The 72,089-nt window shown below is 45.1% G+C and overlaps 1 protein-coding gene across 3 annotated transcripts; it reads right to left on the bottom strand.

Annotated features, from left to right (window-relative positions):
* Nucleotides 1-31,367: 31,367 nt before the first annotated feature.
* On the bottom strand, nucleotides 31,368-48,178 carry THNSL2 (threonine synthase like 2). Of its 3 annotated transcripts, none has more exons than XM_036447984.2 (9): nucleotides 48,092-48,178; nucleotides 44,894-45,128; nucleotides 43,588-43,782; nucleotides 42,809-42,961; nucleotides 39,832-40,062; nucleotides 36,039-36,187; nucleotides 35,812-35,937; nucleotides 33,214-33,365; nucleotides 31,368-32,799 (listed from the first exon to the last, which is right to left on the bottom strand). In XM_036447984.2, exons 2-9 carry the CDS (start codon nucleotides 45,114-45,116, stop codon nucleotides 32,589-32,591), a joined length of 1,440 nt encoding a protein of 479 aa, XP_036303877.1. In that variant the 5' UTR covers nucleotides 45,117-45,128; nucleotides 48,092-48,178; the 3' UTR covers nucleotides 31,368-32,588. The 3 variants fall into 3 exon arrangements, with proteins under 3 accessions (XP_036303877.1, XP_045440145.1, XP_045440146.1); XM_045584189.1 differs by lacking the exon at nucleotides 48,092-48,178 and adding an exon at nucleotides 47,858-48,043; XM_045584190.1 differs by lacking the exons at nucleotides 43,588-43,782; nucleotides 48,092-48,178 and adding an exon at nucleotides 47,858-48,049.
* Nucleotides 48,179-72,089: the final 23,911 nt, after the last annotated feature.

Here is a 72,089-nt window from a genome sequence, read left to right as displayed (position 1 = left end):
CTGGAGAATTTTAGAGCCAAATGCTGATTTGTCTGATTCTGGGGTCTAGGTATTTAGTTTCTACTTTATGATTTTACCCTCCCACCTGGCATGAAACAACCTCAAAGACAACAGTCTCTTCAGAATGTTCAGGAACAACTAGTATGGAGAAAAAATTTAAGTACCCCCAGACTTTGACAATGAAGTATCAACTGGAATTTGAAATATTCAGTCAAGGAGTCTTCACTTGCCAGCCAAAGGCCTTGCCCCAAAGTTGGATATACTCTCCTTTAAAGAGACATCTCTGAGGTGCAGGGGCAGGACACCAGAGCAGCTTGCTATGTCCTTGGGTGACAGAGCAGAGTCCTTGGGCTGCTGATTGCCTGGGGTCATCACTGGTATCTGCTCTTACCTCCCATCTATCTGGGTGAGATTTGCCTGACTGGAGGTATGGGATGCTGTCATTGGCACCTCATTAAAGCCAAAGGAGGTAGGGACTTCTGGTTGGCTAGCTTAGGTGTCACATCAGTGTTCTGATAGTAAGGAAGGTGATTGGGGGGTGGGGGGAGGTGGAGAAAGGGGATGCAATTCATGAGTTGCTGCTTTCTTAGGGTGGTGTGGACTTTTCTCACTAAGAGATGGGGAGTTCATCCAATTAGAATGAGAGATTAAATGCAATGCACTGAAAAGTGTCCATGCCTCCATAGTTATGAAATTCCCCAGTTCTTTTCATTTATTGGATCAACACTCATTTATCAAGTATAAGGCACAGTCAATGGAAAATGACATCACATTTAGTTTAAACTAAGATCTCCAGCCCTGGCCCATTAGCCCAGTTGGTTAGAGCATTGTCCCAATAAGCGCCAAAATTGTGGGTTTGATCTCTAGACAGGGCACACACAAGAGAAAAGCAATGAATCCATAGATAAGTAGAACAAATTGATATTTTTCTCTCTCCTTCCCTCTCTCTTCCTCTCTCTTTCTCTCTCTCAAATCAATTTAAAAAAGAACATACTCAGATCTCCAAAGAGATCAAGGTCTTTTGGTTCTTGCATACACCAAGCCTTAACTGGGCTCTTTATTAAAAGACTGGAAACCTGGTGCATGAAATTCATGCATGGGGGTAGGTGGGTGGGTGGGTGTGTTCCTTAGCCCAGCCTGCATCCTTTCCAATCTGGGACCCCTAGAGGTATGCTCAACTGCCCTCTCATAATCCAGGACTGCTGGCTCCCAACTGCTTGCCTGCCTACTTGCGTTTTTGCCCCTAACTGCTTCTGCCTGCCAGCTTAATCACCCCCTAACCACTCCCCTGCCAGCCTGATTAATACCTAACTGTTCCTTGCCAACCTAATTGCCCCTAACTCTCCTCCCCTGGCTGCCTAGTCACCCCTACCTGCCCTCAACTGCCAACCTGGTCACCCCTAACTGTCCTACCCTATAGGCCTGGTCACCCCCAACTGCCCTCACCTACAGGTTTGGGTCCCCTCCAACTGTCCTCCCCTGTAGGCCTGATCACCCCCAACTGCCCTCCCCTGCAGACCTGCTCCCCACTCAACTGCCCTCCCCTGCAGGCCTGGTCTCCCCAACTGACCTTCTGCCCCCCCCCCCCCCACCAGCCCGCACTGGCCTGATCACCTACAACTGCCCTTCCCTGATGACCATCTTGTAGTGGCCACCTTGTGTCCACATGGGGGCAGCCATCTTTGAGCACATGGGGACAACCATCTTATGTGTTGCACTCCGATGGTCAATTTGCATATTATCTTTTATTAGATAGGACTAGAGGTCAAACTGGGAGTAAGGAAGGATTAAAGTGACTTACCTTAGCCTTTCAGATTCAGAATGCTCAGCCTAAATTCCCAAACCCTCCTCCTACTGTCAGGGCTTACCCAGGGCTATCAAGGTGATATTCCTAAAACATGTGCAAAATTGTCACCTTCACAGCTCAGAAGTCATTAGTTAATCTTTATTACTCAGAGACTAACCCATTCATTCACTCATTCATTCACTCACTCAAGTGTATTAGTGCCTCTTATGTGGTAGGTACAGTGCTATCCACTTGAACTATAATGATGAAAGCCATGGGCCCAGCCCCCGAGAACTCAGGTTGTAGCCAAAGGAGAAAGGCACGAGTATGCTTACATCTGAAAGGTGGGAGTGCATGCAGCTCTGTCTCCATGGGGTCTTTTGCTAAAATGTCCTACCCTGCACAGCAGCCCCACCCCACCCCCACACCTGTACCCTGTAACTCCTTTGCCTCCTTCAAATCTAATTTAGACTCCTCCCTGGGAGACCTTAGGTGCTTCTCTGTGTATTCAGAAAGCTGGAATCTCCTGGAGAGCTGTAAGAGGAGAAGGTGGGAGCCATGGTGTTTTCACTGTGTGTTCTGCAATGCCCAGAACACATTCTTAGTGTCTAACAGAATGACTCCTCTGACTCGTCTTCCAAAAATTCAAGGTACATTTGGTGATGGCTTTCAGGAAAATGAAAGCACATTTTTATTCTTTGGTACCAGAAGTGAAGGATGGCTCTCCGGAGTCACATTCATCATGGGCCCTGCTCCCTGTGGGCACTCTGTAGGCTCTGTGAGGACCATCTGTGGGGTTTGCACAGAGGCTCAGCTCTGTCCCATTTAGGCCTGTGCAGGGTGGGGCTCCTCATGTGGGGGCTCTTATGACAGCTGGGGCTCAGGGAGAGCTTTTCTGCTTGGAGGGCACTCCACCACCATCAGTTCTAAGTGAGGAATGCGGGCCCAGAAGATAAAATGTTTCCTGCCTGATGGAACTTGCCGTTTCTCAGATTGGCCAGTGAGCTTTGGCTTCTGGCCAAGTCCATGGTGGGCTTCCCTGCTTTGATGTGGTTTTGCAAGGAAAACATCTGCAAATGAGCAACAACCAACAGTCTTTTTTCTCTCTTAGTCCACCTGAATTTATTAAAGCTGTGTTAATTAGTCTTTGGGAGTTGGTTGGGGCTGGGAGGCCATCGTTCCTCTGGAGGAGAGAATAGGTACAGGCTTCAGAGTCTAAGTATCAGCAAAGATTTAGATTAAGTTAGGCTTTCCAGTCGCTCAAACAAATGTCGGAGGAAAGGGGGAAGAGGGAAAATTAGAGTTAGAGACCCAGGTCTTAAATCTCTCATATTCTACCTCTAAGTTAAGGTTGTGTAATTTTTATACTTGAGCCTTGGCTTTCTCACTGATAAAATGGAGATACCAACCAAACCAATGCTTCAGTGCCAGGATCTCCAATGACTGATGCCCGTGAAAGGCTCATACAGTCCGTGAAGCAGTCTCCATGCTCAGGGTTAATCAGGGAGAAACACCAATCCTATTGATAGAATAAGGCAAAAGAATCCTTTATTGATGTGAGAAGCAAACATGTTGCACAATTATTTTTGGAAAAGGCTATTAGTTGAATTCAATATGCTTTATATCACATGGCAATAACAATAGAAATAGATTTAATATTACAGTCTTTTGACTTGTTTTTTTCTAATGGTGCAGAACAGTTTCTTAACTTTTCATTTTAAAACAATCATAGATTCAGAGAAAGATGCAGAAAAAAATGTGCAGGAAGGTCTGTGCACCTTCCTGCAGCCTCCCTCCCATGACTGCAGCACACCGTCCAACCAGAAACCTATTCACACGTAACCAGCGATATTTTATCATACATGCAATTTTGTGTAACCGTGTCCACAATCAAAACCTGGAACTGCCCTGTCACCACAGAGCTCCCTCCTGCTGCTCTTTTATAGATGCATATGCTCTCCTTCCACTCAACCCAACCCCTGGCAACCACTAATCTTCATGAATGTTACATAAGTGGAATCAAAGAGTATATGGCCTTTTGAAAGTGGCTTTCTCCACTTACTTACTTGCCCTGAGGTCCATGCAGGTTGCTGCACTGTCGATAGTTCATATCTTTTCTTTTCTGAGGAGTATTGACAGTGTGACTGTACCATGATTTGTTTCACCACTCACCTACTGACATTTGGGTTGAATTATTCTTTATTTTTTAAAAAAAGAAACATTTATTGGTCCATTCAATAAATATTTATGGAGCTGCCTCATTCACCTGGTTCTAACTAAGTATTGGTGATGTAGCAATAAAGGAGAGAAAGACAATAACCCTGTAAACAAAGGGTGATTTCAGGAGTGATAGGGATCTGAAGAAAATAAATGGTCTGGCACAGTAGACTGCATGGGACTTCTCCAGACTAATGTGGTGGGAACCCTGGAGGAGGCAACATTTAATGAGGACCTGAATGAGGAGGACTCAGCTCTTCAAAGGCCCAGAGAAAAACCTACTGGGCAGAGGAACCGCAAATACAGATGCCCTGAGATGAGCATGTGCCTTGTTGTTGGGGGAACAAAGGTGCCTCCAGCAAAAGGAGGCAAGGGGAGGAGTGGTCCGAGAAGCAGCAGGACCATATCAGGCAGGGCCTGGGAGATGCAAGAAGGAATTGGATTTTATTGTGAAGATACTAAGCAGGGGGAGCATGATGCCATTAACATTTTATAAGATCACTCCAGAGTCTAGGGCCAAACTCTATTTTAAACCTCTGGGTATAATTTCACTTTTTATTCACAAGTCCATAAATGAGAATTGAATGCTAATCACGTTTGTTGCCTTCTGCTGTCAAATGGGCGTCCATGGAAAATATATGCATCAAACATTTTTTGCAGCTTCAAAGCCAATGGCTCAGCAAAGTATTTCAACAGAAGAAGAATCCACAAACTTTCTTTAAAGATACCTTATTGGACTTCATGTGGACTCCATGAGGACTTGCTGTCCTCCTCCCCATCTCACTGTGCACCCTCCCTATCAGTGGCAGGGGTGAGAGGAGGAGGAAGACTGAACAGATGGAAGAGAGGGGGTACTCTACCAGGCCTCAGGAAGCTCATGTCTGTTGGAGGGATTGGAGTGGGTTAGGCAGGGAGGGAAAGAGACCACTGTGAACTGATGTGGGTGACAGGAAGATGATGGACTGGAAGGCAAGAAATGGAGACCCATCAGAGCTGTGGAAGAGAGCAGCAACCCTTGTCCACCCAGACTTGGATGTCCTTGTTTGTGGCCCAGTGTTCTGGTCAGAGGGTGCTTTCTAGTCCCAGAACAATCAGTTCAGGACAAGTGTGCATTCCTCCTGCCTGACCCACCAAAAGGGAATTGAGAAAGGAACTGAGGTTCACAGGTTTGGGACAGAGTATCTAACTAAACAGACTTAAAATGCTACCGCCGAAATTTACTCCACTCAGAAAGGCTGCCCTGAGGCCTCCAACTTGGGAATTACTCACACTAAGAAAACTTGATATGCAAAAATTTAATTTAAATTGGAGCAGGGGTGGCAAACTATGGCCCAGAGGCCAAATCTGGCGTACAGCCTAGCCTGATTTGCATGACATGCAAGTTAAAAATAGATTTTTACATTTTAAATAGTTGGGGAAATCAAAAGATAAACAGTACATGAAAAACTTATATGAACTCAGATTTTAGTGTCCATCAATGAAGCTCTACTGTCCGCCGCTGGCTCTACACTCCTATGTCACAGATGAGTAGTGTGACAAAAGCTAGCTTTATTGCAAGCCTAAAATATACACTTGTGAAAGTGTACAATTTCTGTGAAAGAAATTTGCTGACTTCTGTGGCTGACAGACACTAAATGGTCCCATGAGTCACACTGGTTTTCATGCCTTTATGGATTCCCTCCCTTGAGTGAGTGACTTGCTTTTCTTTGTGCTAGTGTTATAATATGTAGCTATTAATAAAACCTTGACCCAAATGCCAGCAACTTCAGAAAAGAATTTGCATAGGGGGAAGAAGTAAGTTATTTCATTTAACAAAAAACAACCATTCCCTTTTCCCCATTTTTCAACAATCTTATTATTGAGATTATTACAGATGCCCCACTCCCCCAACACCCCACTCTATTGCCTTCCTCCACCCAGATCCTGCCCCACCCAGGCCTTCACCACCCTATTGTCTGTATCCATGGGTAATGCATATAAGTTCTTTCTTTATTTTCATTTTTTAATTAAGGCATTATATGTGTACATATCTTACCATTGTCCCCCCCATTCCACTCCTATACATGCCCTCACCCCCCAGAGTTTTGCGTCCATTGGTTATGCTTATATGCATGCATACAAGTCCTTCAGTGGATCTCTTATCCCCCCCATGTCTCCCTAACCTTCCCGCTGTAATTTGACAGTCTGTTTGATGCTTTACTGTCTTTGTATCTATCTTTTTGTTCAACAGTTTATCATTTTCTTTATTATTCATAAATGAATGAGATCATGTGGTATTTTTTCGTTCATTGACTGGCTTATTTCACTTATCATGATGTTCTCCAATTCCATCCAGGTTGCTGCAAATACAAATTCCTTCTTTTTCATGGCAGCATAGTATTCCATTGTGTAGATGTACCATAGTTTTCTGATCCAGTCATCTGCTGATGGGCACCTAGGCTGTTTCCAAATCTTAGCTATTGTAAATTGTGCTGCTATGAACATAGGGGTTCATATATCCTTTCTGATTGGTGTTGCTAATGTTTTGGGATATAGTCCTAGAAGTGGGATTACTAGGTCAAATGTGAGTTCCATTTTCAGTTTTTTTAGGAAATTCCATACTGTTCTCCACAGTGGCTGCACCAGTCTGCATTCACACCAGCAATGCATGAGTGTTTCTTTTTCTCCGCATCTTCGCCAACACTTGTCGTTTGTTGATTTGTTGATAGCCATTCTGGCTGGTGTGAGATGGTACCACATTGTCGTTTTGATTTGCATCTCTTGGGTAATTAGTGACTTTGAGCATGTTTTCATGTGTCTCTTGGCTTTCCTTCAGTCTTCTTTTGAAAAGATTCTATTTAGGTCCTTTGCCCATTTTTTTTTTTATTGGCTCATTTATCTTCCTTTTATTAAATTGTATAAGCTGCCTGTAGATGTTGGAAATTAAACTTTTATCAATGATAACATTTGCAAATATGTTCTCCCATACAGTGGGCTTTCAGTCTAGTTGTAGGGCTTCTTTCAGCCAGCTTTCCCTTGGGTTTAGGGTAATAGACATTTTATTTTACAGTTGTATTTATGAAATTGTTGTGCACGGCAGCAGATTAGGTGTGTTTACCTATGCCACCATCTTAGTTCCTCTGCAAATTGAGAGATAAAAATCACATAGTCATATCAATTGATGCAGAAAAAACATTTGACAAAATCCAACACCCTTTCTTTTTTTAAAAAATATATTTTTTATTGATTTTGTACTGAGAGGAAGGGAGAGAGATAGAGAGCTAGAAACATCGATGAGAGAGAGTCATCGATCAGCTGCCTCTTACACACCCCCTACTGGGGATATGCCCGCAACCAGGGTACATGCCCTTGACCGGAATCGAACCCAGGACCTTTCAGTCCCCAAGCTGACGCTCTATCCATTGAGCCAAACCGGTTTCGGCCCAACACCCTTTCTTAATAAAAACTCTCAGCAAGGTGGGAATAGAAGGATCATACCTCAACATAATAAAAGCCATCCTATCTAATAAAAAAGTAATATACAAATTGACAATCATTCCAACACACAGGATGGCTGCCCCATGTAGTCAAAAATAGCTGCACCCATGTGGACACAAGATGGCCACCACAAGATAGTGAGCAAGAAAAGACAGTTGGGAGAAACCAGGCCTACAGGCAGGCAGGTGAGCAGTTGGGAGCCAGCAGTCCTGGATTGTGAGAGGGATGTCCAATCAGGCCTAAATGGGCAGTTGGACATCCCTTGAGGGATCCCAGATTAGAGAGGGTGCAGGCTGGGCTAAGGGACACCCTAAAGCACACATGTCAAACAAAAGGCCCGCGGGCCAAATCCGGCCCGCAAGGCCTTGCAATGTGGCCCTCACCGGGCTGTCATCAATGCACTCCGCTGCGTTCCATCACAATGACGCGCGGTGACATAGGAGGCTTGTGATCTCGCCGGCTGCCTCGCCGGCCACCGTACTTGCTATCTATTACGCTTGCGCATAGATAACAAGTCACGCGAGATTCAGGAGGCGTGACCTATAGTCCGGCATCCGATGTGGTTGTGCGGGTGGCAGAGCAGAGGAGAGAGTGAGTGTGCGGGCATAAAAAATACACAGCAGAAGCTGCCAGTTCCTGGCATAAAGTGCAGGCATAAAAATTGCAACAGAATCTGCTATCTGTACCCAGCCAGGCATTTATTGACTGACTTTTTTTTTCTCCACTCCATTTGCCAAATCAAGCTATCCCTGTGCAGTTTTCAACTTTTTCCTTCTAACGCAGATTTCCAATAAACTACATCTTTTATTGCCAATATTGATCCCAAAATGTCCAGGAAAAGAAAAGTTGACTGTGAAGGCAGACAATTTAATGACAAATGGGAAAATGAATACATGTTTGTGCTTAGAGAGGGCAAACCAGTGTGTATATTGTGTTATGAGACAGTGTCGGTGATGAAAGAGTACAATATACGTCGTCATTTTGACACCAAACATAATGTTAAGTATGGCAAATATACTTTGGAAGAAAAGCATAAAATTGTTAAAGAACTAAAAGGCAAACTACAATCACAGCAGCAAATGTTTACAAAGGCTACAGCGAAAAATGATGCTGCAGTGAAAGCAAGCTTTATAGTGGCTGAAGAAATTGCCCGTACTTCAGGGTGTTTTTCAGAGGGTGCCTTTTTGAAGCAATGCATGCTAAAAGTGTGTGAGCAAGTATGCCCAGACCAGATACAGAGTTTTCAAAATGTCAGTTTGTCAAGAAACACCACTGCAGATAGAGTTCAAGAACTCTCAGGAAATCTATCATCACAGCTGACCGAACAGGCATGCAGTTATCTCGCTTTTTCACTTGCTATCGATGAAAGCACAGACAACACTGATACAGCGCAGATGTCCATCTTTATACGTGCTACGAAGACCGACCTCTCTGTCACTGAGGAACTTTTGGATGTAGCTGCCATGCATGGGACGACGACTGGTAGAGATATATTTGAGGCTGTGGAGAAATCTATAAATAATTTTAAATTACCCTGGGAAAAGTTGGTGGGGCTAACTACCGATGGCGCACCTTCAATGTGCAGAGAAAAGAAAGGCTTGGTTGGACTAATGAAGGAAAGAATGCAAAAAAGTCACTGCCATACACCCTTGATTACTTATCATTGCATTATCCACCAAGAGGCTATGTGTGGAAAAGTTCTGGACATGAATGACATAATGACCACAGTCATTAAAACTATTAACTTTATACGGGCACGTGGCCTGAATCATCGCCAGTTCCAGCAGTTTTTACAGGAGGTGGGTGCAGAGCATGGAGACGTGCCATACCACACAGAAGTAAGATGGCTGAGCAAGAGCGCAGTCCTCAAAAGATTTTTTTGAGCTCAGAGAACAAATTGCTCTTTTCATGGAAAGTAAAGGAAAGCCCTTGCCTGAACTGTCGGATCCCGCCTGGCTATGTGATTTTGCTATGATGTGTGACATATGTGAGCATCTCGCCCAACTGAATCTGAAGCTGCAGGGACGCAAACAAGTCATCACGAAGATGTCTGATATGATCACAGCATTCCAGCGTAAACTTCAACTATGGAAGTCCCAACTGGAACAGGACAATCTTGCCCACTTTCCCGTTTGTTTGAGTATCTCAATCACTATTTCTGGTACTTTTCCTTGCAGTCGGCTGGCTACCAAAGTTAGCCGTTTACTAAGTGAATTTGAGCGGCGCTTCTCTGACTTTAGAACACAGCACTCAGGCTTTGACATCTTTGCCAATCCTTTTACAGTTGATGTCAACAATGTGCCCCATCACCTTCAGATGGAGATAATCGAGCTTCAGTCTGACAGTGGCCTGAAATCAAGGTTTCAGGATGTTGAAATTGAGGACTTCTACCCTCTACTGCCCCCTGACTCAATGCCAGAGCTCCGACTTCATGCTGCCCGTATTCTAGCCATGTTCGGGAGCACCTATCTTTGTGAACAGATGTTTTCAATAATGAATCTGAACAAAAACAAGCACAGATCACACATTACCGATGACAACCTCCATGCTGTTTTGCGGGTTGCTACAGCCCAAGAAATAAAACCAAACATTGACTCATTGATCCGGGGAAAACAATGTCAGACATCTAGCCAGAAAACAAAACAATGAGCATTTTAGGTACATTCCAATATTGCTGTTTTGCTTGATACCAATATTACTGTTTTGCTTGATAGCATGTGAGTTGGTTAACAGCACTGTTAAGGAAAAGATTGTTCCACTCATTTTAAATTCACATTTCTGGTTAACATTGTCAGTTTATGACTGTTCAGTAAACCATTCGGCCCGCGATTTAGGCTGGATTTTAGATTTTGGCCCCTTCTCTGATTGAGTTCGACACCCCTGCCCTAAAGCAATCTATAGATTCAATGCACTCCCCATTAAAATACCAATGGCATATTTCACAGACCTAGAAAGAACTCTCCAAAAATTTATCTGGAATAAAAATGACCCTGAATAGCCACAGCAATTCTGAGAAAGAAGAATAAAGTAGGAGGGATCTAAATATCAAATTTCAAGCTGTATTACAAAGCCACTGTTCTCAAAACAGCATGGTACTGGCAGAAGAACAGACATATAGATCAATGGAATAGAATAGAGAACCCAGATATTGACCCAAACCACTATGCTCAATTAATATTTAACAAAGAAGGCATGAACATACAATGGAGTCAAGACAGACTCTTCAATAAATGGTGTTGTGGAAATTGGACAGATACATGCAAAAAAAATAAAACTAGACCATTAACTTACACAATACACAAAAATAAACTCAAAATGAATAAAGGACTTAAACATAAGATGGGAAACCATAGAAATACTAGAGGAATCCACGGGAAGCAAAATCTCAGACATATGCAGAAAGAACTTCTTCACTGATACTGCCCCTAGGGCAATGGAAGCTAAAGAGAAAATAAACAAGTGGGACTACATCAAAATAAAAAGCTTTTTCACAGCAAAATAAACTATCAAGAAAACAATAAGAAATCCCACTGTATGGGAGAACATATTTGCAAATGTTATCACTGATAAAAGTTTAATTTCCAACATCTACAGGCAGCTTATACAATTTAATAAAAGGAAGATAAATGAGCCAATAAAAAAAAATGGGCAAAGGACCTAAATGGAATCTTTTCAAACGAAGACAGAAGGAAGGCCAAGAGACACATGAAAACATGCTCTAAGTCACTAATTATCCAAGAGATGCAAATCAAAATGACAATGTGGTACCATCTCACACCAGCCAGAATAGCTATCAACAAATGACAAGTGACACATTCAGAAGACAGACTCTGAGCACCAAAGCCTCACTGAAATAAGGCATGTCTCCAGCACAGCAGTTCTTTCTTTATAGACACAGCAGGTCCTCACAGACAATTGGCCTGGAGTCAGTTCCTCCCAGTATACCAACAACAACCAAGGCTTAATTACATCAAGACTTTGCACTCAGCCCACAAAGGGATATACCGAAAGCAACCACTTCAGGTGATTGGGGAAGCTGAGCTACTGACCCCTATAGGTCACCGACCACACAAAGCCACTCCATCAACACAGGGAGGCAACCAAAATGAGGAGACACAGAAGCATGTCATGAATGGGAGAGATGGAGGAAAGTATCTCTCAATTTGTTTATGTGATGTATTGCAGATATTGTACCATCCTTGCACTTCTGGGATAAATCCTACTTGGTCATGGTGTATGATCTTTCTGATATACTGCTGGAGCCAATTTGCTAGAATTTTGTTGAGGATTAAGGATCTAGGTTCATGAGGGATATTAACCTGTAGTTCTCTTCCATTGTGTTGTCTTTATCTGTTTTTTGGTATTAGGGTGATGCTGGCTCCATAGAATGAGCTTGGAAGTGGTCCTACCTCTTGAATTTTCTTGAATAGTCTGAGGAAAATAGGTTTTAGTTCTTTCTTGAATGTTTGGTAAAACCATCTCGCCTAGGGCTTTTGTTTGCTGGAAGCTTTTTGATGACTGCTTTAATATCTTCCATAGTTATTGGGCTATTGAAATGTTTATATTTTTCCTGATTGAGTCTTGGAAAATTATATTTTTCTAGAAATATGTCCATTTCCTCCAGGTTGTCAATTTGTTGTAATAGGGTTGTTCATAGTATATATTTTTTTTTTTTAACAATCCTTTGTATTTCAGTTGGGTCTGTTGTTATTTCTCCTCTTTTGTTTCCGATTTTGTTTATTTAGGTCCTCTCTCTGTGCTTCTTGGTGAGCCTCCCTAGAGGTTCATCAATCTTGTTTATCCTTTCAAAGAACCAGCTCTTGTTTTTGTTTTTGTTTTTCTTCTATGTTGTTTATCTTTTGCTCTGATCTTTATTATTTCATTCTGCTTACACTGGGCTTTTCTTGTTGATCTTTTTTCTAACTCTTTTAGTTTTAGGGCTAGCTAATTTATTACCATTGTTTCTTGTTTTTTGCAGTAGGCTTGTAGAACTATGAACTTCCCTCTCAAGACTGCTTTCACTGTGTCCCATAGATTTTAGATTGTTGTGTTTTCATTGTTGTTTGTTCCCATGAGTTTTTTTTATTTTTATTTTTTTCTTCCTTGATTTATCTGGTAACCCAGTCATTGTTTAATAGCATGCTATTTAGTCTCCATTGTTCGATTTTTTGGATTGTTTTTATTGTAGTTGATTTCCAGTTTTATGCCATTGTGATCTGAGAAGATGCTTGATATGATTTCTATCTTCTCAAATTTGAAGAGATTTTGCCTGTGACCCAATATATGACCTATATTTGAAAATGACCCATGTACACTTGAGAAGAATGTATATTCTGTGGGTTTGGGGGGAAATGTTCTAAAAATGTCAATTAATTCCATCTGGTCTAGTGAGTCATTTAGGATTGATGTTTCTTTGCTGATGTTTTGTTTAGAGGATTTGTCCAATGATGATAGTGAGGTATTAAAGTCCCCTGCTATGATTGTACTGCTGTCAATCTCCCTTGATATCCTCCATGAGTTTTTTTTTTTTTTTTTTTTTTTTTTATGTATTTATGTGCTGCTGTATTGGGTGCTTATATGTTTACCAGATTTATTTCTTCTTGTTGGATTGCTCCCTTTAATATTACAAGTGGCATTCCTTATCTCTTGGTATGTCCTTCACTTTGAGATCTAATTTGTCAGATATAAGAATTGCTACCCCAGCTTTTTTTTTTTTTTTTTTTTCATTTCCATTCACCTGAAACACCCTTTTCTATCCCTTCACCCTCAGTCTGTGTGTGTCTTATTTTTATGAGGTGGGTTTCTTATAGACAGTAGATATATGGGTCATGTTTTCTTACCCAATCAGTTATCCTATGTCTTTTGATTGGGGCATTTAATCCATTTACATTTAAAGTTATTATTGATAGGTATTTGTTGCCATTTTTATTTCTACCCATGTGTTTCCTCTCCTTTTGGCATCCATATTATATGGATGTTATTTTGTTTCATGTTGTCCCAAAGTTTCCTTAGGCTCTCCTGCTTTTTAATATTTTTTTTCTAGAAGCTGCTCTGCTTGGGTTTTTTTTTCCCCCCTGTCTTGTCTTCTAGCTCACTGAGGCAGCCCTCTACTTCTTCTAGTCTACTATTGATGCTTTCTATTGAATTCTTTATAGCAGTGATGTCATTTTTCATTTCTTTTTGGTTCTTCTTCATTTCCTCTTGGTTCTTACACGAATTATTGAATTTGTCTTCCATTCTTTTCATCCACCTTATGAACATTTCTCTGAATTCTTTCTCTGATAGGTTGCTTGCCTCCATTTTGTTTACTTCCTTTTCTGGTGATGTCTGGTTTTCTTTAATGTGGGGGCTGTTTCTTTGTTTCCTCATGATCTTTGGGTGTCTGGTAATGTAGTTCTCTCTCTCCCGTGTTGATTTAGAGCACATGTGTCAAACACAAGGCCCGCGGGCCAAATCCGTCCCGCCAGGCCTTGCAATGTGGCCCGCACCGCGCTGTCATCACTGCACTCTGCTGCGTTTCCATCACAATGACAGTTTATGACTGTTCAGTAAACCATTCGGCCCGCGATTTAGGCTGGATTTTAGATTTTGGCCCCTTCTCTGATTGAGTTCGACACCCCTAATTTAGAGGCACAAAATACAACACAAGAAGGTACAATGCACAAGACACAGAACAGAAATGTATTCACAATATTAATAACTCCAAATAAAGGTGACCACTAGAGAAAGGAAAATTAGAGGATAAGAAAGGAAGAAGAAGAGGTAAAAGAAGGAGTACAAAAATAAAATTGGAAAAAGAAAAAAAAAAGTAAGAGAGAAAAGAAAGAGAATAAAAAAGGAAAGAGAAAAAAACTATTTTTATGGGGAGAAAACTTCAATAGAACAGCCACTAATCCCAGCAAATGCCAGCTAGAGATGAATGCAAACTACAAACAACAACTAATAACAAGTGAGGTGATGGAAAACAGAAGCAAAAAAAACAAACAATAACAAAACAAAACAAAACAAAAATACGAAAAGAAAAGAAAAACAATCTCACAAACAAGCATTTAAAAACCAATATAGTCATGGGGGGAGGCAATGTTAAAATATATACACAGATAATAATTTAATTAAAACATGTAAAAATAAAATAAAATAAAATAAAAACCAATATCATTAACAATCAAGCAAACAACAACAAAAGGACAGAGAGAGAAAAAAATTTTGGATAGTGAAGAAAAAAAAGAGAGAAGTGTATGTGGACTTAGATTGGTGGATTGGAAGTTATATATATAAGTAGGGTGAAATTTTAACGGGGGGTAAAAAGAAGGAATAGGGAAAATCTAAAGCAGGAATAGAATAAGAGAAACAGGACAACAAAAGGTGAAAGTGAGGAAGAGATTGTTGGCAATAAAGGTAAAATTGAGATCGACTAAAATGATGCTTAAAGGAAAGATAAAAATAGAATGTAGAACACTAATCTCAAAGTAAAATAAAGAGAAAGTAAAATGACATTTAAAAAAAGGTAAAATAGTAGTAGTAGTAATAATATTGATTGAAAATAAAAATGTAATAATTAAAAAGGTAAAATCAAGTGAGGAAAAAAGAAAAAAATAGTTTCTTAAATAAAAGATGAAAAAATAAATAAAAATGTACAGTAGTGAAGATCATTCACTTCCTCTCCTTTCCCTTAGGGTCCAAGCAGCCAGCGCACCCCAAAAATGTCTAGGCTTTCCTTCTGCACCCAGTTCAGCTATGGGTTGCTTTTCAGAGTTCCTTTCTGTTAGCAGCTCTGCCAACCCCCTTCCACATTTATAGATTATGTCAATGGCTGTAGATTTTTCTGGTCTCAGACTTCCCCAGGTCCTCCAGCTCCCACCGTGCTATCCCTCAACTCACTAACAAACACTCCCCATGTGACTATACACTCTCCTTTTGTTCTCTCACTCACACAGTGTCTTATAGTCTGCCTTCCTGTTGGCAGCCATCTTCTCTTCTTCTATCTTTGATCTTCTAATTTTGTTCCTTTCGAGCCCCCGACACATCAGCCTTTCAGGCCCCTGACAAATCAACTAAGCCATTCGTCACTGCTCACCATTCTATGTTGTCTCTTTCCTCACACAACTTCTCTGTCTACACAAAGAGGATGTCTCCTTCCTGCTGCCTTTTAGAGCCACCCCTGGGTGAGACTGTGCCATAGCAGCAGTCCACTTTGAGCTGCACTTGCCACTTAGCTGGCTCATCTATGAACCATACTCTTTCCCTGCTATGCCAGAGGGACACAGGGAGCACCCTTCCCCCACATAAGCAGAGCTGAGGGAGCTGTGTTAGAACAATAGTGGTAAGTGCTATGGATGTCTGGACCACCTATCTGTGCAGCTCATGTGTTCCCCTGGAACTGTCTAAGCCAAGTTCCTAATACATCACTTCCATTTTATTATAGACTAGAGGCCCAGTGCATTAAATTTGTGCATGGGGGATGAGTCCCTCAGCCCCTGGGGGGTTGGGCCTAAACTGACTGTCAGACATCCCTCTTGCAATCCAGGACTGCTGGCTCCTAACCACTCATCTGCCTGACTGCCTATTGCCCCTAACCACTCACCTACTTGCCTGGTCTCTCTTAACCACTCTGCCTGATCACCCCTAATTGCCTCTGCCTGGCCCCTGCTGCTATGGCTTCATCTGAAAGATCGTCCTGAAGGATGTCTGGAATGATGTCTAGAGGTCATTTGGCTATCTGGTCTAATTAGCATATTAAGTTTTTATTATTATATAGATTCTGTGGCTCCCTCTCCAGTCTATGACTGGTGACTCAGTATCCTGCTTATGGCCTTATGGCTTCCTGCATTGCCACCACCACCTGCCACCAGAGCTGCCTGCTGCTGCTGCACACCCCGACCCACCTCACCCATTGCCGCTGCCTCCAGGGCTGTGCGTCCCACCTGGCCCACCAGACCTGCAGCCCGCTGCCCCTGCTGCCTCCCACAGCTGCCACTGCGCACCTCGCCCCACCCCGCACGCGCTACCAGTGCTTTCCCTCCAGCAACTGCAGCCACCTTGCTTTCCATTTTCACTCCCTCTTCCTTCTATGCTGTCTTCAAGTCTTCACTCCTCCCTCCCTCCGCATATGCAAATTAGCCACCATCTTTTTTTTAAATATATTTTATTGATTTTACACAGAGAGGAATTGAGAGGGACAGAGAATTAGAAACGTCGATGAGAGAGAAACACAGACCAGCTGCCTCTTGCACAACCCCCACTGGGGATGTGCCCGCAACCAAGGTACATGCCCTTGACCGGAATCGAACCCAGGACTTTTCAGTCTGCAGGCCAACGCTCTATCCACTGAGCCAAACCAGTCCTGGCTAGCCACCATCTTTGTTGGGTTAATTTGCATAGTCACTATGATTGGTTGGTGGGTGTGGCTTGTGGGAGTAGTGGATTTTCGGTTAATTTGCATATTACTCTATTCTTAGGTAGGATGCTAATAATAGCCTAGAACCATCACAACCTAAATGAGGAGACAGACGACCAGTCACCAAGAAGTGCATGGAGCACCTCTTGGTCCCTCCCCTGCAGCCTGCAGGCTCCTATCACAGCAAGGCTGGAGGCAGGAGGGTGGGTGAACTGGTGGAGATGGGGAGAGTCAGGGCGAGGTGGATGGGACAAGCTCATTAACCTAGAGAGAGACCTAGAGAGAGAGGCAGGGCCTCATCTACAGCCACCCCAGCTGCTGGTAAGGCCCAGAGAGAGAGACAGGCAGGGCCTCATCTGCAGCAGGGCCATTCTAGATTTCCTAGAAAAGCCAATGGCTGCTTAGGAGGCGGACTTTTGGTACTGACTGACTTAGAAACTGACCAATCAGAACCAAATCTGGGTGAACTGCGAAGGCAGAACCTAAGGTGGGGGCTGAGGAAGGTTATTAAGGGCAACATCTGTTTGGTGTAAGCTGTAAGAAAGTGGTTCAAGTTTTTAATGATCAGTTTGGCCGCATAGTGCATATGGCTGGCTATCAGTCCAGATATAGAGATTATGTATTTTTGTCTGCAAAGAGCATTGCCTCTTGCTGAAAATGGCTTTTCCTCCCCCTACCCCACCCATTTAAGAAATCCTATCCTATATAATCTATCTATACTATTAAAAGGGTAATATGCTAATTAGATAGGGCTGATTGGCCATCTTCTGGATGTCTGACTTCCTTCCGGAAAAAGCCATGGTGGTGGGGGCCAAGGCAGAGGCAGTTGGGGGAGACCAGGCTTGCAGGGGAGGGCAGTTGGGGGTGAGATCAGGTGGCAGGTGAGGGAAGTTTGGAGTGAGATCAGGCCTGCAGGGGAGGGTCATTGGGGGCAACCAGGCTGGCAGGGGAGCAGTTAGGGGTGATCAGGCAGGCAGGCAGAGAGGTTAGGGATGAGAAGTCAGGCAGGCAGGTGAGTGATTAAAAACCAGTGGTCCCAGATTGTGAGAGGAATGCCCGACTGCCAGTTTAGGCCTGCTTCCTAAACCGGCAGTTGGACATCCTTCAAAAAGTCCCCGATTGGAGAGAGTGCAGTCTGGCCATGTATGAATTTCATGCACCAGGCCTCTATTAAAAATATAAAATAGCCCTAACTAGTTTGGCTCAGTGAATAGAGCATCTGCCTGTGGAATAAAGAGTCCCAGGTTGACTCAGGTCAATGGCATATACCTTGGTTGTTGGCTTGATTCCCCAGTAGGTGGCATGCAGGAGACAGCTGATAGATGTTTCTCTGTAATCGAATGTTTCTAACTCTCTATCCCTGTTCCTTCCTCTCTGTAAAATCAATAAAAATATATATTTAAAAATATATAAAATATATATTTAAAATCTTGATCTATTTAATTATTAACAAAATAAAGATGGCTTAAGTTCTAGAATTTGCTATTTCTATTTTAAATTAAAAATATAAATCTCCTTTTGGTATTTTCTTGCTACAGTTAGTTAGTATGTTCTACTGTCTGTTGTGACCCAAGCACCTTAGTTCCTTTTCATTACCCTGGTATCCACTCAGTTATTATTCTTCAAAAAGCCTTTGTGATGATGGGAGTGAAGAAGCAGGGTCTCAGGAGCTGGTGGGGGTGAGTAGGACACTTGGGTTGGAACCTCCTTTTTATCATTTTCTCCCAGTGAGTCTGGGCAAGTTCCCCAACCTCCCTTAGTGTACACTTTCTAGGTTTAGTACAGGGCAGAGCCCCAGTTTCTTGGGGGATGAGGCAGCCATGCTAAATTAATGGGAACCATTCATGCCTGCTAGGTATCTGCCAAGCCTGTAAGAGGAGAGACCCTGCCCAGTGGTGGAGTGGCAGGGCTGGAGCCCCGGCCTCTGCTCCCCCAGAACATCTTGCTCTGGACACCATCCTCACTCTGCCTGAGAGTGCTTCGTTTCTCCTGCCCCACATGGCTCGATTACGCCATGACTGTGTTGCTATCTCCATGAGCATCAGGACAGCCAGCTATTGCCTCTTCCCTGCGTTTGTCATCATAGCTGCACCTTCAAACTGCCTGGCAAGCACTCAAGTGTCTCCAGAGCAGCTGCCTTTACTGGTTTCCGATTTTTGCCTCAGTGATTGACAGCAAACCTCTCTCTCTCTCTCTCTCTCTCTCTCTCCCTCTCTCTATTCCCCCCCCCCCTGTAGACTCCCACCCCCCGGGACTGAAGGGCATCCACACACACACACACACACACACACACACACACACTGCTGCAGGGGGCCCTGAGCCCTAGCCCTATGTGGACATTTTCTCAGCTGAGGAGTCACCTCATGCCAGGCCCGGTGGTCCTGGGCTAGACTGCATCCAGTGACTGGTTGGTGTACGGGGAAGGCCATGCTAGAATTACTCTTCTCTGTTACCTTTCTCACCCCACTCCCTCCCTAACCAGGGTTTCCCTACTCTGAGCCCCTTTTATGAAGCTGCCCTGCCAGCATAATTTTTGGAAAAGCTTTTGGGCCAAAATCTCTGTTCCTGATCTTCAGATGTCAAAGCTCTGTCTCACCTGTTTTGTTTTCTGTGGGGAAGGAAAGGGCGAGAGCCAGAGACTCCCAAAGAGAAGAGGGAAAGGGAAGGGTAGGGAGCAGGAGAAGAATCAACCTGTGGCTTGCACAGCCCATCCTTGTCTCAGGAGGGAATGTGTTCCCAGCTTCAGGTGGGGGATCCAGGTCAGCTTTGTCTACTTAATTTCTTTCCTATGTTTTTAGGATTTTTTTTTTTCTGCAACAGAGCTAAGGAAGCAGAGGAGGCAGACCCAGGGCTGGCAGGCTGATCTCCTCTCCCACAGTCCGAGGGTGGCTGTGGGCAGAGGAAGTGAGACCAAACCTTGCAGAGGAGCTCAAAGCCAGGATTTCTGGCAGAGCAGATTCCCCTATTCTTTGCTTCCAGCCCCAAATCCCACGCTTACTCACTTCACAGCACCTACTTTTAACCTGCCAAATGCCACTAAACCTGCAAATTAAACCTCTGATTACAGATTTCCTTTTGATGTAAAAAAATGTGGGGATTTTTAAAATGTAATTATTCATACACTAAGATTTTAATTGTGCTGCTTTTCTCCCCCTCACCGTTGTTTTTTTGTTGGTTCTCCCCCCCCCCCTCCAAACCCCCTCCCCAGGGCAGGGTGATTCCCCCATGCGGGCCTGCCCAGGCAGTGCCTGGCAGCCTGGCGGGTGGGGGGGGGGTGGTTTAAGAGAGGACCCAGCAAGAGCTGTCTGCAAATCTGGATGCTGGGAGAGGCTGCTAGGGTCTGGGCAGCAGCTGGCCCTGAGCCTCCACCTGCAGCTTCCCCACCCCAGCAACAAAATGACAACCAAATGCCAGGCCACAGTTTGATTTCCCAAGTCATGGCCTCTGCGCTGGATGCCCATGGCGCTGGGACTCATAAAGTTCTCTGGGTGGAAGGTCTGAAACAAAGGGCTCAAGGGACCCGGCCTGGGCTGCCCACTCTCTTCTAGCCTGCTCCAGCCTTCCCTCCTGAGCTACAATGAGACTGACCTTTAAAAAAAAATTAAAATTTTAAACATCTTTAAGGCCATAATTCAGTGGTCTTAAGTACATTCACAATGTTGTGCAACCTCATCACTATCCATTTTCAGAATTTTCCATAATCTCAAACTAAAATCCTGGACCCATTAAACACTAACTTCCCATTCTCTGCTCCCATGAACTTCCCCCCCCCACTCCCAAACCCTCCCCGAAGGCAACCACTACTGTCTTTTTGTCTCTGTGATCTATTGTATGTACCTCATTAAAGTAGAATCATATGACATTTGTCCTTTGGTGTCTACTCTGTCCCTGGGCATAATGTCATCAAGGCTTGCCCAATGTTCTGATGTCTATTAAGATCTCCTTCCTTTTCAGGCTGGTTAATATTCCATTGTATGGATATACCACATCTTGTTTATCTATTCATCTGTCCACAGACACTTGGGTAACTTCCTCCTTGTGGCTACTATGAATAATGCTGTTATGAACATGGGTGTGCAAATAGCTGTTCAAGTTTCTGCTTTTAACTGTTTGGGGTATGTACTTAGAAGTGAAATTGCTGGATCACACAGTACAGACTAATCTTTTAAACATGCAAACTAAACAATTTGTTCCAAGCTTCTCTTGGGGCCCCCAAGGGTCTGCATGATGGGGTTCCTGCCACACTTAGGTTATTCATCTCACCACTCGTTCCCCTTGCACACCTACCACCACCGCATTTACCTCCTCGGGGTTCTCAAACATCCAAGCACATCCCACCCCTAAACTTCTGCTCTGCCTTGTGACTTCCCCCTGGAGTGCTCTTGAGCTTGGCTATTCTTGTGGTTGCAGCTCCTCAGAGAGCCTTCCCTGACCACCCCACCTGTGGCTGGTCCTGCCCCTCCAGTCTCCACCACCTCTTCACCCTCTGCTTATTTTCCTCCACAGCCTATCACAGCCTGGAATTATCTTGCTTATTTATTTCTCTACTAGGAGCCCAGAGAGCGAATTCACGAGGCACCGCCTACCCACCTGCAGCCCTGCCTTGAAATCCAAACCTGTCCACGCAAAGCTCCAGCGCGCCTGGCCCCAGCCCCCGACCCCTCTGGCCTTCTCTGGCCGCTCCAAGCCCCGTCCTCAGTCCCTTGAGTCGCCTTGGGCTGGTCCCGCTTTCTATGGGTGCCTCCCCATTTGCTTCCATCCGGTCTCAGGACCAACGTGGTCACCGAGAAGCCTCCCGCCTGCGGCCCTGTGCTCCTTCCCCTGGCAGGTGGGCCGCAGGGCACTCAGAGTGGGAGTGGTGGATGGCGAAGGACTGGAAAGTGGGGCGCTGTGGGCTCTCACCCCTACATGGGATGATCCCTGATTCCTCCCTGCTTCCGCCCCGTCTCCGGAGCAATGTCCCAGTTAATATGCTAATCACCTGGTCTTTACCCATTACTGCCTATCGACCATTACATATTAGCTCTTTATTAGTATAGATTGCCTGTCCCTGCCTTCCCCAAAATGAAAGCTCCAGAGACCCAGGTACTTTATATGTTATCTCTCTGAGCCTAAAACCAAACCTGACGTATAGCCTGTGATCCTTAAAAGAGTGTTGAATGAGTGGAACCAAATCCATGCCTTTCCACGTTTGTGGAGTGGGCTGCACGTGGACTTTGGGCCTTAGACTAAGCATGGGTGTTTTCCAGGAGCACAACATTATTTGAAGACTGAGGGGAAATGTTATGTTTATATTTTGTAAGACAAAAACGGTAGTTTAAGGAATATATTAATTTCATGGAGCTGCCATAACTATCACTAACTGTGTGGCCCAAACAACAGAAATGCACTATCTTCCAGTTCTGGAGGCTGGAAGTCTGAGCACAGTGAGCAGGGGCGGGGCGATTTCCTCCCTGTGTCCTCACATGGGCTCCCACTGTACTTTGGCTGTGTCCTAATCTCTTCTCATAACCACACCCTCAGATTGGATTAGGGTCCACTCTGATTACTCTTTTTTTTTTTTAATTTTAATTACCTTTTAAAAGACCTTATCTCCAAATCAGTTACGTCTCAGGTATTGGGGTTTTGAACTTTAACATGGTATAGTTGGAAGGAGAACAACCTATAATATTTGGTCCATAACAGCTGAGAAGTATTCTCTTAGCCAACTACCCTTTGGCAATGTACTTGAGTCACGGCCTCTAGGAAGCCTTTAATATCTGCCCCATATGGCACCAGTGACTCCCCTTCCCAACCACCAAGAAAATTACGTGGTATTCCCACCAATTCATGTGTGCGTGTGTGCGTGCGTGCATGTGTGTGTATACAGGTCTTCTGGCAACTACTGGAGAACAGGGCTACCTTCTTCAGCAGGACACCTGGCATAGTACCTGGCACACGGTAGGGGCTTTATGAATACTAAATACCGTAGTACCTGGCCATTGACACCAAACCTGAGGCTGAGAACAAAATGCTTTGCTGAAGGACCAGTGCCTGTGCAGAATGCAGCCCAACATGCCCTCCCCTGATAGAGTTGTCAGAATCCCCGATGTGAGGACCGGGAAGGTCACAGAGAACTTAGGCTAACCCTACAAGGCACAGATCAGGGCCCTGCAAGGAGGGGCATGGAATGTCTGAGGGCGCCAGTGAGAAAGCAGCAGGAGCAGAAATGGGGCCTTCAGACACACAGGCCCTCAAGACCCAGAGCCATCTGCTCTTTCCCTGGGGCTGATTGCAACCCACATGTCAGCTTGCTTAGGGGCATGCTGGCTCCCTGAGAGAATCCCCTACATCATAGAAAGGTGATCAATTCTGAAAGAATTTCTAGTAGGAGGGAAGATTCCTGGACCTAACTGGCCAGAGGCTGGCCCATCCTTTCCTGGGTGGAGCTGGCAGGCGGTTGGTGCTGGCAGGGCTTGTGGTCACCAAGGTGAGCATCGTCCCAACAGCCTGTCCTCAGGGAAGCCCAGGAGGTTGTATGCACTCAGATGTTTCCCCTGAAAGTGGAGCCGTACAATAAACATTGAACTTCAATATGCTTGCACATTCCATTTCTCTTTTCATCAAGCTGAGACTAGACTCAGGCTCCATCCAATTTGCTTATTTATAATCGTAGAGGCCCAGTGCACAAAATTTGTTCATGGGGGTGTGTGTCCCTCAGCCCAGCCTGTGCCCTCTCACAATCTGGGACCCCTTGGGTAGGGCCCCTAGAGTTGGCTGACGATCACGGGATCAGGGACTATCGGGGCTTTCCTTTCTCTGGCTGCCAGCAGCTGGCCCCACCCCTGCCGCTGCCACTGCTTGCCATCTGTGTGGCTCTGCCTCCCTCTTCCCCCACCACCAGCATCTCCATCTGCGATACAGGCATGGGATGTGATCACTGGCCGGCCCTGCACACCACCACAGCTTCTCTGACCAGTGGCCTGGGTCTTCCTTTGTGAGGCGATCAATTGTGGGGCCCCTAGATCAATTGCCGCCTAGAGGGAGGCCCCGCCCACCCACCCTAGTGCTGTTGACCAGGTAGCCTGGGCCTCCCTCTTTAGGGCGATCTCGGAGGCCCCCCCAATGATGGCCCCACAGAAGGTGGCCTGGGCCAATTGCATTGCACCAGCCTTGGCTGGCCTGGCACCAGTGTATGTCATAGCATAGTCCTTCTGCTGTTCAGTTGTTTGGTCGATTTGCATATTACACTTTTATTATTATAGATTTGTATTGCCTTACCATTTTATTTATTAACCACTTGCCCTGTCCCATCCTCCACACTGCCACCAAAGTATTCTAGAGCATTAACCTGTCACTTCAGTTCCTTTCCCCATCATTCAACCTCTCGCCCCACCAACCACACCACCAGCTAGGGATAAACCACAGACTCTAGAAGAACAGCGAGGCAGTCCTGCCTGACTTGCCCTGCTTTCCTCCTCACACATACTTTCTCACGAGGACACCTCTATCTTAGGTACAGAAAATTCAACTAACAGGTGTTTAGATAGAACTCCCCCTTTGTCCTGGAGGGAGCTCAGTGCTGCTCAGGTCAGAGGGTCACAGTATCACTGAGTTCCAGGGCCTTGCTCATGCTCTACTCTGCTATCCTCCTGGGAACAAGATGCCTGCAGTGGATCCAGGTGGATTTGCTTCCCACGCCAATGTCAAGAGGCAAAACCAATCCTGAGTAAGCTTTCCCTTGAGCTTCATGAGCCAGGAGCAGGTGACAGCCCCTTTCGGAGACTGGCATGAGGAATGGAGAACCAGGATTGGTTTACACCAGCCTGCACTTCCCTGCAGCCCAAGGCTCATCCTTGGAAACATTCCCCAGCACCAATAGGGCTTCATGATTGCTTCTCATCTAGTCACTCAGCATCATTCATTGAGCATTTGGAGGTGCTGAGCATAGGAGACATTGCAGTAAACAGACACTGTGCTGCCTTACTTCTGTTCTGTTTCTACAATAGTACTGCACATACTCAGTATATTTTGTGGAGTATATGTCACTAGGTACCTCTCTGAGCCTCAGTTTCTTCATGTATAAAAGGGGTAATAATGCCCACTTTATTGTTTCAAAATGAAGATAGTGAGTATAGAGCACCCAGGATGTGCCCAGTTGATGCCCAAGAAATGGTAGCTCTTAAAATATTTGTTTTTCCTATTTGAGGGATTACTTTCTTGTGCTGTGAACTACTTTGACAGTCTGGAGTGTTTTCAAATGCATTAAATAAAAAACATGGGATAAGAAAGGAAACCAATTATATCAAAAGACTATTGTCTAAATAGTTAAAGTATTTATAATACAGAAGTATGTTCCTTATTGATAAATAACAACATAGTGTCAGATCTAATATTATTTCAAAGGCATGATAGTGGAGACCTGTGGCTGCTACAGCTCCAGGGGCAGTGCCTGCCTCCGCACTGCTTACCACGTCCTGGGCTGCTGGGCAAGTTGTTTGTCACCAACACTCATATTTTAAGCAAGTGCTTACTTTCAGATACAGGCTAGGAAGGTCTCAGCCCCACCCCCACTCCCACTCTTTCTGTGGACCCTTTGGGAGCTAAGGGACCTCAAATGAAAAACCTGCCCTGGAGTTGGGGGCAGAGATGGTCTATTTTCCCCAGGCCCTAAAAAGAGCATCCAATAAGATCTCCATGCCTGAAAGACCTAAGAAGCGAGTGTGTGTTCTCATTTCCAGATACATATTGGAAACCGTGTACACACACAGAGAGGTGCAGGCTGGACCTTCTTTTCAGAACACAGAGTCTGGCCGGGCTTCACACAAGTTCTCCCTGTCAGTGGCAGTGGCTGTGTACATCCAGTCTCTCTCCTGGTCCAGGCTGAGAGGCTACTTGGACTCTGCAGGAAGCTCTACTCAGATGGCAGTGGCTCATCCCTAAGAGAACCCAGGATGCCTTTCCTTGGGCCAGGCCTCAGGGCTGCCTGAGGCTGTTGACAGGAGGCAGTGCCCAGCAAAGTGAGAGTCCAGAGTTCTTAAACTGCACCACCAGATTAGCTGTGTGACCTTGGCTAGGCAGACCTTCCTCTCTGAGTTTGTTTGCACATCTATAAAAAGCAAAGGTTGTGGGAAATATTTGTCAGATTGGGCTCCAGACATGCATTCTTGGTGTTTAAGAATTTTCGACTAATGGCATGCTTCTCTTTCTGTGTGTGATTTCATCTGGATAATTTTTAAAAGACATTTTCTGGACACCTTACAACTAAGTCTTATATATCTCAGCATCTGAATTTGCATTGATATTTATGATTGTAGGCAACAATACTATCTCAATTGTCACAAGCCGGGCAGGCAGGTATGGCACACATATGATGAGCTGGTTCCAAATAAGGGCCACATGGCATCACAGTGTGCTGTGCCTGGGATGTTCCCCTGTGGTTAGAATACAAAGAGTGATGGGAGAGCAGTTATTCCACAGGTGGAAAACAAATACACTCAATGAGCAATGACTTGGAATGAAGTGCCCCAGTTCTATGTGCAGGAGATTTGTGTGGCCACACGATGTATCACATATATTAACGAGATCACTTTGAATTGTATTGATTTTGTTTGTTGACTAATTCTCACTTAATTTGAATTTTTATTTCTGTTTATTTTTGTATGGCAGTTTTCAGTATAAGGAGCTTATAGTATAGTTTTATGTTTGCATGTTTAAGTAACATTACCACAAGACAGAAAAGCTACTTAAAATAACATTGGATATATTCCTAGAAGTGGAATTACTGGTTCAAATGGCAGATCAATTTTTAATTTTTTTGAGACAACGCCATACTGTCTTCCACAGTGGCTGCCCCAGTCTGCATTCCCACTACCAGCACACAAGGGTTCCCTTTTCTCCACAATCTTGCCAGCACTTATTTGTTGATGGTAGGCAATCTGGCAGAGAGTTTTTCAAACTCTCTTTTTAAAAAGAGAGTTCCCAATGTTACATTTGAGAAGCAATGAACTAATAAACATATTGGAGCTTGTCCCCGCCCCTGACCTTCAGGGACTCAAATTCCCGAGAACAAAGTCAGTCCCAAGCGCTTTCAAGGTATGGGAGGGAGAGGAACTTCGGGTGTGCTCTGCTGCCCTCTGCTGGCAATGTGGATCATTGGCTGGGCTCTGAGAATTCGGAGGTATGCATTTATTTTACCACAGGTGATGGGGACAGGAGGAAGGTGGGGCGATTACAGCTTCAAATAACCTTATTTAGCTGGGCCCCGACTCTTCTCAACCTTTAAGATCTAAATTGAATAAATTTCACAAGCAAGTATTTTTCCTGCTTGTGGCTGAGGCCTGGGTGAGGCATGGTGAAAAGAAGCGAGTGATGAAAGGGAGGACCCAGGGGTGACACTCCTGTGTCCCCCTAGCGGCCAATCGTGGGGAGGTTCCAGGGGTTGAGATTGGGGGGGTTGAGATTTGGAACACTGCCTCAGGCCTGAGTTCTGTACCTTGTTACAGGGCCTTGTCCTGAGCTTCCACTCAGAGCTGAGGAACCTGTCCCTATGTGCACGCTATTCTGTTCCAGGAGGTCTAGCCTCTTCCAGGGCACTGGCTTATGAGAGACCTCTGTGATGACCAGACCATCGGGAAACAGTGCTGAACCTGGGGCCCAGGCACCCAGCGGACTCTTGAACACTCAGTCTGGCCTTCTTCCCCCACCACCTCCCTCTCGCCCAGTTAGCTTTCCTCCTGGCAGCTCCTTCGTCAGCTCCATCCCAGTCAACCATTCTCAAGGGCCACACTCGCCAAAGGCTGGGTTTCGTGGCTAGATGCTGGGATGGGGGTATTCGACAGCAGACTTTAAGGAATGTGTAAGGCAGGGGTCTGCAACCTTTAAGACATAAAGAGCCACTTGGACCCGTTTCCGAAGGAAAAAAAACCCTGGGAGCCGCAAAACCATTGCGACATTTAAAACAAATATAACACTGCATATATTGTTTCTTACCTTAATGCTATATACCGGATCCTGCAGTTAGCTGTCAATCTGAAGGAAAAAAAGGACTTTTTCACTTAACAATGTAAAATATATTTTTGCAAATTAATAGCTAATTTAAATATTTAATTTACCTGGTTAATGGGATTTTTGCTCCTGAACCTCAGTGCACAGTGTCAGCACATCAGGGCTGTAAGGCGTTACCTTCAATTTTCACACAGGCTTGCAAGTTGTCGGAGCCGCGGTAAAGCTTCAAAAGAGCCGCATGAGGCTCTGGAGCCGTAGGTTGCCGACACCTGATGTAAGGGATGGGAAAGTAGACCCTAAACCAAACACTAGGACTCTGTGGGTCAGTGCTGAAGTGGGGCGGGGACGAGGGGCCAAAGGAGGGCTTACTGGGCTCTTGCATTCAAGAATCAGTTGCTTAGAGTCCTGGAGCAGCACCAGGGTGTTGTCCGAGACACGTACCATCTCATCAGCTCTAGCCACATCTTTCCCCACTTTTTTGTCTATCCCTTGGTATCCAATGTAGTGCCCAGCACTTGGTGGGAAGTCACCACACTGCTTGGCATTTGCCCAGGCCCTGGCACCCAGGAGGCACCCAGGTTGTGGAATCGATGGCCTGAAAGGCAAGATCATGGAAGATGCTCTTTTGGGCAAAGGCAGCAGGAAGGACAGCAAAAGGTCCTCTTCTCTTTTCAGGAGGCTAATGGCCCAGCCTTGTCTGTGTTGCTCTCCCTTTGTTTATTCAGGGACACAGAAGTTTTCCTGGCACATCCAGCTGCTTTCTGAGTCTTCCCAGTGGGGCTGACTGGGCTTACCCCCCTTGCCAGCAGCTGGAATCCCACAGAACAGCTCTAAATCTGCTCTGCACTCTAACTCCCACTCCATGCAGCAGACACCTGTGCCCAGCCAGCCCCAGTGAGGAATCCAGCTCCAAGGGAGAGCCCCCCGCCAGAGAAAAGCTCCCTGCAAAGGTACCAGCCTGTGCCCCTACACAGAGCAGTAGGTCCACCTCCTAATGTTGGGCCCTCTTCTCCTCACCTCAGACGTGGCCAGCTCCCTGCCTCACCTGCAGACTCTGATTGGAAGGCTTGGAGGCCATCTGAACCAAAGCACCTCTCCTGGTCTAGAACATGATTAAGCTCAGAGACCTACACCCAGCCTCATGTATCTCCTCAGTCACTTATCGGGTGGGTGGTCTTGGGCACGTTCCTTAACGTCTCTGACTTCCTTTCCTTGTCTCTAAATGGGGATTCTAGTCATGTTTTTCATACAGTCCTCATGGGGATTGAGAGTCTATGTCAGGAGAGTGCTTTAACGGGCTCAGCATACTAGTGCTCAGGAAAGGGAACCGTTCCGCTATCATCGTTGCAATTAACAAGGCCTGTTACCTCTGGCAGAGCCACCACTGCCTAACCCGTGGCCCTCACCCCCAGCAGCCCTCACAGAGCTTGTTGCCGGGCACGAGGCCTCCGTGATGGCCACGCCAGCCCTGCGTCAGGCTGTGCTGGCACTCTGAGGCCACACACAATTCTGTCTTCTGGGAAGTGGCAATCTTACTGGCAAGATAAAATTAATTCTTGAAGCAATTAGCAAAATATACAAGATAGCTTAAAAGTACTAAACTGATGGGTGCAGACTATAATTGCGCTAATAATCAGAACCATTTGTATGGCATTTTAGCATTTAGCCAGCACTTGGGAATGCATTACCTTATGTAATTCTCAGAACAAACCAGCAAGGTTAAGTATTGTACTGTAATTAGTAGGCGGGGAAACTGAGGCTCATGGAGGTGAATGCTAGTAATGGCATCAGCAGTGAGTAAATGAGAGGACAACTTCAACCTGGTTCTGACTTCAGTTATATGAGGCTTCTGCCTTCTTCAGTTGAGTGGGACATGTGTGTGTGCCTGTGTGTATGTTTGCATGGATGGGTACTTCTGCAGATTTCATCTCACTCCTGTCCTTCTTCCACATTTGGCTCCAAGACCACTATGGCCAGAATATCCTATAGTTCACATTTCATGTCTATTTGTGCTGTGTCCAAAGGCTCTGTTCTGGTCCCCTTTCACAGGTGTGGTGGCCCCTCAGAGATGCTAGGTGTCTGAACTACAAAGCAGACAGGGGATTTGGTAACCCCTGTGGCCCTCACACTGACCTGAAGCCCTCAGAAAATGGAGCAAAGGAGCGGGTGGCTTGGGTGTAGGTCACAGAGCCCCGCAAGGCAGGGCTGCAGCAGCCCCTGGTGGGGCTCCCGGAGAAGCACCGCCATGCACCCGGGTCCACCCACAGAAAGGGCCATGGCCTGGGGAAGGATGCAGAGAGCAGACTGCAGCAGAAGGCGGCCAGCTCCCTGTGACATGGTGTGATGAAAACTACACATTGGGTTTGAAGTCACATGCCTGGCTCAAGTACAACCTTTGCTCCCTGGTGGTGCCACCCTGGCTAGGCCCCTTACTCAGCTCCTCAGTCTCCTTTCTAAAATGTAAACGATAGTAACACCTACTCCACAGGTTGCTGTCAGTATTGAAATAAATTTTGTCAAGTATTGCTTGTCAGATAGTAGGTGCTCTCAGGGCCACATCATTCCATCTGTGGGCCCCAGGCACGTCTGCTTTTCCTTTGAAAGCAATGAAAGCACTTTTATGCCCTTTAAATGCATCGTGACACAAAGCTCCTGATGGATTCATCATGCATGCTGTTGGGGATGTTTAAGTGTCTTGGGGACTAACAGTGCTGTGCTATAGGGTCAGTCATCCTTCAGGGATGCTTCCCATCCTCCCGTGTATCCAGCATGGTTGTACTGAATGCCATGCTGTGATGCCAAATTTCCCAGCACAAGGGTAGCCTCTGGCTTCTCCCTTCCAACCCTGGGCACATGGGGATGCAGGTGGCTTGTTCGGTGTGGGGATGGCATGCAGAGATTAGCCTGAGTGACTGATTCATTTAGACCCAGTGGAGGCCAGATACCCACTGGGTCCTTTCACAGCGACCCTCAGAGTGGTACCAACAGCGGCCTCTCAGCACCTCCACACGGTGCCTGCCTCGCCTGCCCCTCAGGGTGCCCCCACAGTCCAGGGCATGACTGAGGCTTGGGCTGACATTTATGTATTTGTGTTTGCATAAACCCCCCTCAATCAACACAGGATTTGAATCCAGTAATAGAACTAAACCCTAACTATGTGTGGTGTGTTCATGTGTGCACAAAGCCAAGGCTGAGCTCCAGATCACAGCTCATAAGTACAGGTGAGCCACATGTATAACTTCAAATGACATTATAAGTGAAACCCAATGAAATTGATTTAATGTTTTATTTAAATCAAAACATCAAAATATTATCAACATGTAATCAATATAAAATTATTAATGAAAATTTTTTTATATTTTTCATTCCAAGTCTTGAAGTTCCGTATGTATTTTCCAACTAACTTTTTTGGAAATACCATCTGTACTTTATGGACTTCATAAAATTTACAGCTGAAAAGCAGATTCACATACCAGCATTTCCCAACCACACTGCCAAGTTTTCCAATAACTGATACAAATAACAGTGTTTAAATGCAAATTAATTAAACATTAAATAAAATTTAAAATTTAATTCCTTATACTTATTCCTATTTCAAGTACTCAACAGCCACATGTGACCAGTGGTTACCGAACTGGACAATGCAGGGTCAGATGGTAAAACAGCAGAGGGATCAGGCACGCCTTTGTGAGAGGGAGCACTCTGCCAGTGAGAGAACACCATTTGTAAGCAAAGTCCTCGCTGTCAGGTACAGGAGTCAACATTTCCAGTTGGGCTGATGATGGACAGGACACAGGACCAACCCTCCAGCAGCACGTGGAGTTTCTGTGGCCTCATCCGAGGACGGGCTCCTGGAAGCCAGTGCAGTGTGAGAGGCATGGGCAGGAGAGAGCAAAGTCATGTGCTCAGAGGAGGATCTGACTTCCCTGGGGTGCCCCATGGAAATGCAGGCGTCTGGACTTTACTCAGCGCTCAGTGAGGGATCCCTGCTTCTTGCTGCTCTGGCACCTGCCCTGGACTAATAAAGCAGGTGAACCAGTACTTGTACCGGTTCTCAGGCTGTCCCTGAGGAGCACTTTCCCACATGGCTTCCACCTGGTGATGCCACATCTCAACCTTCCCGCCACCTGTGCCACCTGCCAGTGACTGCTTTGCTACCCCTCAACGCTGAGCCAATGAAAAGCAGATGAGGGATGCAGCACATACCACGCACCACTACCACCCCTGGCAGCCACGTCCTCGGCCACAGGCTAGCACAGTGACCATCACACTGGACATGCACTTGTATTCTCGGGATTCCGATACTTCAGCAGGGTGGGAAGGCCAGCCGGTATCTCTAGATAAACAGGTGCAGACAGCGGAGCCCCAGGCTTGTGCTAATGGAGTGGGCAGCCCTGCCTGCACAGGCTTAGGGTCTGGAGTCCCAGACCCTGGGCCAAGGTCAGCTCTGTGCCTAGGATCTTCATCTGCAGGCCCTGTGCTGTCCCGGTGGGGGGTGCAGCTCCAGCAACCATGTGCAGCCCTATGAGGACCACCCCACCATGGCGAGAGCACAGAGCAGCTGTGGGAATGAGCAAAGCCAGCTGGCTCCAGACCCCACTGAGCAGCCTCCTGAGAACCTTCCACATCAACTCAACAGGGAGAAGGAAGCTCCGAGGGCACCCCCGCCGCACCCTGGGGTCTGAAGCCCAAAGGAAGCCAGCTGCAGCCACTCTTTGGGAGCACTCAGGACGTGGCCCTCCACCGCCGGCCCATGTCCTCAATCGTGTCCCGGAGCATCACCGTCCAGTCGTCACTCTTCCGCATCGGGGTGCAGCGCGTCTCCTTTAACTCCAGAGCTAGGATCTCCGCTGGAGTTTCTGGGCTCAGTCCAGCAGCCACAACAGCTTCTGGAAACTTGGCTGCAGAGGCAGGGGCCAGACAACACCGGGGAGGGCTACGGGGGGAGGGCGGGTGGAAACAAATATGTGGGAGACAACAGATGGAGGGACAGGTACGGTAAGGGGAGGGGAAGGGGAAGGAACAGAGATGGTTAGAAGGAGGAGTGTGGGACACAGAGGAAAAAGAGAGAGACAGACCTTAAACTTGTCTCTACAATGGCTGCTGAGCAAATTGCTTTTTCCTGTGGAAGGCCCAGCTCACCCACCAGCTCTCATGTGGGCTGTCCTGGACACCTATCATGTTCCCTCTTCTAAGACCACGGTTCTCAAGGCCCAGTTCCACAGAGCACCCATTATGCTCATTCAAGCCATTTGTTCACATTCCTGTGTTCCCTGCTTGGGGAAGAAGAGGGTCCCTGAAAGCCAAAGCTTCCCCCGTTTGCTCAGTGACCCGGTGCCCACGGCCGTACCTGGGGGTCTGCCTGAGCATCTGCTGGTAATGGTAGCTCACGGCCACGGCCGTGTGAGGGCACAGCAAGGACTGGTTCTCTTCCCAGCAGCGGGCCATGGTCTGCAGGATGGTCTCGTCTGACACTGACTCAGATGTCACTGCCGCTGAAAGCTGATGGTCCCAGGGACGTGATAATCAAGGTTAGGGAAAGCAGGAAGAAAGGTGACAAAAAAAAAAAAAAAAAAACCCACACTAGCCGAAACCGGTTTGGCTCAATGGATGGAGCGTGGGCTTGGGGACTGAAGGGTCCCGGGTTCGATTCCAGTCAAGGGCATGTACCTTGGTTGCAGGCATATCCCCAGTGGGGGGTGTGCGAGAGGCAGCTGATCGATGACTCTCTCTCATCGATGTTTCTAACTCTCTCTCTCTCTCACTTCCTCTCTGTACAAAATCAATAAAATATATTTTAAAAAAAAAACACACTTAATGACAAGAGTTTCAGTACAGATGGAATGGCTTAGATTCAGCTCAGAGGAAAATCCGTTTTCCCACATCTCCCAGTTGTAAGCTGACTCACTCAACTTGAAGAAAGGATGCATTTGACTTCCAGGCCAATAAACTTAGGATTTGGCTTATGAATCAGCAAATATAGAGTCTGGTTCAATAACCTCAAGCACACAGAAGTTAAGGGCATCCAAACACTCCGTGTTGTGTGGTTGGAGCCCTGGCCCTGTGGGCACAAGACCTCTTCCTGTATGTTTCCACCTGGCTCAGCAGCAGCTCCTCTGGGAAACCTCCCCACCACCCCAGGCAGAGAACACCCCCTTCTTGGTGTCCCCTGGTGGATGGCTTATTTGATCATTCTCTGAAAAGTTATTGCAGGTCTACGATGTGCCAAACATCCTGTATACACTCGATGGCAACAGAAACCAAAGGGTGTTATAAACTTCTCCCATTAGGGCTCATGGAAGACAATGAATGCATTTTATTTGTATTGTTATCTCCAGCACCATGCACAGCTCTGGCTCATAATATATATGGAATGAATGAATGAATGCTATTCTAGCAATGAAGTGTCTTCTGCATGTATAGACAGGGAGAAAACAAAGAACTGGTGGATACTGTGTCTGTGCTCCTGCAGCACCTCATGAGGAGAAGGAAAGTGGAGGTCAAAACCAGCCATTAACCTAACAAGCTGATCTGGGCTTGTGTTACAGTCTGAATGTGTGCCGTCCCAATTTCATATGCTAAAAATGTGATGGCATTAGGGGGTGGGCTTTTGGGAGGTATTTAGGTCATGAGGTTAAAGTCCCCAGGAATGGAATTAGTGCCTTGATAAAAAGAGGGCAGAGATCTGGCTAAGTCTCTTTTCTCCTGTGTGAGGGTACAAGGCACCACATGCAACCTTGCAGAAGGCTCAGCAGAACCCATCTATGCTGACCTCAGACTTTCAGCCTCTCCCCATAACTGTGAGAAATGAATTCGCTTTGTTTATAAGCCACACAGTCCATGGCACTTTGATATAGCAGCCCAAACGGATTAAGACAGGTCACATCGAAAGCAGCACAGATTCCGAAGAAGGAAATTCCACATGGGTGGCTAAGCCCAGAGAACTGTTTCTAGGTCTGGGACCAACCCTTTAAGATGGACAGTGACCACTCAAAACTATGTCACATAAGACATAGCTTCCACTCAACACAAACTGTGCAATGCTTGAAACTGGTATGAGGTGGTGAGGCCCTGGTCCCTGGGGACAGAGTCCAGATGACCACTTGGTGGGAATGTGGTAGAGAAAACTAAATGCAGCTTCAACATACAAAATCTTATTTTTTTATATTAAATAAAGTGAACATCACCAAGGTGGCATTAAAATGAAAGCAATCGCTCCCAACTAGATTCCTTTCACTCTGAGGAGATAAAATTGCACCTCCTTTTAAAATAAAGCGAACATGCTCTAACTGGTTTGGCCCAGTGGATAGTGTCGGCCTGTGGACTGAAGGGTTCCACATTCGATTCTGGTCAAGGGCATGTATCTTGCTTGTGGGCACATCCCCAGTGGGGAATCGATGTTTCTCTCATATAGATTTCTCTCTATCCCTTTCCCAATCCCTACCTCTCTGTAAAAAATCAATAAAATATATTTTAAAAATAAATAAAATAAAATAAAATAAAGCTAACAGGACAGTGGTCTCTGCTCATACTAGATGGACAAAGTGACTTCCAGTTGAGGCTACTGGAAATTAGCAAGAAAAATTAAAATAGTAATAATTAATATATCAAGCCCTATATTGCCTAGCAGTATTCAAAATATTTCATATTATTTGTCTTAAATCTTTAAGGCTGTAGCATAGGCATTCTTATCATCCCCAATATGCAGGTAAGAAAATGGAGGCACCGAGTTTGAAAAACTGGGTCCTGTCTGACTCTAAGCCAGCACTCTCCACTGCCTCTCCACATTCAATAAACGCATCCGTATAAAGTGTCTGCAAAGTGCCAGGCTCAGAGCAGGTGTTCAAGAAACAGGTCTCCATCCCTTGAACAGATTTTCAAACCCCAAGTTTTAGTTGTGTCTGGGGCTGCACCCTTTCCTTTCTCTGTGGTGCGGGTAGTTCCTGACCTTGCTCTGCAGTTCCTCGGGCAGCCTCACATTCTGGGTCCTTTCGAACTGCTCCATGAGGCCTCTTGTCATCTGGCAGTCAGAGCCAGAGAGCAGCCAGAAAACCCGCTCCATGTTGTAGGGCACCTGCACAGAAGGAGGAGCCGGGGGCGAAGGATTACTCTGATCTCAGCCCTGTCCAGCCCACCAGCCCAACACCTGACTGCATGCTTCCCCACAGGCCCCACCTGGATGTCCATAGCTGATGCAAAGGTTGGCTTGACAGCCTCAGACAGAGAGAAGTCTCCTCGCTGAACAGCCCTATGAATGATATCATTGCAGTTCACTGCTGCGACCAGGTGGACGGGCAGGCCCATCTTCTGAGCGATGCACCCAGCTTAAGACAAGAGAGGAGAACAACCACGGCTTCTCAGACACAACTTCAAGAGCACACACAAAACAAAAAATTGTAAATTGTACTTTAACAAAATTATGAAACTTCTAGGGATTTTTTGTTGAAGTTTTTATGCTTCAAAGGACACTATTAAGAAAATGAAAAGACAACCCTGAATGGAAAAGCTATTTGCAAATCATACATCTTATAAGAGATTTATGTCCAGAATGTATAAACACTTACAACCCAACAATAAAAATAAAAATGATCCAATTTAAGAATGAGAAAAGGACTTGAATAGACATTTCTCCAAAGATATACAAAAGTCGCTCAATATCACATCATCAGGAAAAGTGCAAAACAACACTAAAATGACATACCACTTCATACCACTAGGATGGCTAGAATAGAACAAAACAGATAATTCCATGTCTTACTCAGGACGTGAATTAACTGGAACCTTCATATACTGCTAGTGAGAATGTGAAATGGTGTAGCCACTCTGGAAAACAGTCTCAAAAAATTAAGCATAGAGTTACCACATGACCCAGAAATTCACTCCTAGGTATAATACTCAAGATAAATAAACGCAAATGTACACAAAAACTTTTACATAACTGTTCATAGGAGCATTATTCATAATATCTAAAAAAATAAATAAAACAATCCAAAAGTCCAATTGATAAATGAATAAACAAAATTGTGATCTATCCATACAGTGGGGTATTATCCTATATAATAAAAGCTAATATGCAAATTGTCCCCTTGACTGGGAGTTCGATCGTGAGTTCCAACGTTCACTATGACGTGTACTGACTACCATGGGGTGGCATGGAACATGGTGGGCATCGGCGATGCAGCATTGGCATCAGGCGGCACTGGAGGTGATGCTGGCCCTGATGGACCCTGACGAGAGCCGAACCACAGTGAGATGGTGAAGCAGGTGAGTGGGCGGCTCCAGGCCAAGGGGGATGTAAGCGAGGCCCGATCACCCCACTGATTGCTCCGCAGATTGCAACCAGCAGCCAGCAGATCCTAATCATCCAATCAGGGCTGGGCCCTGGGCTGGGACAGGGAACTGGGGGTGTGTGGCAGCAACCAACCTCCCGAGATGCCTGGCTGGGGAGGGGGAGGGCTGTGACCTCTCGCCAGCTACCTGGGGGTGGAATGATGGGGACAGAGGTGCAGTGAGAATGTGGGGTGTCTGCCAAGCTCACTCTCCCCCAGGACGCTAGGGCTTGCACACTGTGGAAGCCCCCATGCCCAGGTGTTGGGCACCTGCCAGGAGCCCACCCCGCACACGTGCAGCCTCTTCCAGGTAAGCTGGGCTGCACTCACCGCATCTCTGCGTGGGAACTCAGGTGCCGTAACTCAGGCTGGGGGAGCAGGGCTGGGGGCCCAGATGTTGCCCCGGGTCCAGAGGTCAGCTTGGACCTGCCCTTCCCCACAGATGCTCACATTTCGATCACCAACCAGATCTAGGGACCACACTGTGCACGAATTTCATGCACCAGGCCTCTAGTTTAGACATAAAAAGAAATGAAGTACTGATTGATGTATCAACACAAAGGAACCTTGGAGACATTATACTAAGTAAAAGAAGACAGACACCAAAGGCCACATATTGTGTAACTTCACTTATATAAAATTTGCAGAATAGGCCAATAGAGATGAATAGACTAACAGTTGCTAGAGCTGGGAGAAAAGGGGCTAGGGAGTGACTATTTATAGGACAGGGTTTCCTTTTAGGGTGATGAAATGTTCTAAAATTGATAATAGTAATGGCTGTATAAATCTTTAAATATACTAAAAGCTATTGAATAATATACTTTAAATCAGGGAGTTGTACGGTATGTGACTCACACAGCAATAAGTTGTTACCAAAAAAAAGAGAAGGGAAGAGAAAGAGGAGAATGCCCTGCCCCCCAACTCCCCGCCCCCCACTCACACCCCAGGCACTGACACCCTCACTACCATTTGCAGAAAAGAAAATGGAGGTTCTGGGAGCCTCCAAAACCTGCTAAGTGGCAGAGTGAAAATTCAAACTAGGCCTAAGCCAGACACATGTGCTCGTGCTCAGACATCCTCCTAGAGCAGCGCCTCCAGGTGCAGGGAGCAGCAGCGCCCTGGGCCCCCTCACAGCAGTCCTGTCTTAAAGAGACAGACAGGGGATTCCTCACCCTGAGAGATAGTGAGCCCCCATAGCAGCGTAGTTTAGGAAGGTTCTATTCAGGAAGGGAAAAGTAGGTTTACAGTTGTGAATATGCGAAACAGAATTTACTCTTGTATTATCTATTACTTACTGTATTATTTATTTGTATTACAGCTGTTCACCTACTTTTGCCCACCCCTGTATACATCTGCAAATGGTTTGTCTCTGGTGAGTAGTTAAGAAGTTAGGGTAGCTACCCACCTCAATGTTATTCTTAATTATGCAAAGTGTTTTCACATTCTTATTTAATTTGCTACTCATGAAAATGCCATGATATACTTCCGTGAAAGAAGGGAAACGGAAGGTTAGGAGGGTCGAGCAGCTTAAGGTAAAGCTGGTTCCTAATGGGTAAGGGGGAGAGAGAAGCACCCTCTGCTGATGTTTATTTTGTGCCAGGCACTGTGGTAGGCTGTGACTGCAGGTGGCTCCATTCGCTGGGGTGAGCAGAGGGGAAGAAGCATGCTGAGCTTTGGCCCATGGGTGGTGAAGAAGGCTGAGGCATCCTTGCCTAACCACTAAGATGCCTGCAGGGTCACCTAAGCCACCCATTGGCACCCGACAGAACCACCAGAGACTGTGATGCCCACAGGAAGTAGCCCAGCAAGCAGGCGAGGACATGAGCACTGGAACAGCCTGGCCCCAGCACTGCCACTGCCACGGACCCATGTGGAAGCAGGGACGAGCCAACTAACCTCTGTGCCTGGTGTCAACACAAAACAGAAGTAACAGTATCATCCTTCTCATAGGCACACGTGGATATTAAATGAGTTAATACTTAAAAGGCACTTACAGCAATGCCTGCTAAAAAAGCTGGTGCCTAATGTTAATTATTATTGAAAATGATTTTAGTATCATGCAGCTGTACAAAGGTCATGTGCACACAAACCAATCTCACCATCCTCACAACTGTCCTGAAACATGAGTGACCTGTTGTCCCTTTCATATCTGAGAAGCCAGGTCTGAGAGGCCACCCATGGCTGTTCAACTAGCAAAGGACTGATCAACCAGAACCCAAATCTGGAACTCCCCTGACCCTCCCAGCAGTGTTTTCAGAGGGGCAGCCCAGTGCCAGTGGAGCTACTTGCCCTCCAGCAGGCAACACCGAGGCAGGAGGAAAGCCCACATTTCTGGAAGAGGACACCACGAGCCAGTATGGTGGCTGAACCTTGACTTCATCTCCCCACACTCTGCCAAGTTTGGGCATCAGATCAGGTGACCAGAGGATGTCAGGGTCAACCTTTCACTCTTCCTCTGCAGCAAGTGCCGAGGTCCCTCAGGGCGTTGGGGGAAGTGTTTTGGAAGCTCCTTCTGCAGTTTCCCATCCCCTTCAGAGCCAGGACTCAATCTTTCTTAGGGCTGCAGGCAAATGGCATTTGAAAGGGGTGGGGCCACAGATGATTTCTGCAAAGCTCATTTGTGCCCAGGGTCTCCTTACCTGCAAGGTTACCAGCAGCCCCTGTAGGCACAACCACCTCCACAGTGGGGAGTGGGTGCATATCTAAGGATGGCACGCACTGGAAGTAAGCAAAGAAGTGGTGAGCCATTTGCACGAGGACCCGGGACCAGTTGATTGAATTCAGACTCATCAGATTGTGCTTCTTGACAAAAGCCACATCAGCAAACACAGCCTTGATAGGTTCATCAAGCTCATCACTGTTTCCCTCCACTGTTGGGAGAGAGGAGAGAGTAACTGTCAGGAGCGCAGAGCACCCCAGGTAATCAGCACTGCCCACAGGCCCTCCCAGGCTGAGGCTGCCAGCTGGGACTTTGGCACGGTCTTGGTTTCTCTACTCTAATGTGCCTTGGTCTGGCTTTCTACACTCAAAATTAAGCTCCTCGAGGCTAGAAATCATGTCTCATGTTCATGTGGTCATAGTTCTGATTCTACCATTATATAAAATACCAACCTCTGGAATACTGGGGAAAAAATTCCCATTGGTATTGGTGCCCACCTCCCCTAGGAGAAGAAGGAATGGCTTATCAGATAGTGAGATAGGGACAGGCTGATCCTTTACCAGCAGTTCAAAGGGGAAGAGTCACCTTTCCTCCCTCTCTTGTCTATTGTAGATCACAGGTGGGTGGTCTGCTCTCTGCTCCTACTTGGTAGGTAAGTTGGCATGGGCAGGACTCCTCCCTGAGATGGGTATGTACAGAGGTTAATTTATGGATGACTTATTGGGTGAATATATGAATGAACTGGCTACTAGTCTAACTTGCTTTCTCCAACCCAATAAGGCCAATATTGATCTCATACCTGAAACCTGGGTCTATTTCTCCATTGGATCCTAACTTAAAGGACATTTGGAGAAGTGTCATGGCTTGCACTGAGGTTATTATCAGTCCTACCTCCATCATTGCCCCACAGCAGTGAGGTCTGGGGATGACCTAACCAGGTGCAAGGGGAATCTTGCTTCGATTTCAGGAAAAGATCCACTGCTTTTAAAAGCAAGTCACGGGAAGAGAGAGACTTGCTTACCTCACATAGTCATCAAAGGACACAAGAATGTGCCTTAAGATTGGGGAAAGCAGAACAGAGAATGCAAAGAACCCGAGTCCCTGAAGGAACTGCTGAGTCATTGAACCAACCAATCAGGAGACTACCCCACCTCTGGACTTCCAGTTACATAAGCTGGCAAACCTTGCTCAAGCTGATCTGAGTTATATTTCCTATTGCTTCCCACCAAAACATCCCAAATAATATATAACTAGCTCATGCTGATTACTCTGTGCTTAAGAAGAACCATATACTGTAAATTAATTACAAGTGTCCAACACATAACAACTTAGGTGACCCACCCCTACTGCCTGAGCTCACCTTTCTAAGATAAAATAAATATTTACTGCTCCCGAACTACACATATTCTCCTGGAAACCAAATCAGCAGATTCTAGAAAGAAAAGAACTTGAACTGTGGTGTCTAGAAATGAAAACTAATTTAAAGTCTGCTGCCTTATATTATTAAAGCTCAGAGCATGTACACATAGAAATGCCCCTTTGGCTCCAGCAGTGACACTTTCTGCCTTTCTTCTGCAAGGGGCACCTTCTCCAACTCACACCAGGAATGAGCTTCCATGCACATCCTCAGGGAAAAGCCTTCCAGCATCTGTACAAAGTGAGGGGGAGCAGATGGCAGGACAGAGGTTCAAAAAGCTCTTCTCCTCTTTGCTTTGATTCTAGGAAAGGATGGTCCTAGTTCTACAACTAGCAATTTTGGTACTTGGGGTACAACAGGGACCCTTGAAAATCTGGATTTTGTGCACTAAAATCTTGCAATGACTGCAGGAAAATGCAGCTAAATATGGGCAATCACCAAAACTAATGTGTAAGATTTTGCCAATATCTGCATTAGCTGAACCATGAACTTCTCACTGACTGTGGATGCCCTTGTTAAAGAGAGTGCACAGGGGCTTTTTCCTGGATCTTGAACAAATAGACAGAGGATAGTCATGCTACTCCCATGGGTAAGGTTTGTTTTGCTTTTTAAAATCTTGGTGTTATATAAAAACATCCTTTATGGGATTATGCCAGGAGACCAGGCCAGCTAGAAAAGGAATGTCTTCTTCCACATTTGCTGCTCTGCCAGAGAAGTGACCAAACCAAGCCAGGATGCCAAGGCCATAATACACAAAACCTAACCGAGATCCCCACGACGGGGCTACCTGGAATCTTATGGGGTTTGAGATGAAAATAAAAGCTCACCCCCTCTTACTCCACAAAGATGAAACCTATTGGGATTACAAGGCCTGATATTAGAGGAGATGGATTTGTGTTTTTTTCAAAATGCTAGTTTGTGAAGGGAAAAAAGAAGAAGAAAAAAAACACACCAAAATGCTAGTTTGTGATGTGGCTTCAGGACATCATCTACTGAACGTCCTGAATGCATGCAGAAGAGTGGCTGCCTGCTTTAAATCTCAGGCCTGCTAACCAAGTGCATGGCTTACGAGTAGTTATTTCCATACTATAAGGAGGACATAAGTAATCCACAAGTAATAGCGCTTTCTTTTAAAATAATTATTGAACACAGTTTTGTCCTCTAAACCTCAGTGTCCTGGGGAGAGGAAGACTTCCGGCCACCAGCTCGGGGTTGGCTCTGGGTTGCTGCACACACACGGCCGGGTGGCACTGGCAGGCTGCACGGAGGTGGTGCTCTTGAGGGTGTGATTTTAAACCTGCGCTTCCGAGCATGACTGTGAATGTGGCCTTATGCACCTGTCACCTCCAACAGTTTATGAAACTGTAGCCAAGAGCCTGCCCAGAACTAAGCCAAATCATAGTACTAACCTCAAAAGGTAACTGATCCAGGAAGGAAGGGAAGGAGGCAGAGGAAGGATGGTCTGCTAGTGAACAACCAGCTTTGGTCCAGCCCATCTTCCCAAACAGGCCACGGCCCTGGAGCCCGCCCCAGCACTCCCCTCCAAACACATGGACGTTCTCCTCCAGCACGGTGGTCATCTGCCGCTCCTGGATCTTCGTGCAGTGACCCTGGGGCAGGAGAACAATAATGCCCACGTTCTTTGCTTCTCGAACACTCTCAATGGCAGCACTCCCTGTGTCTCCAGAAGTTCCTGGATGGGAAGGGAAAGAACCCCCTTTAGAATAAGGGAGATAAAAGATGGGGAAATGCCCCTAAAGCACTGTTGCCAAATGAGACAACATCTACCATCAATATCAAAGGGTAGCAAACCATGAACCACCAAGAGACCCATGGAGAGAATTCAAAGCATCTGTGGACTTAAACCATATAATCTTATGAAGTCTATATCTTTTTTTTCTAATATATTTTATTGATTTTTTACAGAGAGGAGGAGAGAGGGATAGAGAGCTAGAAACGTCGATGAGAGAGAAACATCGACCAGCTGCCTCTTGCACACCCCCTACCGGGGATGCGCCTGCAACCAATGTACATGCCCTTGACCGGAATCGAACCTGGGACCTTTCAGTCCGCAGACTGACGCTCTACCACTGAGCCAAACCGGTTTCGGCAAAAGAAGTCTATATCTTTAAAAACATCCTTCTGAGAAGGTTCCATAGCCTCCACCAGACCGTGAAAGGGGGCTGTGCCACAGGGAAGGTTGAGAACCCTGCTTTAGAAGACCCGTGGCACACACCCTGAGAGACAGCGCGGACACGTGGTGGGTGGATACCGGTAAGCCGGGGCACTCGGGGCTGCAGGGCTCACGCGGACACGCACCTACAACCACAGTGACGTGCTTCCCCCTCTTCTGCAGGAAGTACTGCAGGAACTGTGCCGTGCAGCTCAGGGACAGGTCCTTAAACGCATATGTGGCTCCATGCCACAGCTCCAGCACGTTCAGCCCATCCCGCAGCCTTGAAAGATGGACCACTTCTCTGTGGCGGAACCTGCGGAAGGCCCGCTGGATCAGATCTGCAGGTACAGCAGGCAGAGAGCATTGTTATGCCTTCCCTCTAGTCTCTCTCAGTCTCTTCACACTTTTAATTTGAAGTTTTTATCTCCGCTACAAGATAAAAAGAGCAGAAATTTTTATCCTAAACAACACCACACATGAATATAATTGTGTATTCTAAAGAAAGTCTGGAAAGGCAGGCACCACACTGCTGACAGAGCCCCCGTAGGACCCCCCAGAGAGCAGAGATGGTAGTGCAAGACTTTCATTTTCTATTTTATAAACATCTTCACCATTTGGATTTCTTGTGAATGTATTCCGATAGAACATTCAATTAAAGTTATGTGACAAACAAATCAATGTCTCATTTCTTTCCATTTTTCTTCCTAAAGAAAGCACTCTGTTTGCTGCATTATTAAACCACACTGGGAAGCCAGAACTTTGGGAGGCTGTTCATACAAGCCCACCTGAGGCAAGGCAGTCTGAACACATCCAAGTTTCACTGGCAAACCGATCACCTGGGATCTTAAAATGCAGACTCTGGTTCAGCAGGTCTGAGGGAATCTGAGAATTCTAATAAGCGCCCGGGCAATGTTATCGGTGCTGGTTGTCAAACGACCTTCTGAGTGGCCCTCTTCTCCTAAACTCTCAGCATGAGGTATGGCTGTCGCACACCTGGTCCATGGAACAGCAGCACTGGCATTTTCTGGACACTGGATAGGAAGGCTCACCCAGACCTCCTGAACCAGAATGTGCATCTCAATGAGCCTGAGGGAAATCCACAGTTTGAGACCAGCTGGTCCAAGACACACTGAGTCCCTTCTGGAAATAAAACAGCAAGCTGAGAGTCTGTGTGCCTATGTACAGGAAAGGAAAATCTCAACATTCAAGCTGTTAGTCTTCAAAAGGTGTTTTAAAAATAATCTAAAGGGGAAAAAATCTCTCTGCAGATTATTTTGGCTGATGGAGAGAGCTGGATATTTCCAATTCTGAAATTCCAAAGTTTGAAAGAAACACGAAATTTGGGGAAATGTGACTAAAGATCTCCTAGGGATGAAGTGATAGATTTTCAACCCCTCGGGGGTCTGGGCTGGCAGAGGTAGGGGAGTGGAAGTGGGATGGGGTGCTCACCATTTAAGTCATCTCTTGGGATGAGCTCTGGGCCAATGAAAAGAGCACACAGCTCTGCGACCAGGCTTGGGTAGGAGAGCGCACTCCACTGACGCAGGGTCTCCCTGCCCAGCTGCGGGAGCTCCTCAGGCATGAAGAGGCCCCCATCGGGCGCATAGCCAGAGAAGAGGGCACCCTCAAAGTCGACGCGGGGGGCCATCCCCCTGGTGCTGACGTACCACATGACCCTGAAGGCCTGCAGAGGAGATAGTCCAGGGGCACATGGTCTCATTCCAGCAACCCATGGGCAAAGCTAAGATGGACACTGTTCCCTCAGCTAGCTCCTGGGTCACTACTCATTGGATAAAAATACTGGAGCCCTGCCCCAAGTCTCATGCCAGCTTCATCTGGCACTAAGCAAATCATGAACCCTCCAATCAAAATGAGGAAATTCCATGACTTACTAAGAGGATACCAGAGCATAATGGGAAAGATGGCATGGTCCTCACTGGTGAAGAAAGCAGTGGGTGGGGAAAGATAATAGCAAAAAGAGTGACTGCCATTTGACATCCCTTTTGATAAGGAGAAGACCACCACACTCGGTCACACACCCTTTCGAGATGTTTGTGCCCACTTCTGCTCAAAAATGACCACAGTCAACGGTCAGTCATGTTACCTATAACCTAGTGGTTCTCAACTCTGGTAGTTTGTTACAATCAACTTAGAAGTTAAAAAATATATGTTGACATGAAGCCCTACCTGGGTCAATTCAACTAGAATTTTCAAATGAGAGGCTCCTTATATGAGGCTCCAATGCAGCCAGAGTTAAGAGGAAGGTGACTAACTCACCTAGTCTTCCTGGGACTTTTCTAATTTTAAAACTGAAAGTCCTACATCCCAGGTAACCCCTCAGTACCAGGCAAACAAGGACAGCTGGTCGCCCTCGTTGAAACCAGTGCTCCACCTCTCAGCCTAATCCGAGAAGAGTAGCAGAAGTGCTGTCAGGCTGCCCTTAATACCCTGGCCACAGCTGACGGGCCCGGGGTGGAATCAGACGTCTCGGACCGCTGGGTGGGTGTCCAAGAGCACCTCAGGCCTCATTTTGGTCACACTGCCACATCAATTGGATTCCCAGACGCCAGGACCAGAGGGGAACCCCTGCCCTCAAAGGGCAAAGCCACCTAAAGCTTCCCATCCAGAAGAAAAGGTACAAGCTAGCGTTGGCCCGGGAGGAACTTGGGTCTTCTAGATTGTGGATACGATGCCTCTGAGCTCTGGGTGCATCCTATAAGGGCTGCTGTGTGCCACCCCCTTGACATGGCACCCTCTCCAGGGAATCCAAATGATGTGGCAGTATGACCAAAGTGAGGCTGGAGGTATCCTTGGACACCCTCCCACCCACCCGAGGCAGAGACCTCTGAGTCTGTATAGGGACAGCTAGCCATGCCAAAGTTTTAAGGGCAGCCCATCAGCACTTCCAACTACCCTTCTCAGATTAGGCTGAGAGGTGGGGCACTGGTTTCAAATACAGACAGAGACAAGTTCAGTCATCCATATCATGAATCTTTGGAAAGTGAAAGTGGATACTACTAATAGTTATGCCAGGGCAATGGGTATAAGAACTACAGTCTCAGGCAAAGTGCAGCTTATGGTATAGGGAGGCATGTCAAGGATATGAAATCAGGGTAACTCCAAAAGTCAACTGCAGCAGGGAAGTAAAGCAAGCCCCATGTTTTACAAAAAGAACCAGGGAAGGGACGGGGACTAGCAGTGCCTTCAATAAGGGGAGGAGTTTCTGCAACTGTGGCAATGGTTAGAGTTATGCAAACTGCCCAGGACCCTCCCAGGACCCTGGAATAAGGAGGGAGATCCTGCCTGACCATTTCACAGGACAGACTGAAGGGTGCTGCCAAAGAAGCTGCCGCAGGCAGAGCTGTGTGTGTGTGTGTGGGGGGGGGGGGGGGGGGGGAGGACTCACGTACATGCACATCCAGAGCTATAAGGACAGGCTACATCATGTCTGGCCACTGGCTCTGCGTTTTCTGTTCTTTTCTTTTTTTAAATATATTTTTGATTTCAGAGAGGAAGGGAGATGGAGAGATAGAAACATCAATGATGAGAATCATTGATCAGCTGCCCCTTTCATGCCCCACTGGGATCGACCCTGCAACCAGGTACATTCAGTGACTGTTCCCAGACCAGGAATTGAACCGTGACCTCCCGGTTCATAGGTCGACACTCAACCACTGAGCCACACAGGCCAGGCTGGGTTTTGCACTTTCTCAAGGATGTGGACAAATGCAAAGGAACAAAGGAGAGGGCCTGACAGCAGGCTCAGCACATGTCAGTGTTGGGAGCTGGGCTGACCAGCCTGGGGCAGACTATTCTGTCCTATGACCCCAAGAGCAGCACTCTCAGACCACACGGAGAAAACACATCATTAGGTTCAACGTCTTAGAAACCAAACAGAGAAGCCCAGAAGTCGAAGGAGCTGCCACAGGGAGTGATGAAGTTGAGGAAGAAAACCAAGCAAGTCTGACCCACTGGTGTGTGGGCGCTCCAAGCACAGAGGCAGGGACTGGGCTAAGGGGCCTCTGAAGCACAAGATGTTATCCTCGATCCTCGTGACTGATCCTATTCCAGAGTGGAGATGGGCCAGGGACGGGAAACAAGCTGCCCTGACTGGGGGGCATCTGCGAAGGGCTCCTCTGAGAGGTGGAAAGGTTTTTCAGAGAAGGGCTGGGGCAGGGCGGAGTGGACCCCAGGAGCAGAACAGGGGCAGATGGCAGGCTGTGTCCCTGGGGTGGAGGCCTCTGCGGGTCACTGGCCTCCAGCTAGCCAGGCCCTGGGCCAGGAAGGCTCTGAAAGGCCTGGGACGGCTCTCTGCCAGCTCGGAGCCACCGCAGACACCCTGCAGGGGGAGCGCGGCTGGAAACCCCAACCTCCCAGGTTCCAGCGGCAGCGCCGGAGCCGGAGGTTGGTTACCGGAGGAGGCGCGCGCGCCGCCGCCCGCGAAAGCTGAGGTGAAAGAAACCTCAAGCAGTTCATTCAAAAGCCCAGAAATACCCATAAACCGACATTCGGGGGAAGGGAGGCCAGGAGGGGACAAGGCCGCGGGTGCCGGCCGCTGGCGGGGTGTTAGGGCACCGCCCCGGCGAGAGGGAGCCCCGGCGCCCGGGTCGCGCGGCGGCTGGGCCGCCGGCGGCCGCGAGTGGTTACCGGTCCCGGCGGGAGGCTCCGGGCTCGGCTCCGACCCGCACCGCCCGGCGGCCGCGGCCTCGGCTTCGGCTTCCGGAGGACAGAAGGGGATGGAGGCGGGGCGGAGGGCGGAGCCGGAGGGCGGAGGAGGGGGAGAGGGGAGGAGGGAAGAAGGGGAGGGAGGGAGAGGGAGGGAGGGCGGAGGGGCGGGGAGAGGGAGAGGGAGACCGGGAATGGTAATGAGTACAGCCATTCCTCACAGGGAAAGTCTATAAGGCACTTTGCTAAGTGCTTTGTTCAGTTTCTTAATTTTCATCGCAGCCTCAGAGATACCACACAATCTCGTTTTTCAGATTAGAAAACTGAGGGCAAGGTGGAAAGGAGAAAGGCCCTTGTCTTGGCTTCATCCTCTCACCTGTGGAATCAGACGCCTGACAGATTCCTTTTTCTCACAGTGAGGCTAGTAAATCAGGAATCCAGAATCCAAGGGGATACGGACACGGTTTTAGCTAGAAAATTCTTTGTAGGAAAACACTTTTTTATTAAGCATAAATATATTCTAAGGTAAAATGCCTCCGAATTAATTTTTTTTTTAGGCAAAATGCCTTGAAAATGTCCCCCAGACATGCCCAAGTGCCCCTGGATCCTGGGGTACTCCTGGGTCCTGCCCCCTAAGGTAGCAAAGGGAGGAGCTGCATAGGACAGATGTCCTTTATGGCTCATCCCACACCTGGGCTGGTCCTGGTCTCTGCAGCAGGCCCAGCAGGGCCACATGGGGAAGGTGGGATAGACATTGCCCTTTGCTTATTTTCCTTTCTTTCTTCTTCTGACTTTCTCTTACACCCAAGATTTCTGCTCACTCAGGTTACCTGCTCTCCAAACCGTGACGCACACACAGTGGCCATTTGACATATCCACACAAGGCCATGCACCGAGCACTGAGTGACAGCAATTTGGGTAGGTCTCCCGATTCCAGAAAGAAAGGGTCTGACTGGTCACTGCTCAGCTAATGGATTGTGAGCATGGAAGACACACAGAAGCCAGGCAGATGTCCATTCCCAGAGAGGGATATAGGCCAGCCAGGGACTCCCAAATGGTTTTCATCCCTGCATCAGGTGTTACTTAATCACTCAAAGGCCAGGGAAACTGAGACCATAGGGGGCAGCAGTGCTTTTATGGTGCTCATAACCAACCAGGATGGAGTCTCAGAAACCATCAGGAAACCTATGCCTTCAACAGAGCTTTCCCACCAGCCCCCTGCCAGTTCCAGAGACCTGCAGAACGTCTTCAGGATTCTGAGAGCAGGAAGTTCATCTGTGAATTGTACTGTGACTCCCTGAGAAAGGACAGTAGCAAAAGGCTCTGTACAAGAGGTTTAATTTGCTAGGAAGCCCTGCCCAGGACACTTGGAACATTGCAGCTACGGTAAGTAAACTGTGTGGGCATGTGGAGTTCTCTGACATTCCTACATGGATCAACATTTCTTTTTTATACAATTAAAAACTGCTGTGATCTATTTATTTTGCCTTTTGCCCTTCTGGATTAGAGTGTTTAACTGTCTGTGACTTAGAAGCCAGCAATCTTTGAATCAGAGCCAGGGTCCTTGCAATGCTGTTTCTTCCAAGTGTCCCTACAAAGCTCTCTGACAGGAGGAGGCTTCTGCTGGAGTGTGTGCACAGAGGAATTACAGGGTCTCCGAGCACTGGGATGTAGGACTTAGGGACCAGAGCCCTCTCAAGATTTGAGAGCACATGCGGCCTGGACTGCTGGAGAAGAAAGTGACCTGCCGGAAGTCCTCCAGCATTTCACAGGCCCCAGGCCCGGACTCAGGCTTCTGCAAGAGTCCAAGCTGGTAAGACCAGCAAGGCAGAGGGAATAGAAGATGACAGTCGAGTCAGGGCATTCCTGGTCTCTCTGAGCATTTTGACCTCCTAAAATGATTACTCTTACTGTGCTTGGTGGTTGTTTGAAGAGATGAGGTAATATTTAAGCAAAAGCTGACTGGCATATGTCACTGCCTTTTTTTTTTTTTTTTTTTTTTTTTTTTTTTTTTTTATTCTTCTTTTTATAGAAACAGCCAAGTTGATCCTAAAGTTTATATAGAAATGCAAGGGACTTAGAATAGCCAAAGCAATCTTGAAAAAGAATAAAGTTGGAAGACTTACATTTCCTGGGTTTAAGACCTAGTACAAAGCTACTGTAATCAAGACAGTGTGGTACTTGTGTAAGAATAGACATATAGACATACAGACTAATGGAATAGAATGGAGAGTTCAGAAATAAACATATGGTCATCTGATTTTTAACAAGTGTGCCCAGACCATTCTATGGGAAAAGAATAGGTTTTCAATAAATGATGGTGAGACAACTGGACATACACATGCATGACTGAATTTGGATTTCTAACCCACACCATATGCAAAAATTAGATTAAGATGAATCAAAGACCTAAATGTAAAAACTAAAACACTTGAAGAAAATATAGGTATAAATCTTCATGACCTTAGTAGGCTACAGTTTCATAGATATGACAACAAAATCAATGCAACGAAAGAAAAAATAGATTATTTGTATTTTATAAATTTCAAAACTTTTTACTAGATGTAAGAAGTAAAAACATATATACATAACCCATGGATGCAGACAACAGTGTGGTGATGGCCAGAGGGAAGTGAGGGTGGGCGCGGGGTCTGAGTGGGGGCTGGCAAAGGGGAAGGGGGAAATGGGGATAGCTATATTAGTCAACAATAAAATAAAGTTAAAATATTAACAACTTTTGTACACTGAAGTACACTATAAAGAAAACAAAAAAACAACCTAAAAAAATGAGAGAAAATATTTGCAAATCACATATCTGATAAAAGTCAAGTATCCAGAATATATAAAAAACTCTTACAACTCAGTAATATTATAAAAAGACAACCTAATTTAATTTTTTTTTGTTAATCCTCACCCAGAGGTATTATTTCTGTGTTGTTGTTTTTTGTGGGTTTTTTTGTTTTGTTTTTAAAAGAAAGTAGAAGGGAGAGAGGATGAAAGAGAAAAGAGAGAGAGAGAGATCAATGTGAGAGAGATACATTGATTGGTTGCCTCTCCTGTGTGTCCCTACAGGGACCAGGGGTTGAACATGCCTTTGACTGGAATTGAACCCACGACCTTTCAGTAAGGGGGCCAATGCTCTAACGATTGGGAAACACAGGCCAAAGTGACAACTTTATTTTAAAATGGACAAAGGATTAAATAGACATCTCCAAACAAGATGTGCAAGTGGCCAATAAGCACTTTAAAAAAGGCTTAACATCATTAGTCATTAGGAAAATGCGAATTGAAATTGTAAGATACCCCTTCACATTCACTAGGATGGCTAGAATAAAAAAGACACATAACAAGTGTTGGTGAGGATGTTCAGTAATGGAACCCTCACACATACACTGAGACTCATTGAGATTGGGAATGTAAACTAGTCAGCCACGTTGGAAGACACTTTATCAGTTCCCCAGATGCTAAACAGTTTTACTGATAACACAACAATTCTTTTCCTAGGTGTGTACCCAAAAGAACTGAAAATATATCTTTAAATGAAACCTTGTACACAAATGTTCATAGCAGCATATTCATAATTGCCAAAAAGTGAGAAAAAAACAAATGTCCATCAACTAACGAATGGATACACAAAATCCAGTAGACTCATACAATGGAATATTATTCAGCCATAAAAGGAACACTGGAGCATGGGTGAACAGATTATGACATGGATAAACATACTAGTACTATGACATGGATGAACTTTGAAAACATTATGCTGAGTGAAAGAAAGCAAAAACAAAAGCCCACATATCATTTTTTTCTACTTATACAAAATATAGAGAATAGGCAAATCTGTAGTGACGGAAAGTAGATTAGTGTTTGCAAGGAACCAGATGAAAGGGAAATGAGGAGTCTCCTAAGGAGGATGGGATTTCTCTTATGGATAATTAAAATGTTCTAGGATTGGTGCTGGTGGTTGCACAGATTATAATATACTAAAAATACTGAATTATACACTTTAAAGGTGATTTTTATGTTCATTGAATTAAGTTGTAATAAAAAATTGCAAAAAAAAAAAAAATAGAACAAATGATTGGCCAGGAACCAGGGCACATTATCCAAACAGCTGCCCAGAGAGGAAAGCTCTGATGGCCTGAAGGGCAGACTGAATCCTGGGAAGGAGTAGGTGCTACCACTAGAGGCACAAAACAATCAGATAATGGTTTTAATTCAGACACAATTCAACTCATCAGTAAACAACTTTAGAAATAATGTATAACATTTCAGGAAAGAACAATCAAGCATCTTTCATTGCCGGAAACTTCTTTATATGTATTAATTATGCACTCTTTATTTGGAATAGCAGTGAATGGTACATAATTAATACAAATCAATAATGCCTTTTAACATTCTGATATCTGGTTTGCTCAATAAGTTTTGAGAAAGCTGCAGTATACATTTGAGAAGGGTACAAATAGTTCTGTAGATATTGGGACTTCAGTCCCATCTGAGCAGAGCATGGGAAGAAGCTTGTGGTAAGGACTGGATGCTGATTCTCAGTCATGATTTCCCTTCTCCTGCCCATGCTGAGTGTTGCGCTGTATGCATGAAAGCCTCTGTGCCAACTTGAAAGGTGCTTTTGTTTATGCAAATGGGAAAATATGCAACCCAATTATTTCCACTAAAGCTGCCATAAGGGAAAGGCCAGACTCATGTTCCACTGTCTTGAGGCCATGGTTCAGACTGACCCTCTGTGTTCTGCATATTTCCCCGGAGTGGAGTGGTAATAACTGGCTGCTGCTTGTGTGGTTCAGAAGTCCTGGGTGTCATTGCCTGTCAGGATATTTGGTCTTGTGCTGACCTTGTGTGAACTCGGACATGGTACATCCCTGGAGCAGACTCTCACTTGTTCTGAAAGATGACCTGGCTCCATACTGCCAACAAGTGCTGGACTTTCCCTTCACTTCCACCCTCTCAGGTGGGATTCATATTTACTACAAATCTTCACACGTATTGACACACTTTTTTTCCCTCCTAGTAACCACATCAGGAATTTTTTTAATCATCATTTTCAATTTTCAGGAGTTGAGACTAAGCAAGATCATGACTATCCTAAGGCCACACCATTACTAGACAGCACAGCTAGGATTCAAACCCAGGCCTACCAATTCCCTACCAATAACTGTAAGTTGTTTGAAACTTGGAAAAATATTTCCATTGATAGGAATTTTGTGAAAAGCTGGAAAACGTGGCAATGGAACAGCCGGTTACAAACACCCTGGGACAGGCGCTGTTAGCTGCATTACTGACATCCACTCCCACCTTATTCCCTGGTATCAGACTCTAAGGTAGTCTGGGGTGGCAAGGCATGCAGCTAGAAATCTCACATGAACCTTCAAACTTCTTTGCTTTGAAGAGTCCTAAGTTGCCAAGTTCTGGCCAATTGTATAAGCTAAAGATTCTAAGATCGCTTTTACAAGGAATAGCCTCAGCCCGTGCAGCTGAGACAGATTTGTTGTCAGAAACTGAAGAGTCTCAGAGGTTGCCTTGCTGGCAATCTAACAAGTTAGCCTGCCATAGTTTATAGACTGCATATATACTGGCAGGAAGCAGGAGGCGCTCTGAGTCAAAGAAACAGGTGATTACTCCTGGCAAAAGCAGCCAGAGCAGGTTCCTCTATCCCAGGGGGAGGACACAGTGAGAACCAGATGCTACCTGCCCATTGGGTTTGCATCACAGTAAAGCAATCCCAAAATTAGGAGGCTCGTAAGCTATTTGCCCCTTGAGATTACTCATTACTCAAGTCTCCTTCAGGAAAGAGAGGGAAGGCATCATTATATTATAAACTTGGAGAGTAAGAAATGTCTCCAGGATAGAGAAGGAGAGTGTTCTAACTCTTCAAATCCCCCTGGAGGTTCTCTTCTTTTAGGGAGATACTCCCTCAGTTTCCAAAGATTTTCTATTGAAATGTGCCTTTTCTCAGAAAGACTGAACCATGCAAAAATGAAATATTCTCGGAGAATTTTCTTTCAACACCGAGGGCTCAGCAGCCATCTCACACAGCAAAGAAAGCCCCAGACTGAGGCTGGAGGAACAAAAACAGAAAGGGCCTGGAACCTTGAAAAGCTGAACTGGTCTGGCTCCTGTTCATACCTGCTTCCCCTGGGCTCCCTTGCTAGGAGCCAGACAATATTCTAATGGCAAAGAGAAGGAAAAAAAGGTGGGTTGGGGAGAGACAATCATTAAAAAAAACACAGAGTATGGCAAGAAGTGCCTATTTCATTTTCAATGCAACATGCCCTCCTCTGGCTCCTCATTTTCTCCCACTCTCCCTGGCTCAGTAAACAGCTCCTCTATCAGCTCATTGCTCATGCTTCCAAATTGGCATTTTTTATTTTTCCCTTATCTCCCATACTCAGTTCTTCAGCAAGCCATGAATTGTACCCCAAAAGTATATCTCCTTGGTCCACTTCCCACCATGTGATCTTCCCATAAACCTCACCTCCTACCTATCACTCTCCCTACTGTCCACCACCCACCACCATCCTCCCATTTTCCAGTTCAAGAGCAGAGGTTCTCTCATTGAGACACCTGGTCCTTTTGACAGCTGGAGAAGGATGGGGCACTACTGGACAGTGCTTCCCTACAAGGAGGAACTAGCTCCAGGTAGGGGGTGTGCCCTTCACCCCTTTGGGCTGTGTGGGTGGTTGGGAACATCCCTAGCCTTTCTGCCTGGAGAGAACAGGCGCTAGAAGCAGGCGGACAGAATGCATACTGCACATGCCTGTGCTTCTGCAGACCAATCTAACCTGCACCAGGAACAAGAAGCAGGTGTGGAAGAGGCTGAAGGTCCCAGGTGCTGGCTCTTCTCTTACGAGGCAGATGCCTAATTAAAAACACCAGCCTATTCAAAGTCATGCATTTTTCTAAAGGCTGGGCTGGAAAAAGACAGATATTTTGCAATGTCAGAGTGGGGCCAGTCGGCTTGATGGCTCCATTCCTGATGAGAAACACCTTCTTGATGGCCAGTGACAGCACATGTAGATGGGGACTATCACCAGTGAGGGGGGCTTCGCCACCTCTGAAAGCTGTTCAGGTAGTTGGGACCACCATGAGATATCCTGGCCATGAGGGCAACATCTGCCAGTGGTCAGCTGATGGGGTGCTTGCAGTGCATGTGCCTTTCACATGCCAAGTGGACCCAGTAACAAGAGACAGGTGTCTGGAAAGTCCAGAGGTCTTAGGCGCTCGCTCATAGAGCACAAGGCAGATAAAAGCCCTAACTTACTCAATTCACATATTTCCTTCAAGGGCTCTGCTGGAAAAAGCTAAACTGCCCTGCCTTGCCAGGGTGGGGCCCGTTGGGCTGGCCAGACATGGTTCCCTGGAATAAAACACCTGGATATGTTGACAGAGGAGAAGCCCAGGACACCACTGGGCAGAAGGCCCAAGTGTGGACAGACTATTGGGGTGGGGTGGGATTCCTCAACACCTGGAAGCTATGGGGTGGGATTCCTCAACACCTGGAAGCTATGCAGGTAGTTAGGGACAGCTCCCAGATCCCCTGCCTCAAACACACAGCCTGCCAGAGGTTGGTCACGAGGTGCCAATGCCCATGCATGTATGGAGCTGATAAGAGTAGCCAGCATTCTGAAAATGGAAGAGCCAGGAGAGGTCAAGTCATAGGATGGGTCCTTGGGGAACAAGGTTTATGCCATGTTGCAAGCTTTAAACTACGCAATGGGCAATATTTAAACTGAATGCAGGATTTCAGAAGCCTGGGACCTCCTGAGACACTAAGTACAGAGGGACTAACTGTGGCCGATTAGCTTGCCATTGGGTTGTCCTCTCCAAATAGGAGACCATGCAGATGGTTGAAAACAGGCACCAGCTGGACAGGCCAGGAGGGCACAGCTGCCAAAGCCCACTGTGCACTCATGAGTGGCCGGTGTGGCCAGGAACCTGGAAGAGCCTGTGGGTTGGGAGAGGCTGGGTCACATAAATCGGATCTTGTAGACACAAGGATCTGTGCAAATCCAGTCCTGAACTACACAAATTCAGATGTTTCCCTTGGAAAAGAGAGCTGGAGTATATAGGTCTGCCTTGCAAGGGTGGGGCCAGGCCAACTGACTGAGCAATCTTCTATAATAATAAAAGTGTGATATGCAAATCGCTCAAACGGCGGAACAGCACAACTGTCCAGACAACCATGCTATGAGACACACTGGCATCAGGCCAGCTAAGATGGATGTGATACGATGGGGAGATGGGGGAGGGGGACCATTGTCCCATGATTGCCCCACAGAGGGAGTCTGAGGCAACCAACTCAAGGGCTGAGATGAGTGGGCAGGGCCTCCCTCTGCAAGAGGGTGCAGGCTGGGCTGAGAGATCTCCCCCAAGTACACGAATTTCGTGCACCTGGCCTCTAGTCACTTAATAAAAGCAACTGGGACCATTGGTTGCTGGAGAAGCCCACCAGGATCCTCAAGGGTCAAGCTTCATAGAGACTGACTGCAACCAATTTTAGCTGCCACCTCAAAATTATTTTTAGAAGTTAGGCCACCTCCTCACTAAAGATTCCAGTTGGTTAGGTTGGGTCCAAGCCCACAGTCTGGAGGGCCTCAGCTGCCCCAGGTTGGCTGAAGGGATGCCTACTGCACAACCAATGTGTGGAGAAGATCGGAATAGCCACAGATCTAGAACTGACAATGGTTGGGAGGGCTTGGGCCATAGGATAAGTTCTTGTAGAACAAAGTGATGTCATCTTGAAAGCCCTATAATACCCAATGAGCAATATTCACACTGAGTGCAGAGTGCTGGGTTACTCCATTGCCTTGCTAGGGTGGGGCTGGGAGGACAAGTTGGGGTGTCCTCTATAACATACACCTGGGAGCTAGAGAAGCTCTCCACCTGGAGGCAGCAAGTCCAAATGAGAATGACTGTCCCCAATATGCAGCTGCTGCCCCAGGGTTGTTTTGAGAGGGTGATCTCTCTCCGCAGCTGAGAGTATGCTGGTGGGTGAGGCTGGGTCCCAGCTCATTAGGTCTGGAGGGCCTTGCTGCCCACAGCCCACAGAAGCAATGCAAACTGCGCATGCGTGGACTTGGCTGTAGGGGTGCCAGGGACCTAAGCTAAGGAATGGTTTGGGAGAGGACTGGTCACAGGAGCAGAATCCCTGTAATACAAGCCAGCTGCCTACTTCTAAGCCTCAAATTAGACAATTTACTGCTGCAGCTAAAGGTTGAGCACATGCTCCCTGAAGGGGGAGCTCCCTGGAGGGTACTGGCTTGTTTGTCAGGGCAGAGCCAGCCGGACTGGCTGACAGGAAATCATCTCAAAAGAGTCACCTGAAACTCTGATGGATGGAAAAGCTCAGGACTTCTCATGCTGAGAGTCCACATAAGGGCTGAGTGTCCCTAATATGTAGCTACCACTTCAGGGTGATTTCTAGAGGTGGTCCGCTAGTCATTGAGGACTGTCCAGGCCCCAGCTCTACAGGTTTAAAGGACACCTGCTGCGATAGGTGTATTCTGCCTGTGCAGAGCAGTTCAGGGCAGCTGGGATCTACAGCTGGGCACAGTCAGGGGAGGTTCGGTCATAGGTGGAGGCAAGAGGAAGCATATCCTCCTCTCAAGCCCTAAAATATTCACTAAGGAAATCCTTACAAAACACAGAACTCCAGGTCTTTGGACTGCCTTGCTAGGACTGAGTGGTGAGTGCAGCTGGGGTAAGTACTGATAAGACACCCGAGAGCCCTTAAGGCAAATAGGATTAACTGTGGTCATTTTGCAGGTACTACCACAGCGTAGACTTCTGGAGGAGGCCCCTGTGGAAGAGGCTGCTTCATAAAAGACTATCTGGTGGTTGGGGCTGAAGGAATGCCTACTGCACAAGTCCCAAGGCAAGAGTAAAGATAGAGAAAAGGTATAATGCTATCATTTTAACCAAGCTGCTAAATTATTAACATTATGAAGGTTGAGGCTTAAGTAAAGGATTCTTTTCTTATTTTAACTACCCTGGTAACTTAAACTTTTGAACTTTGCAGTCCTGTCAATACTTAGGTATATACTAGTTCATTGTGCGTCAAGCCTGGACATACATTAAACCTACAAATAGCTCTCTGACTAGCCCCTAAACCAGTGGTCGGCAAACTCATTAGTCAACAGAGACAAATGTCAACAGTACAACGATTGAAATTTCTTTTGGGAGCCAAATTTTTTAAAGTTAAACTATATAGGTAGGTACATTGTTATTAACTTAATTAGGGTACTCCTAAGCTGGCCTTTGCTAAAAACTCAAGGGGCCAAAGAGCCACATGTGGCTCAAGAGCTGCAGTTTGCCTACCATGGCCCTAAACTAATGTCTCAGGACATAACCAGACCTCCTGGTGCCCATCTTCAGACCAGCTGGCAGCCATCATCCAGACCTGACATGTGACTAATAATAGTCCTGGACCAATCCAAGGTCTAAGAATGCAGGCCTGAATATTCTCAAGGATATAATTTTTACAATAAAACTGTTAACTTTCACTTCTTCTTGGGAACACTTACGGACTTTTGCCTAGCTGTTTCTAGTTTGCATCTCTAAGACCTTTGAATAAAACTTTATCATTTATTTCTAGCCAAAGCCTCCTGACTCTTTGTACTCAGTTGACATTTTGTGGTGTCAGCATTGTGGAATCCAAAGAGTTCTGTGCTTTAATTTCAGCACTGTTGGATTTGAGCAAGGTAGATGCTTAAAACTTTTGTGCTCTGGGGTTCCAGTGGTGACTTCTCTTCTCTCTAGTCTCCCTCCTTCAGTTGAGGCTCAGAACTTTTATTCATGGGTTCTCTGATACCAGTTTTTTGTCTAAATCGGCTACAGAATGTCAACCCCCATCTGCAATACCAGCTAGATTTATGTGTAAACACTATAGTCAATCCTCTGTTAATTATCTATTTAATGGACCTCTGTTACAAAAGATAATTTGGAATGGTAGTGGCCACTTGGGAATCTTTTGAAATTCCAAAATTAGTGTATTTACAAATACAATTAGAAACTTAGAAACAAGAAGCTGAATAAGAAGCATTTTCAACAAGTACTTAGAGGCCTCTAAGTAGTTAAATGATTCAAAGATCGTCTTAACACCTCTATTGTGATTTTGTCTGGCCATGACAGCTTTCAGGGGACTTTATTTTTACATGAGATCTTCGTCCTCTAAAAGTCCCCCCAAAGTTCCTTTCTCAAGAACTCTACTAGTTATATTTTCAAACACATTAGTTTCTCCACTTGTGCTTTTTATTTTTTTTTTTAGTTCTCTTTTATTTTTTTTAAATAAATCTTTGTTGTTCAGATTATTACAGTTGATCCTCTTCCTGCCCCCCCCATAGCTTCCCTCCATCTAGTTCCCACCCCATTCCATGCCCTCCCCGCCCCACTGTCCTGCCCTCATCAATAGGTGTACAATTTTTGTCCAGTCTCTTCCTGTACCCCCCACACCCTTTCCCCCCAAGAATTATCAGTCCACCCCTTTCTATTATATTCACCAGTTTATTCTGTTCATCAGATTTTTTACTCACTTGATTTTTAGATTCACTTATTGATAGATATGTATTTGTTGTTCATAATTTTTATCTTTATTTTTTCTTCTTCTTCCTTTTCTTAGCAGTGATGAACTCCTTTAGCTTTTTCTTATCTGTGAAGCTCTTTATTTGATCTTCAATTCTGAATGATAGCTTTGCTGGGTAGAGTAATCTTGGTTGTAGGTTCTTGCTATTCATCACTTTGAATATTTCTTGTCACTCCCTTCTGGCCTGCATAGTTTCTGTTGAGAAATTAGCTGACAATCATATGGGTGCTCCCTGGTAGGTAACTAACTGTTTTTCTCTTGCTGCTTGTAAGATTCTTTCTTTGTCTTTTGTCTTTGGCATTTTAATTATGATGTGTCTTGGTATGGTTCTCTTTGGATTCCTTTTGTTTGGGGTTCTGTGTGCTTCCTGTACTTGTAAGTCTATTTATTTCACCAGGTCGAGGAAGTTTTTTTGTCATTATTTCTTCAAATAGGTTTTTCAATATCTTGCTCTCTCTCTTCTTCTAACACCCCCATAATTCATATGTTGGTATGCTTGAAGTTGTCCCAGAGGCTCTTTACTTTTACTTTATACTTTTGGATTCTTTTTTCTTTTTGCTTTTCCAGCTGAGTGTTTTTTGCTTCTTTGTATTTAAAATCTTTGACTTGATCCTTGCAATCCTCTAGTCTGCTGTTGAATCTCTGTATATTATTCTTCATTTCAGTCAGTGTATGCTTAATTTCTAGTTGGTCCTTTTTCATATCCTCAAGGGTCTCACTACATTTATCAGCAGTTTCTAGAAAAATTTTTAAAAATGAGTGTGTGCCTTATGGATCTGAGGAGTTATAATCTGGATGGTCCCACTCTGACCACTGGCTTTTGGATCTCCAAGGAGGTGTTGATTTAGCCTCTGCCTGAGGCCACCCAGCAGGAGCTACAGAGAGATCTGAAGATTCCTCCTCTTTGTTTGGGGTTTGGAGGTGCTCAGATGATGCCCAGCTGTAAATCAATGCAAGGTGCTGTTGGGCCTTGGGCCTTCTTTTGGATGTTCTGGGTCTCTCTGACTCAGCTGCAGTTTGTGAGGTAATTTTAGATTTCAAAGGACCAGGCCATTCATATGCAAAAGCCTCTGTGCACAGCTTGGGTGGGGCGGGGTCTCAGGGCAATGGCTTCCTGTCAGCCCTGCCCTAAGAGACTCCCGGGTCTCAGTGTCCCTTGGTAATTGCTGCAAGCACCTCTAAGAGAAGGCTGCTCTCGAGTTCTGCCCAATGTCAAACAGTCCAGTTTCTCCCTGTATGAGTCTGGGTTCCCAGAGTCTCATCTAGAACTGGAGATCAGAGCTGCTGGGAGCTTGTGTCTCCCTGCGGATTGAAAAAGCCAGCCACCTATTCAGTTGCCAGTCCTTTCCGAGCATGCAAGCTCCTCTGTTCTCTGCACTTTACTTCCGCAGAGCCTCTGAGTGTCAGTGTGCTTTTCTCTTTCCTTCTATTGTAGAATTTCCACTCAGCCAGCCTTCCTGTGGTTCTAGATGATGTCCATTTTGTCTTTTAGTTGTAGGTTTTTTTTAATGTTTTTTAAAAATATATTTTATTGATTTCTTACAGAGAGGAAGGGAGAGGGATATAGAGATAGAAACATTGATCAGCTGCCTCCTACACCCGCCCCCACTGGGGATGTGCCTGAAACCAAGGTACATGCCCTTGACCGGAATCAAACCTGGGACCCTTCAGTCCCCAGGCTATGCTCTATCCACTGAGCAAAACCGGTTTCTGCTTAGTTGTAGTTTTGAAGTGGTTGTGTGAGGCAGCAAGTTCAGGTGTTTACCTTTGCCACCATCTTGGTTTCTCTCTCCACTTGTGCTTTTTAGATAAAATAGACCAACTTAGTTAAAAATAATTTAAAACTCTAATGGCCAATTAAAAAACCCTTTGTTCTAAGTCTACCTGGGGAGCCTACCCTCTTTAAAGAAAAGGAATGCAAACATATCAATGCATTCTGTGATTGATATGCAGAAGCTTCTAAAAAACAAAATGACTTTTTTTAAAAAGAGCTCCAAAATGATCCCCTAAGAAGCTTTGGGCATCTGAGCAGGTGCTTTAATTTTTCTTCAATGTAAATTGCTGCTATGGCTCCAAGGCTCCTTTCCAATGACAAATATAAATCTTAATTGTCTTCTCCACAAATATTAATAAGAAAAAACCTTAGCCATCTGAAATCATACTTAACATACCTCAACTGCTATATATTATTGGGGATTTTGCCTTACTTGTACCTGTCTCATGGCTGACATTTTAAAATGAAACTATCAGGTCTCTGGTTACATCTGTGTTGTGTATGTACTAGTATGTCTACCTCTGAAGGATATTACCAAAATTGGTATGTAAAATGCTGTCTAATAAATAAATAAATAAATAAATAAATAAATAAATAAATAAAATTTAAAAAATAAATAAAATAAAATGCTCTGTCTAATTGGCTTAAAGGAATTAAGCATTTATATGAAAGTTCTTTAAAATATAATATAAACTAAGCCAAATACTTTATAGGATCACATAATCTGGAAAAATATTTGTACTGGAACTGGTTTGTATTTAGTGTGGCTAAATAGACATGTCTTTGTGGATATCAATATTAAGTATAATACTTTTATTCTATCTAGGTTTATTTGTTAAATGAGTTCATGTTACTTCTATTGCAAAATTTGTCAGAATAACTTTGTATGATGAAATTTTTATAACTAACCTATCCATGATTGTTAAAATAAAGTAAATCAGGGTGAATGAAAGTAGGATGAAAGGTTGTTTTTAGTTGTAACTTTTTAGTAATAACTGTATGTGGTATAGTATTTGTATTGAAAAATAGTTTCTCAAAGTCTTTTAGTACCTTGAAACTTTACTGTTAAATTAAATGATGAATAGTCATTGAACATCTAGATCATTTCCAAATAAGATAAAATATTGAAACATTAAGTGCTAAATAAGTCTACTTTTGACTTCTTATGACAGGTAAATTTGGATGTGTTAATGAATATATGTAAATGAGATAATAGGAGTAACAATGGTAAAAGAAGGTATAAAGTATGAAAATGCATTTCTGAGGACACTTTAAAAAAATGATTTGTCTTATTTCTGAATGAGTAAGAAGAGACAAAATAGGGGCAAGGTAAGTTGTGAAAAAAATTGTAACAAAAAAATCTTGAAAAAGAAAATGTGATATGATCAAGCTAAATAAGATAAAGTAAATTTAGTTAAATTAAGTGAACTTAAATATTAAAAGAAAACTTATATAAAATTAGAGCTTTTTTTTTTCTTTTTTTCTGTTAAAAAGACAAAGTTGTCCTGTATGTGAAATATTCTGGCAACCATACTTTGGTAAAAACTGCTGTTTGAATTTTAAACCTGCTAAGGCGATTTTCCTGTGCCTGGGACCATAACCTTTGGAGATTAACCACTGAGCTCTGCTTCTGCAAGATAGGGACACATTCCAATGTCCAGCAGGATGTGACTGGGGACGACCCTGCGGGCTGACCCTAGTTTTTAGAATATAGTCTTTAGGATTTAGAATTCAGAACAAAGAAAAATTCCTGTGGATTGAACTGTTGCAAAGTTCCCGAGCGGTCGGACAGTGCAGGGGGAGAGTTTGGAGAGACTTGCTTTGTTCACGATGGGCTTAAGGAGGATGAATTCAAATTCTAAGCAAGGTTACAGGAAGAACTTCCTTTTTTTAATTTATATTAGAACCAGTCCTATGTGCACTTAGTGGTTATATTGATGCTGGCCTTGAAAACAATACAGTTCTATCCAATTGAAAAAGTGCACCTGGCATGGTATTCAGATTGTGGGCATATTTGGTCTCTGGCCTACAAGGTCAGACAGCTAAGTTTGTCTTCATCATTCTTCAAACAGGCTAAAGCAACATTTTATCTAGGAAGAACAGCAGAAAATTCCAAACAACAGTTCATTGCAAAATAGGGGTTTTCCTTCTCAGAACCTTTAAAAAGAACTACCTGCCCCTGAAGCAGTGCAGTCGTGAGGAGTCCGCCTGCGTGTGGTGCTCTTGCAGCTGTCCTGGCCAGATATTTCAATAAATCTTTGCCTGCTTTTTTTTAATAAATCATCAGCCTCCAGTGGTCTTATTTTAAACCCAGGGTTCAACCCCACAACAGTATGCTCTCAATAAGAGATTATAAAGAGAATGCAAAGATTTTGTGGTTTATTAAAATTATTCCCTGTGCTCTGTATTATTAGGTCTTTGAGAACTTAGATAAACCAAGTCTTTTTTAAAATTAAAAGAACTAAATTTTGCTTAAAACCATTCAACTTTCTGTATTTGCCTAGTCTTTTTCACTATTATTAAATTGATAACTAAGTATTGTTTCACAGTGATCTATTGATACTAGGAATTGGCGCTAGGACTTTCATTGTGGGTTCTTGTTCTACAAAGTTTGAAGAATAAAATTTGCGACTAAAAGATTATAGGCACAAGTCTGGAAGTTTATTGCAAGCATATACAAACTCCCCTGGGAAGGGTCTCCAAATGGGAAAACCTGCTCTGTCTCTCTAAAATGGGGAAAATATAATTCTCTGAGTGTCTTTGTTCATCCCAGTTTCTAATTGCTTCCTCATATTATATGCTCCCCTTCCCCACTGCTTTCCCTCAGGGAATCAGTTTCAAAGTTTCAAAGCTCAGCTAGTGCCCCCTCTTCTTCTCATCATCTTGTAACATTCCTCCCTCCTCTGCAGATGTCAGATAAACAATCCTGGGGCTTAGAGCTGTCTCTGCCAGGTATGGTATGTCTTCCTCTCCCATGGAACCAGTTCTCTAAAACTGCCTTTCCTGTCTCTAAATTCCTTTCACTATGATTTTATTAACCACGTGTTTTAAAACTTTAGACATGCTTAACAAACTTCTAAAAATTCAAATGTTTAATAGCTTCTTCTTAACCTAACAATAACTTTGAGATTTTTTTCAGAAGGTCCTTTGAACTCTTTAAAGGAAATGTGTTTCTCTCTCTCTCTTTGTAAAAGGGGGGTGTTAGGCTAAGTAAACATATTGATGTGTTAAATTCACATGGAAAGCATTGGCAATTAAAAAATAATAATGTATTTATATGTAAATATTTTTAGTAAAATAAATGTTCTAGAAAGTATATAAAACCTCTGAGAAACCACAATGTCCTGTATATTTTCATTTGCAAATTTAGTTATCTGAACATATTGTATGTTGCAGAGAAAAGCACATTTCTTTGTCAATTTCATTGTAATCAAATCTTTAACCATGTAATTCTAAGCATTTACAGAGTCATTGTCTTACTCTGTTTCATTTTTCAAAAATGTTTCATACTTAATGAGATAATGAAGGGAGGACTGAACACCCTAAAGTACAGGATTCTGATAAACTTTCACATTATATCATTTAACTGGGTAAGAATAGGTAGCACTCTATGGAAAACTGAATTTGTAAAATTGCTAACAAAAGGTCAAGATCAACAAGCACGAATTACATGGAACTGAATGAACTGATGAGGATGATTATAATTTTTATGACTTTATTCGAAACATAAATAATCTGGTTCATTAATCTTTTGTTTTCAAGATATAAAGACATCATTTCTCTTAAGCTACCTATGATTTATAGTAATTTGGTAAATTATACCATTGTGAGCAGAATTGAAACATTTTTGTTTCTCTCTTTGACTCCTCCAGAATTTGAAAACTATCAGTTTTCATGGTCATATTATTATTCGCATAGTGTTAATAAAAACCTGTTTTCTTTGTTACAGGACCAATTGGAAACTATGAGAGACTTTGACTGAAATGTTATATTTGAGAGAAACATGCATAGACCCAGATATGACAAGACAACTTTAAGGAATTAAGATTGACTTGTGAAAACTGATAAAACTCTTGGAAATAGCTGAAACTGGTTTGGCTCAGTGGATAGAGCATTGGCCTGCGGACTGAAGGGTCCCGGGTTCGATTCCGGTCAAGGGTATGTACCTTGGTTGCGGGCAAATCCCCAGTTTGGGGGGAGGGGGTGCAAGAGGCAGCTAATAGATGTTTGTCTCTCATTGATGTTTCTAACTTTCTATCCCTCTTCCTTCCTCTCTGTAAAAAAATCAATAAAATATATATATTTTTTTAAATTTAAAAAATAAAAAATAAAACTCTTGGAAATATAGGCCTGGTACCTGGTTTACAGTGTTTTCAGTAGCCTTACCAAGTGAGGTTCCTACCAGGAAGGTGCAGAAACCAAATATTGCAGGTGAAGTCTAGTGGCAAGTCCTCTCCTTAGCTTTTCTGGCCTTGGGAGGATATTTTAAACAATCTTTTTCTGGCTTTGGGAGGATTTTTAACAATCTGAGGATTCCTTATAAAAAAAAAAAATGAGCGGATTGAGAAGCCTGTATGTTTAATTACTATTCTTCCTGCTTTTATGTAAATAACATGCCACTTTTATTAAAAGTAAACTTATTTTACAAAGAAATTAGTCTAATTTGGCTATCTTTGGTAAGATGAGGGTGATTTTACAAAGAATTATTTTTCAGTGATAAAACTTTGTGGATGTTAAACTCTAGTGTTTCTTATTACTTTTAAAGTTTTGTTCTTGAACAGAATCCTGAATTCTAGTTCTTTTACTATCTGGCTACAACTCTCTAAACTAGAATTTCCAATTTTTCTTTCATTGTTTGACTTAGAATTTTTTTAAAAAATATATATTTTATTGATTTTTTTACAGAGAGGAAGGGAGAGAGATAGAGAGCTAGAAACATCGATGAGAGAGAAACATCGACCAGCTGCCTCTTGCACACCCCCTACCGGGGATGTGCCCGCAACCAATGTACATGCCCTTGACCGGAATCGAACCTGGGACCTTTCAGTTCGCAGACTGACGCTCTACCACTGAGCCAAACTGGCTTTGGCTTGACTTAGAATTTTTAAAACTAAAACTTTTCTTTTCCCAAAGCCATACAAGCTAAAGTGAGACGTGTTTTATTTTATTTATTTATTTTTATTTATTTTAAAAATCCTTATTGTGGAAAGCATTACATAGGTCCCTTTCTTCTCCCCCAATGACTTTTTCCCCAGATATTCACTCCCTATTGTCTGTGTCCACGGGTTATGCATAATGCATACAGTTCATTGGATGATCTCTTCCTATCCACCCACCCACCTCCATCTTTCCTCTGAGATTCGTTCAACAGTCTGTTCCATGCTCTAGGTCTCTGATCCATGCTGTTCACCAGATTATTTTGTTCATTAGATTCCACATACGAGTGAGATCATGTGATACTTTTCATTTTTGACTGGCTTATTTCTTTTGGCATAATACTCTCCAAGTCCATCCAGGCTGTTGTAAATGATAGACTTCTTTCTTTTGTACAGCTCCATAGTACTCCACTGGGTAAAACTACCACAGCTTTTTTTATCCACTTACCTGCTGATGGACATTTGGGCTGTTTCCAAATCTTAGCTATTTTAAATTGCGCTGCTATGAACATAGGGGTGAATATATTCGTTGATTGGTGTTTGTGATTTCTTAGGATATATTCCTAGAAGTTGGATCACTGGGTCAAATGGCAGTTCCATTGTTAATTTTTTGAGGAAACTTCGTGCTGTCTTCCACAGTGGTTGCACCAGTTTGCATTCCCACCAGGAGTGCAGGAGGGTTCTTTTTTCTCTACATCCTCACCAGCACTTGTCATTTGTGATTTGTTGATGACAGCCTTTCTGACAGGTGTGAGGTGATACCTTGTGGAGAGCAGAGTTCAAGCCTCAGACTAATTAGAGGGCACAATCCTCTCGTGACAGCCACGTGCAAGTCCCAGCACAATTATGGCCAAAGGCTTGTGGATGAAAGGGGCCATATGCTGACCTGACAAGCTCATGGGAGGCCTGCATGGCAGTCTTGGCAAACTCAGAGACCTAAAGTAACCACAAAGGATGGTCTGAAATTAAACTTGAACTAAACACAGTTAAGGCTGGCAGTTATATCCTAGCCAGGGTTGGCAACAGAGCCAAATATCAACAGTATAATGATTGAAATTTCTTTTGAAAGCCAAATTTTTAAAACTTAAACTATATAGGTAGGTACATTGTTATTAAGTTAAGTAGGGTACTCCTAATTTTATGGAAGAGCCACACTGAAGGGGCCAAAGAGCCACATGTGGCTTGCAAGCCACAGTTTGCTGACCACTGTCCTAGGCCAGTATCTTCACTGACAAGGTCAACCTTTACCTTAATTGAGCCTGTCTTTTTGCATCTATGATAACATACCCTTAAAATGTCTGGGTAACTTGTAACTTCCCTTTTTTTGGAGCCCTTGGGGCACAACCTAATGTGATGGGCTCCAGGTCAGATATCACAAATTCTTTCGATATCATGTTAATTATTCCTGCACCCATCTAAGTATGTGTCCATCATTTTACTTTTTATCCAATCCCAGGGGTCCCCCCACCCCTGCCCCCTCTCCCCACTTTGCTTTATCCCACCTCCTTAATCTATCACCAATGAATTTCATGTAACACACCTATGCCCCTCCTTTGATTGCAATGTATAAATACAGATGTAACCCACCATTCTCTGGAGCATTGTCTCAATTCGTTGAGGTTCTGCTTCCCTGCATATGTCGACAGTTTGGCTTAAATAAACTCACAAAAATCCTTTACAGGTTTCAATGGATTTTTTACGTTAACAGGCTATAGTTGTAAGCTTGACCTTATGGTCCAAACCTGTGGTCCCAGGAGGCTGAGTTCAGGGCTTGATAGAGTTCTGGTTCATGTAATCATGCAGGCCAGGCCAAGGGACCCCACTGGTTCATGAATTTGTGCAACGAGCCTCTAGTTATAAATAATGTTGCAGTGAACATAGGGGTGCATATATTCTTTTGAAATAATATTTCAGGTTTCTTCAGATATATTCCAAGAAGTGGAATCACTGGGTCATACAGAAGTTTCCTTTTATATATATTTTTTATTGATTTTTTACAGAGAGGAAGAGAGAGTGATAGAGAGTTAGAAACATCGATGTGAGAGAATCACCAATCAGCTGCCTCTTGCACACCCCCTACTGGGGATGTACCCGCAACCAACATACATGCCCTTGACTGGAATCGAACCCGGGACCTTTCAGTCCTCAGGCCAACGCTCTACCCACTGAGCCAAACCAGTTTCGGCAGAAGTTTCATTTTTATTTAAACTTTTATATGTTTTTACTAGAGGTCTAGTGCATGAAATTCATGCACTCAGAAGTCCCTCAGCCTGGCCTGCACACTCTCCCAGTCCAGGAGCACTTGGGGGATGTCCTTAGTGCTGCTGCAGTTGCAGGAGAGGCTCTCACCACCACCACTGCACGCACCAGCCATGAGCCCGGCTTCTGGCTGAGTGGCATTAACCCTGTGGGAGGGCACTGACCACTAGGGGGGCAGCTCCTGCATTGAGCGTCTGCCCCCTAGTGGTCACTGCACATCCAGTTGTTCTGCCATTTAGGTGATTTGCATATTACCCTTTTATTATATAGGATTGATTTTTGAGATAGAGGAAGTGAGAGGGCTGTAGAGAGGAAGAAAGGGAAAGAGAAAGAGAGAGAGAGAGAGAGAAAGAGAGAGAGAGAGAGAGAGAAAGAGAGAGAGAGAGAGAGAGAGAGAGAGAGAGAGAGAGAGGGAGAGAGAGAGAGAGAGAGAGAGGGAGAGAGAGAGAGAGAGAGAGAGAGAGAGAGAGAGAGAGGAGGAGAAAGAGAGAGAGAGAGAGAGAGAGAGAGAGAGAGAGACCGATGTGAGAGAGAAAGATCAATTGGTTGTCTCTGACCTGGAATCAAGATTGCAACCTGGTGATATGCCCTGGCTAGGAATGATGATGCTCGACCAACTGAGCCACATTGACTGGAGCTCCACTGGGTCCAACCCAAGTGCCCTTCTGCCATCCTCTCCAGCTTCTCCCCACATCTCCCTGTGTGCCACCGTGGCAGACCGCTAGTAGTTCTTATCTGAACCAGCATCCGAACCAGCTTGTCTCTGCAACCCACTGCACTGAATCCCTCCTCTGTAATCTCAGGCAAACTCCACAAATTACCTAACCTCAGTTTCCATACCTGTAAAATGGATAGCATGTTTAATCACGTGTGAGTCAAGAATTTAACAGGAGTCTGGCATAGAATAGATTTCAGCTCTCATTAACTTGAGCTCCTCCTTCCCCTAGTCTCCCTCGTTTCCCTCCTGGCCTCTGACCCTTTCTTGTGAGTTAATCCTGTAATTGCTCTACTTAAAAGTGAAGTATGAATTCACAGAGATGACCTTTCTGCCTTGTCTTCAATAGTAAGGTACCAATTCAACGCCAACAGGAATCCTCAATTTGGGCTGAAGAATGAATCTTTATTGAGTGCAAAACAGCTCAATTGTGATTCAGCACCACAACACAGCTGTGAGGCAGCCTTGGGGCCTGGCCCATCTCCCACTACATAACTCTGTTCTGCTCCTCACTTGTCTACTCTGCTCCTCTCTGGCCTGCTTGGTGCCATGCTGGTCTGCTCCTTCTCCATTCTGTGCCAGGATGCTCTGACCTTCAAAGGTCTTCTCTGCTCCTGAGAAACATCATTGGTCAGTGTTTCAGCTCAGCTCAGCCAGGGAGACCATCTAGAGATGAAAAGAGGGATGTCTAAATTCCAGCTTAGGCCCGATCCCTGGGGAATCCTTGACTGTGAGAAGACATGAATTTTGTGCACTGGGCCTCTAGTCCTATATAATAAAAGGCCAATACACAAATTGCCCAAATGATGGACCAACGGGTTGCTATGATGTGCACTGACCACCAGGGGGAAGACACTCAATGCAGGAGATGTCCCCTGGTGGTCAGTGTGCTCCCACAGGGGAGCACTATTCAGCCAAAAGCCCTGAGCTGGGCTTTTGGCTTGCGAGCGCAGCAGCGGTGGTGTGCTGAGGGACCTCCCTGAGTACACAGATTTTGTGCACTGGGTCTCTAGTAGATAGATTAATGATAGATAGATAGATAGATAGATAGATAGATAGATAGATATCTTCTGTTGATTCTGTTTTTCTGGAAAACACACTAATACACTACTGATAAGGGTTAGCTAACTAGCTTAATTAGGTAGACAGGAAGGAGGAAGGGGATCCAAATAAACATCTTGGCCTAAACAATGAAAGCAGCCCTGACCTAAGAGGTAATAAAACATCTTTGGCTAGGACAACCAGAAGGAAACCATAGGGACATCTAAAAATAACTCCAGCCTGAACAAATAAGACAACCAAAAAGAAGAGAAGCATGAATGTGGGGGTTGTGAGAATTAATTACATGGCTAAGGTCTCCTGGTGGGACAGGTACAATAAGGGAAAGGGTCTCCAGAATATATAATACCTCAGACAAAAAAAGCAGTGGCCAGCTTTCTTGGGGACCCCTCTGTTCCTCTGTGCCAGGATGTACAGAATTTTAGGATTAAGAATTTAGAATTGGGATTTTATCTGCTTCAATAAAGTTTCTTCTGCTTGCTATAAAGTCTCTGCACTTCTCATTTACCACCTTTTATCTGTGGTTTCATTCTTCAAATCCTTCTGGACAAGAACCCAGGAAAGAAATCAGCCTTGCACCCTGCTCAATAAAACAACCCAAATCACCACTAACCACCCCTTACACAGGCTTACACAGGTCCCCAAAAGGCTCACATCCACCCCAATACCCCAGAATGTACAGAGATGTGACAGAGTAGATTCGGTAGAAAGATACACAATCTTTAGGTGACTTGACTACAATGAAAGATGTACAAAAGCTTTATAAAACTGTGGGACCACATTCACAAAACTATGGGAATGCGTCACTAAGGGCTGCCCTTACACTTAGGCCCTGGAAAGCACTCTCCCCGGGAGCAGGAGCGGCCCTGACATTTACGTTGGGTGAGCTCCTCGATCAGTTCTCCCCTGGTCCCACGTCCAAAGCTGAGGGCCTTTTCTTCTTGGAGCCCTGCTTTCTAGACAGCTCCTGCACCATACAATTTGGTACTCAATTTCCTCCCCTCTCACCAACATAAAGATATCTCTCCAGCCATGCTTCTCCCATAAAATAAATAAAGTAAATGTGTTGCCTAAGTCACTAAGTGAGTTAGCTGGCTGCACAAGATTTTTGAATTTGGATGGGCTGTGTGGTGAGAGATATCCCCAAGAGAAGAGTTGAATCGGGGACCAGCCAGTTGGTGGTCTTCTCTGGCAGGATCCGAGGCTGCCTACCAAGGAGATACTTAGTTCTACCAGCCACTTATGTTTTCTGCATCCATGAAGCTGATACATTCTCTAGGACTAGGAGACACCAACAGGTGACCAGCACATATTACTGAGGGCAACGTATTTTATATGTAAATTATGTAATGAAACTAATTGAGAATAAAAACGAGGTTGGTTGGTATTTCTGAGGAAAGCATTTTGTCTGCACCCTGATT

The sequence above is a fragment of the Pipistrellus kuhlii genome, unplaced genomic scaffold, assembly GCF_014108245.1.
Source record: "Pipistrellus kuhlii isolate mPipKuh1 unplaced genomic scaffold, mPipKuh1.p scaffold_m20_p_2, whole genome shotgun sequence".
NCBI lineage: Eukaryota > Metazoa > Chordata > Mammalia > Chiroptera > Vespertilionidae > Pipistrellus > Pipistrellus kuhlii.
Note: the sequence above shows the minus strand (reverse complement) of the source record. Positions and strands in the feature narration are given on the sequence as shown.

Coding starts and splice junctions, on each gene's coding strand:
- THNSL2 (XM_045584189.1), bottom strand. CDS start 47,920: ATGAACTGCTTGAGGTTTCTTTCACCTCAGCTTTCGCGGGCGGCGGCG. Junction 40,063..42,808: donor GAACGTCCATGTGTTTGGAG/GGGAGTGCTGGG, acceptor CTCTCCCAACAG/TGGAGGGAAACAGTGATGAG. Junction 36,188..39,831: donor GGCTGCTGGTAACCTTGCAG/GTAAGGAGACCC, acceptor TCTTGTCTTAAG/CTGGGTGCATCGCTCAGAAG.